Below are 72089 nucleotides of genomic sequence, written 5' to 3' on the forward strand. Positions count from 1 at the left end.
CAGCAGCCAAAGCATTCACCGAAATAAAAGAAAAGATGGGGCAAGCACCAGTGCTCAAGTTGCTAGATTTTTCTAAAATTTTTGAAGTAGCCTGTGATGCTTTGCATGTGGGAATTGGAGGTGTGTTAAGTCAGGAAGGCCATCCCATTGCTTTCTACAGTGAGAAGCTTAACGACACTCGCCGACGCTACTCGGTTTATGATATGGAGTTTTATGCTTTAATACAAACTCTTAAGCATTGGCGACCATATTTAATCCACAAAGAATTCATTCTTTTTACAGACCATGATTCTTTAAAGCACTTAAATTCTCAAAGTAAATTGAATGCACGACATGCCCGTTGGATGGACTACTTGCAGCAATTTGAATTTGTTATTAAGCATTAGTCAGGGACTGAGAATAAGGTGGCTGACGCCTTAAGCAGGAGACCTAACTTGTTACATATATCTTCGAGTAATGCTGTAGGATTTGATATTCTAAAAATAGAGTAGGCCAATGATGAAGATTTCGGCAATATATGGAGTGATCTCTCCAATCAAAACCGCCCATCTGGTAGTGATTATATGTTGCGCGAATGATTTTTATTCTTCAAGTCACGCCTATGCGTTCCGCGTGGGACCTTTCGGGAATTTCTAATTTCGAAACTCCACGGCGGGGGTTTAGTAGGGCATTTCGGGTATGATAAGACTTATGCTATTGTGGCTGATCGGTTCTATTGGCCACAGATGAGGAGGGATGTACACACAGTGGTTGATCAGTGTCGAATTTGCCAACTTAATAAAGGAACCAAGCATTAGGCAGGGCTCTATATGCCACTTCTCATTCCAGATAAACCATGGCAGCATATTAGTATGGACTTTGTTCTTGGGTTGCCAAAAACTCTTCGGCAACACGATTCAATTATGGTGGTGGTAGATCGTTTTTCCAAGATGTCCCATTTTATTCCATGCCACAAAACATATGATGCATCCAAAGTTGCAGCGATATTTCTGCAGGAGGTCATCCGTTTGCATGGTATTCTAGTTTCCATTGTGTCTAATAGAGACTTCAAATTTGTAAGTTATTTTTGGAAGACCTTGTGGATGAAAATGGGGACAAAGCTAATGTTTTCGAGTGCATGTCATCCCCAAACTGAAGACCAAATTGAGGTAACCAACAGGAGTTTGTGAAATTTATTATGCTGCCTTGTCGCGGATCATGTTACCAGTTGGGATATGGTACTTCCTCATGCCGAGTTTGCCTTTTATAATTCTGTTAACAGATCAACAGGTTCTACTCCATTCGAAGTGGTTTATGGGTTTTGACCTAACACCCCACTTGATATCGACTCATTACTGTTGCCACTCAGGCCAAGCGAAGTTGCACTGGATTTTTCTAGCTATATGCGTGATGTCCACAAAGAATGCAAACGGCGCCTTACTTTCCATACAAATTCTTATGCAGCTTCAACAAACTCCAAACATAAGGATCAACAATTTAATGAAGGTGATATAGTTCTTGTTCGTTTAAGACTAGAACGTTTTCCTCTGGGGAGTTTTACCAAGCTTCATGTGCGCCGAGCAGGTCCTCTTAAAGTAACCAAGAAATTGGGAACTAATGCATTTGTCATTGATTTACCATCTAATTTTGGTATTAGCCCCGTGTTTAACATAGAAGACTAAGTTCAAAGGTGAAGTCGATGAATTTTCTGCACTACTAGTTCCGGAGGTAACACTAGTTCTGCAAGTTCCAGAGAATACATCGCCACGAGATGAGATTGCTGCCATTCTTGACCATCAATTTGTTTCCACTCTTCGAGGAGGATATTACAAGTTTTTAGTCCAGTGGAAGAATTGTCCAAATTTGGACTATGTTTGGTTGCAAGCTTCGGAACTCAAGCATTTATATCCACATCTTTTTGCCGCTTACATTCAGCAAAACTTGCCGGAGTCAAGTTCTTTAGGAGAGTCGGCAATTGATGCAAATCAGGAGGGGAATATTAATGCGGAGGCAAATCTGGAAGGGGATAATTTAAATCCGTAATCAACGGAGCTGATATGATTTGTAGAGGAATTTTAGAAAATATGTGTCGTTTTAGAATGTCTATTTATTCAGTTTTTGTTTTTGGATCAATTCTATTTATTTCTTTCGAGTTTACTACTTTCCTAGTTTACTTCTTCCTAGTTTTTTTGCTTTCCAAATTGGAGTTGGAGATTGTAATTTTGATTTGATATTTAAGGAAAGAATGAAAATAATGAAGGCAGTTGTTGTTGCCCATTCGAAGTTTTCGAATTTTTGTTGGAGTGATTCCAAAACTGCAGAGCGATTCTGCATTAGCCTAATTTTTGGGTTTGATGAGAGGTTGAACCAGGAGACTAGGCATCAATAAGCCTGTCCAACCTCAAAGAAGCACGTCCAGGCTAAGTTTGGACTCTCATGATCAAGTATGATTGCCTGGCTCTTGAATTTGGAGTGATGTCTTTAATAAGCTTGCTTCCAACTCATTTAGTTCATTAATGTCCAGTTCATCATCTTCATCTTCTGCAGCATCATCAGGTGATCATTAACCTGATGTTGAACGGAATTAAAACATGGGCATCATGACATTGCAAAGATCATGTACTCTTAGTCCACTTTATTCATATACCAGTCCCGTATTTTACATCACAAACAAAGCAAAACTACCAGGAAAATATCAATCAATGCCCCAACTCACTGGCTAAAACAAGATCAAAACACTTACTCTATTCTTTGGTAGGAACATGAACAAAATCGTTGGGCAACTATATTAATAGCATTTCCAAAACCAAAATATGACATGGAAGTTGATGTAATGAGGACATTCTTCTGATATCAGTACGTATCAGCCACGATATTCTGAACTTATATTTGGGCCCATTTGCATGTATCAGAAGTTCTCTGCAAAGTGACAGTAGCAGAAACTAACATGCATAGCATCAAAGGATAACATTTCATCCATCAGGGTAGCTAGTGAAGGATGAAAGGGGGATCTAAGGAAAAGACAAAGGGCGACAATTCATTGAAAGATTCACATTTTGCTTAGAAACATCAGATTCTGGCCCTCTTTCATATGTCTCAGCATCATCCACAAACAAGCTAGAATCCAACAGGAATAGCTCACGACCACTGAAATGGAGGTAAAAAAAAAGTATATGTTCAGAAAATAACATCAAATATACTGGACACTTGCCTTTTTTCCAAAGTAGTGTCTATGATTCTATTCTCTTTTAAAAAGGGAAGGTACAGGAGAGAGGGAGAGGATATACCTCATATGGTCATTCTTAGCTCCCTTTGCCTCCTCTGCAGCCAAGCTTGCCTCGTTTATTTTCACAACTTTTCTTAAATATTCTCAACTCATTTCATCTCATCATTATAACATTTTCAAATTACCATACAAAATAAAATAAACAATTCAACTTTTTCAAATCTCAAAATAAAAATAATATTAAAAAAATATAGTCTGACAATATTTTATTCAATTTTTAACTTTAATTTCAACTCATCTCATCTCATCCGTGAATACAAAGACATTTTTCTTCTTCCATCGCATAAACAACTCGGGTGTCATAAAAGTAGTGATAGTTAATTTTTCACGCTAGAGTGAAAAAAATATTTAATTAATTTTCCTAGAGGAAGAGCATGCCTGAAATGGCAATCTTGACCCCCATTTGGGCAGACCCAAAACCAACCATATTGTTTCTTCTCCACTGCTTCCAAGCTGATGGGAAACAAGTTTCCAACAACAATCCACCCTTGCAAATTTGGGATGGGATCATTTACAATTGAATTTATAAAGGCCTAGAACAATTCTTTTAAACTTCCACTTAACATTGATAATTTTCCAATTAGATTCCTCTTAGGTTTCCAAATAGATTTTAAATGGCTTATGTTTCAAACATCTATATACAAATTTTAAAGAAAATTACTTTTCTGAACTACTTAAACTAGTTGCAGCTTCTCATTTTATTGGCTAACTACTAGACAAGAATTAGAGAATCAAAAGGAATGCGTTCCACTAACTCAACGCATGCAGCCCACCAAATAACATATTAAAACAGAGAGGTAGATTTTATATATGAAATCATCATTTGTCCCAAATGCTTAAGTTGATGAGAAGAAGTAGATTTTATTACTTATGTGAAATCACCACTTGGGCCTTCCCTTCCGCTTTCTTCTATTAACCATGCAAGTATTCTTAGTAAAGAATAATGTTATCTATAGTCGTAGAGTGATCAAGCGCTACACAATTGTTTTGAAAAAGAGTGGAGTCTACTATTAAAAATTAATTTTTTTTTCATATAAGTCCCGTATTTATTCATTTTTTCAAAACGATTGCGTGGCACTTATTCACTTTACGACTAGAAATTGCAAATACCATTTCTCGCAATGTTTAAAAAAACATATCTCAGTGTGTGTTCCACCACCGAGAAATTCCATTAAACAAGTACTTTAACCAGTTACAAATGAAAGCTTAAACCATGTGAACTATGTTATATTGGGCCTATCCAAGTAAAAACTTTCGATGACTAATGAAAAACATGAAATTCATCGGCCTACTTTGTTTTCTTTAGTGAATCAATTGACAACACCACCTTTAAATTCGCTTCCTGTCCAAAATATAACAATTTGTACTTATAATTATATTTGTAACTAATATATACAAGTTTATAGTTTTATTATATATTACCACTTCATATATAATATAATATATACATATTATATTTGTATCTATATAACATATTCTTATTAATATATGTGTGTATTACAATATATGAGAGCAAAATTACGAGTCGAGTTGAGTTCTATATGAACTTGTTTGTGAGTATTAATTAAGACAAGTTTTATAATAGTTACATTATTTAATAATCAATTATAATTTTATATCTACAAATAAGCTTATTTAATAAATGAATTAATAATATACTTCCAACAAAATATAACATGTTCTGTAGAAACATAATAGAACCTCCTCTTTGTCCCTTTTGTCAAAAAGAAGATGAAACGGTGATGCAAACTATATGGAGTTGCTCAGTTGCAAGAGATGTATGGGCAGAGAATGGAAGCTTAGTCCAAAAGAGTTTGAGCTTTGAATATGTTTTCAGAGACTTGTGGAATTCTTTGAGAAACAGCAATCAGCAAGGCAGGAGATCCAATTCATTACTAACTTTGATGATGAAGTGGATAATAAAAATCAAAATATAGGAATTGGAGTTGTATTGAGAGATTGGGAGAGAGTGATATTGGTTACTGCTTGTCCTCAAAGGAGTTGGGTGACAAAATTGATTATAGTAGAATGTTTGGCAGTCTGGAAAGCACTAGAGTTGTGCTATGAGATGGGTCTTCAGGAAGCTATTCATGAGGGAGATGCATTAATGGTTATTAAGGCCATACAAAGTGAATATAAGTGTTTACGTAATTCTAAGGGCGATGTACCCCTTGAAATAACACCCTCTCCATGGTGATAGTTTCCATGGGAGTGATGGTTAAGAAAGTGTCAAGAGACACTATATTTTGATTTAGTCAAAAGGCTATGTCACTTACCAATGGTTGCGCCTCTTGCCAATCGGTGCACAATGAACACAATTGAATTCCCCTTTGTCTATCACCAACTTGTGAAAAAAATACATTCACAAGATTGTCACCATACAGTCAAAACTCTGCCCAATTTTCATTATATTTGTTCTATAAAATTCTACAGTGGTATCAGAGCCTGGTCATGACAGAGTGGTTATTTTCGCGCATTGAGAAGACCATCAATAGGCAATTACTTGGTTTGGCAACCACACTTGCATATTACAACCATTTGCGTCAAATTTCGAACTCAAAAGAAAAACTCTTCCAAATCATAGTGGGAGGCCTCAAATATGCTGAGAATCTTCAAAATCTAGTAACAAGTTACTTCTTTGAAGAAAATTATTAGAGAATTTTCACTCAAATGAGAGCTAACAGTGTGGCCGAAACAAAGGAATCAAGAAATATTTCGAACACTGTTACGATCGGCCACCGGAGTTACTCTCCACAACCGGGGTTTGAAAGTGTTTGGGATAGGTCAGAACTTGGGTCGCTGTCGTCCATCTCGCAGGAGGGAAGCACCAATCAATCATTTACAGAAACTGGAAGCAATCTGCGTGAGGAAGAAGAAGAGAAAAACATTAGTCTAAACGGTGTTGTTTTCACTCTTGGCTCAATGACATTGTCATTTAGCCGAGTGAGGAAGAAAATGACATTGTCATTTTAGGCACTGTTGAGAAACCAGATCCCATAGCAGACGACGCCGTTTCAAAGAAGGACCCATGCGAAGTCGTTTTGAGAACATTAGATGCCACTTAGAAGAAGCAGCATTGCGTCATTTTGGTCAAACCGAACAACGCCGTTTCATCTGGAATGAACTTTCACCAAACGGTACGTATACAAGCCCTATCGCTAGCCCACTTCATTGAAGCCTGTGGACTCGTAATGGGCTGGACTCAAAAGCAAATTCAAGCTTTAGCCCACAAGCCGGCCCATCATCTGTAGTCGCAAGCAACACCCTGAGCCGAGTTGCGAGTGGAGAGAAGGAACAAGTTCCTCCTTACGTCATTGATTGTGCCATTAACCACCTATTGTCTTCTCTTGGACCCGATTTGAACCGGCTTACTTGGTTTTTTGAATCGGTTCGGGCTAGTTTTGGTATTTTGGGTTGTTCTAGATCATTTTAAGCTTGATTTGGTCATTTCGAAAGTTGTTGTGCTACAAATTTCATGCCAAATCATTATAAGGCCTATTCGTCCAGATTATTGCTAGAAATTCCTTGAAAGGGGAGAAATATCAAGAAAAGTTCGTGAAAATAAGCGTGAGGGGCGTCATTTCTATTATTCTCTTTATTTAAAATATAATAGAAAAATTTCTAGGCTGTCACCTTATATTAAATCCAAGGATGATGGCTATTATTATTATTATTATTATTATTATTATTATTATTATTATTATTATTATTATTATTAAGTTTATAATAATTTTATTTTCTCATAGTTTGAACTATTGTATCTAATTTATTTACAATAGAATAAATTTATTATTTCTATATTTTTGTTGTTAATTTGTAAGGTTTATTATTTATGACACTGAAAAAAAATATTGATCCCTCAGGGATACAAAAATTAAATGAAAGAAATTTTTGAGCCTAGAAAAGGCATATAATTTTTCTTCTAACCCATGAGAATACACAGTAACAACACCAAAGCCATCAGAAAATGTAGATTATGGGCCGAATGGAAGTGAAAGCATCGTATAAACCAGAGATAAGTTGGAAGAACACAATGCATGGGCAAAAACTTTAATTTTTCATTATGTGAATGATCATATCATTCCTCTTCTTGAAGACTATGAAACTGTCAAAGAGGTTATAGATGTAGTTGAGGCAAAGTATAGTTTAAGGTCGGATACTTACATACAGTTATTATTTGATAAGTATAATCGGACTTGCATGAAAGAGAATGATGACATAAGCGATCTTGTGCTCTAAATGGAATTGATTGCAAAAGAATTATACGATGTTGGTCATCCTCTCACTAATAAAATGCAAGTTACAACCATACTGAATAATCTTCCTTCATCTTGGGATCATATTTTTACTTTTTTAACACATAGTGGAAATGAAATAACAATGACATTACTTCCAATACTTTTAGTACATGAAGGAGAAATGATGATGATGATGAATAGAGATAGTGAATCATTTAATTTGTTGATCGCTCAGGACAAACATTCTACATAGAACAAAATGAAGCAAGAATAGTTTAAGAAAAATAAATAGTTGAAAAAGAGCCAAAGTAAACCATTTAATAGAAAGTGCATTAAATGTGGGAAGAAGAGGCATTCTAAATCACAATGTTCTAATAAAGGAAAAGCACAAGAAAATAATGAAATTGTGATGACAGTCTTGAAAGTAATGCTCATGGAACAAGCATAAGATTCACGTGGGTTGATTATATAACAACAAAACATATATGCAGGAACAAAGAGCAATTTGTCAAACTTGAAGAGAAGCAAACAGGTGAGCACAAAGTGTATATGGAGGGCAACAACACATACTCCGATATTTTGGAACAAGGTACATGTAAATTTAAAGTTAATGGTTTCATTATTTTACTTCAGTAATTTAATATATGTATCTAGTATTCATAGGAATTTAATATCAGTGCCTATACTATATCAGAAAGGCTACATAATTGAGTTTAAGCATGAGATCGTTGTTATAAGGGTGATGTATCAGTGAAATGCGTAAGAAATCACGATATGTATGTACTGAATATTGATATTAATAAAGTATCTATTTCTGATTATTTGAATGTGTACGTCTACTAATTATGCATATTTATGACATTTAAGATTAGACCATATAAATAAAAATAAGATGATCGGGATGTATTAAAGTTTATTAATACAACAAATAAACTCAAATAATTTTGATATATGTGAACGTATCATAGAAAAAATGAGTATCTTTTTCCAAAAGTTGAAAATCCACAGATTTACTTGAAATTATACATTATGATGTATGTGGACCTTTTAATACAAAAATTCATAGAGGAGCGGAGTACTTTATTATTTTCACTAAAAATTATTCAAGATATGGATATATCTCCTTACTCAAATATAACTATTCAAGATATGGACACATCTCCTTACTCAAATATAAATCTGAGGTAATTGAGAAATTTAAAGAATATAAACCCAGTCGGGTAGGCCTATTAAAGGTTTGAATAGTGATGGAGGAAGTGAATTTGAAACTTTGGATAATTTCTGCAAATTGAATAGTATAAGACATATTTATACCATGTCATATTAGCCTTAACAAAATGAGATTGCAGAAAGAAGAAAAAGAACTCTATTGGATATGAGGAGATTGATGATGGCATATGCTGATCTACCAACATATTTTTTGGAAAAATCATTATAGACTACAACATATATATTAAAGAGGAGTGGCACCTGGAGCCGATTGGATGATAAAATTTTTTTTACACTAGCCAATTGAAGGCTGCCGCCACATAGGTGTCTCCATAGTTTTCTTTTTGCACCCTCAGACAAGTGATAAATACAATTTCTTTGGATCCCTCCCCCACCCACGTGACCGTCCCACTCTCCCCTCATCTATCCCTCTCTCTCTCTCTCTCTCTCTCTCCAATACGATATTTTTGGTTTTCAAAATTTGTGGGGCTCTGGTGAACCTTTCTTAAAGGTAAATTTTTTTGTTTGTTTATGTCCTCATTTTTGTTTTGTGGGGCTCTGGTGAACCTCTCTCTCTCTCCAATTGTTTGTTTGTTTATTTTCTCAAATTATTCTAGGATTTATGAATTTAATCAACTGAAACAACCAGTAGGCATTTCTCTTTCTCCCTCTTTTTTTTTTTTTTATAATCTTTTTTTATTTTACATATCTCACTATTATATTTTTAAAATCTAAGGATCATATTTATTAATTTATGTAACATTCTTTTATGTGTCCATCTTTTTTTTGTACTCGGTTCGAACTTGCATAAGCCAGAGAGCAATTCTGAAAAACTAATTACAATTTGCTGTGGAATATGAAATGAATATTTAAGTGCAATGAGAATTAAAGAGTGATGGATGTTTGCTAATAGAAAGCTTTTCTGATGTTCCGTTTGATTTGAATGATCATTATTTAATTAACACTCTAGTGACTATTGACGGGTTTTCAACATTCAATTACACATACACACACATAAATGTGTTATGTGCCAACAGTTGTAAAATGAAAAAAAATGATAACATTAAAAATACATTGAAATTTCGTATGATTTTCTTAAGAGTTTTGCATTGAAATATTTAAATTATATTCTAAGTTTTGTATTGAGCTATTTATACTACATTTAATTTGATTGTTTATTGAGCATTCCTTATCCTCTAAATCATATCAGGCTGAGTGAATGATGAGTACATCAAGAGATCATGCTGACATTTTAGATAGTTGTAACTCTAACATTGATGAAGTTAAGATGATTAAAGAGGATGGTGAGGTTGAACAAGACAAGAACATGCCTAAGGAAGGCCATACAATGTCATTTTCATATGTGGAGTCGTATGTAAGGCTAGAGTTTGGCGATTTAGAGGATGCACATAGTTGCTATAAAGCCTTTTCCAGATGAATTGGTTTTAGCATCCAAACAAACTATACTCGGTTGTCAACGTAAACAAATCATTAATTGGTGGAGTATACGTGTTCGAGAGAAAGATTCCGTCATTATAATTGTTAACTTAAAGAGAGAGCAAGACCTGAGGTTGCATAAACAAAGTGTGAGTGTAAGGCAATGATGACAATAAAGAAGGATGTAGACAATTGGGTTGTGTCCAAGTTTGTACTTCAGCATAATCTTGAGCTGTTGACACCTAGGAGTACAAGTTTGCTTCATGGGCATAGACAGGTACACCAGTGCAAAAAACCTAATAAACACGCTAAATGATTTGAGGATATCAACATGGAAAATAATATCTCTGTTAAATAAGGAGTAAGGTGGTAATTATAAGGTTGGTTGCATTGCTAATGACTTTTGGAATTATTTGGGCAATCGAAGGATTTAACTTCTTGGAGAGAGAGACGTACAAAAGTTATATGAGTACTTTTTGGAAAGCAAACACAACAACCCGGACTTCGTATATTCAATCCAAATTGATGAAGATTGGTTGATGGGAAATTGCTTTTGGGCATATGCTAGATCAAGAGCAGCATTTCAATATTTTTGGGACGTTGTTACGTTTGATGCTACATACTTGATAAATCGCTACAAGATGCCCTTTGTTCCATTCACTGGAGTTAACCATCATCATCAATCTATGATGTTTTGTTATGGTTCATTGATAAATGAGATAGCCGAGTGTTACACATGGTTGTTGAAAACATAGCAAGAAACAATGCTTAATCGTGCTCCCTCTACAATAATAACTGATGACGAAAAGTTAATGGCTAAGGCCATCACCGAGGTATTGCTCAATACAACTCACAAATTGTGCTTATCACATCTCTTGCAAAACGTTCCTGAACTCTAGCTCATGTTTATAATAAATATCTAAAATTTTAATATAATTTTAACCATTGTATTCATGAGATACTCACTATTGAGGAGTTTGACTTGAAGTGGACCGGAATGTTACTGAAGTAGAAGTTGGAAGAAAATAGTTGGTTGCTGAATATTTATACGAGGAGAGTAAAGTGGGTGATAGCTTACTTGAGAAGCACATTTTGCACTGGAATGTCCTTAACTCAATGAATTGAGAGTATAAACAAGTTTTTTTAAAGACTATGTTCGTTCAAGTATGATCGTAAGTGAATTCGTCCATCAATATGATAAAGTTTTGAACGCCTGTTATCTTAGTGAGAAAGAGAAATATGTGAAGACAAAAAATCAAAGCCAATTATGAGAACTTCTTACAATATTGAAGAGGAAGCAGCCAAGATCTACATAAGAAAATCCTTTTTGATATTCCAAGATGAGTTATTTAATAGCCAACGATTCAAGGCACACAAAACACGTGAGAAAAATGGTCGAAAAATTTACTGGGTGGGCATTGCAGGGAAAGAAACCCGGCATATGAAATAACACTTGGTAGAGAGAACAACACTGTTTCTTGTACATGATGTAAATTTGAATTTATTGTCTTTTTCGCTTGCACAACCTACATGTTTTGACAAAAAAAAGTGTTTTGGACAATGTACTGCAGTCATATGTTTTGGAGAGGTGGATGATCAATGCAAAAAGTCGCGTGGTGTATGGAATATGGGTTGATGAGGGGCCATTGGAGGCGGTCCCAGCTGCATTAGTGATGAAGCATCGTTTTATGAGACAATTTTACTTGGTTGCAGAGATGAGATCACTATCATTCAAGAAGTATGAGCATGCTTGTTAGAGAATAGAGAATATTCATCAACAGCTTCAATTGATGAATGATGATGATTGTAACACGAATGGACATACGGTTCAGAGCCAAATAGTCTCCAATTTTTCATTGCAAGATCCGTCACACATTATTTCTAAAGAAAGACCAAATCATTCTGACAAAAGAATGCAAAAGAAAATATACTAATAAAAAAGCGACGATGCAGCGTTTGTAAATAAGTAGGGCATGTAAGAAGCAAATGCCCATCACATAGGTATTCTTTTTAACTTTGCAATTTTTTTTTCCTTGGCATTTAAGGGCATTTGCTTTTAACTTGATATTTTTTCTTTTTTGCAGGAATATTGGGAACAAAACTCCACTATATTCTCTCCAAACCTGGCCACTATGTGAACTACATTTGATATGTATGAATACTATGCCGATCTTATTTATTTTATATTTAGACTTTCTATTTAGTCAGTTATTCTAATCTATGTTTTTTTTTTTTTTTTGGTTTGTAGGAATATGCAAGACCCGACAATGTCACAAAATGAAGTGTTCTGAGCATCGTGGAATTTTCATATGTCAAATGATCATTAGACTCGGTTAAACATTTTTTATTTTTTCAATGTGCTGAAATGGCATTGTCAGATGACTATGGTTGTAGTGCCGAGATGAACACTCAATTTTAGTTTTGTATTATTTTTGAGATGGCCAGGAACATTCAGTTTATCACTATGGTCAATTATTATGTTCCTATTATTATGTTATATAGGACATATGCTTTTCATAAGACCAGATAATTCCTTCCTTTATGTTTGGCTTTATTGCCATGATTGTGGGACTTGAGACTTGAATAATCGCCAGATAATATGCCTTCAGCTGACTATGATTATCTCAATCAATTTAATGTTTTGAATAATCGAGCAGTGAATAGTAGAATTTAACTAAAAATAGTAGGTGTGAGTCAGTCACACGTTCCCGCACATAGTGATAGCCACACGGAAAATAGAGAGCTAAATGAGTTCAGTAAATGTGTGGTCATAACAAGACACTTAGTTTAATATTTGACTAAAAAATAGTAGGTCATTTCTTGGCACACCAAGAGATGGGATTGCTGCCAAGAACCATGGACATGAAGAAAAAATTAAGATGTAAAAAAGAACGTCTTTTATATATATATATATATATATATATATATGAAGCAGTCCACTGATAACATTTCTTGACCGACGTCCACAGTTTGGAGGGACTGCCACAATAAAATAGTGATTTTCGTCTTGACATCATTTCATCTTCTGCTCTCATAGAATGTAAACTAGATATGGTGTCTCTATCGCTACTTTCCATATTTATGCAAAAGAATATCAAAAGAATATAAAAATAAGCAATAAACACACGAGTTGTGTACCTCACTCTCTAACAACCATTTTGATGGCAATCTAGATTTACGATGGTATTTGATAGTCTCAAAAACAAGGAATATGTGGAGGTGGACCACTTCATTCAATTGCTTAATTTTAGTACATTTAAAATCTCAATTGTGGTGGCTAGCTCACTAGACATTATTGCAAAGCCCCACACAACTCAATCTCCCTAAAATGATCTTAAACTACAGCCCCACTAAAATCTTTCGCTTTACTGTCATATTATCTTCACAAAGATATAAACTGCATTAAGTTCTTCCTAATTTGAATGAACATTCCTCAGTCATACATTGAGCTACCTCACAACTCATTGGAGACAAAAAAAAAAAAAAAAAAAAACACACACACACACACACACATAACCCAGTGCAAAAAGAAACACAAATTTGTATAGTTTACATAAATATTTCTTCATCAGTTTGTCATTAGTCAAAAAGTATTTCTTTAGTTTATATAAATAATTATGTGAGAATCACACACAGAAAGCATATATCAAACCCATAAATCAACCCCATAGTTATCGGGAAAGGCCTTGTAGAAAATGACATAACTCAAATCCTAAAATCCAACAGAAAAATGGTATTTGAAAAAAATAAAAAACTTACGCATGATTGTGCGAGGATATCGGTGCTGCGCTGTGCGAGGGTGAGAAAATCGACGTTACAATTAGTGCTGCACTGTGGGAGGGGTGGAGAAATCAGCTGCGTGAGGGATGAGACTTCAGGAGGTTTTGAAGGGAGGGGGAAGAAGAGGAATGCGTTATGCATGGGAGAGAGGGAGGGAGAAGAGAAACTCTGTGTGGGGGTGCAGATGTTTGGTTCCTGCACCTCTTACGTGGCCAATTTGTATTGGTTGGTGTAAAAAATACATCCTCACCCGACCGACCTTGAGTTTTTTCCATTAAAGAGAGTTGAACCAAAACGAAACCTCTAATACCTTACAAGTTATGGATGTAACATAAATCAGATTTAAGTAAACTCAAAGTGTGGAGTTGTAAGGCACAAATGCTCATCCCAAGGCCACTAAGGAACAAGTTGAAAAGTAAAAATTAGGTATGTAGAAAATGGAAGTGGATATAGATTTTGTCATTCTAGATTGATAGAAAGTAGAGATGCATTTTCTTGGAAAATACTGACCTTTCTACTCCAGTTGATCAAATAGATTTATTAAGTTATCTTAAAAATAATAAAATCTATATAGAATCTAACAATGAAAATCTTGACATTACTCATATATACAGTAATGAAAATAAAAGAAAGTCAAATAAAAATCAATTTAAAGATATTGATATTGAAAACAGTGGGAGTAAAGGAACTAGGCGATCATCGATATTATTTCAAAATTATTATACTCAAAATACAAGTATGAAAAATTAAGATAATGATTTTGAAAATTTTTCTAAAGCAATCAAAAGTGTTGATTAAGATAAATGGCTTGAAACGATCAAAGATGAAGCATAATCGATAAACACAAATAATGTTTGGGAATTAAGAGATCTTCCAAAAGATAGAAAAGTTATTGGTTTGAAATGGGTTCTCATAAGAAAATTTAAAGTTGATAGTAACTTGGAAATGTATAAAGCAAGGTTAGTGGTTACGGGATATATCCAACAACTAGGTGTAGACTTTGTGGACATGTATGCGCCTATGGTGAAGTTTACATCCGTAAGGATTGCCATGTCTATTGTTGTCGGGATAACTTTGGGATTACATCAATTAGATGTAAAGACAATTTTTCTTACAGCGAACTAAAATATGATATCTTTATGATTAATCCAAAATGATTCCAAATTAAAGAATATGAAGAAAAAGTCTACAGACTAAAGAAATCACTATATAGACTTAAGAAATCTTCAAGATATTGGTACATGAAGTTTTACCAAACCATTTTAGAAATGAGATATGAAATGAGTCTAATAAATCACTATGTATACATATGGAAAAATTATAATAAAGTAACTTTATTATCATTATATATTAATGATATATTATTGACTAGTAATTGTATAGATATGATAAATAAAACAAAAGAACTCTTGAAATCTAAATTTAAAATGAAAGACATGGGTGAAGCTGCCTATGTTATTGGTATAAGAATTTCGAAAGATATGAATTCAAAGATATTATATTTAGATTAAAAAAAACATCTAGAAAAAGTACTTAAAAGATTTAGTACGAAAAATTGTAAATCTTTAAATACATTTGTTTGCAAAGTTCATGTTTTAAATAAAAGTATATGCCCAAAAGATGAGGAGGAAATAATCGTAATGCTTAAAGTTCTCTATGCTCAAGTTATGGGAAGCTTCATGTATGCAATGACAAGTATGAGACCAGATATTTGTCATGTAGTAGGATTGGTAAGCAAATATTAATCCAATTTGGGTAAGGAACATTGACAAGTAGTGAAACGTATATGGTATTTACAACGTATCAAAAATATGAAATTGTACTTTTTGGGATCAGTGATATAGAATTAATCGACTATAGCGATGTTGATTTTGGAAGTGATGTATCTGCAAGTGGATATATATTTCTATTTGATGGAACAACAGATTCTTGATTGAGTAAGAAACATGGTTGTGTTGCTAAGTCTACTATGGAAGTAGAATATATTGTTTGTCGTACTGTAATGAGTAATGCAGTGTAGATGAAATGTTTTATTGAAATTTTAAATTTGGGTACATCCACAGAACTAATCAATGCGTTTTGTGATAATCAGTTTGCCGACTCATTAATAAAAAGTGGAACACAAAGTTTCAAGGAAAAGGACATTGATGTGCATTATTACTATATTTTAAATATAGTGGAAAGAGGTGAGGTCAACGTTAATTTTATTTCTTCGACTGAGATGGTAGCAGATCCAATGACCAAAGGATCGTCTCTGGAGAAATTTAGAGAACATGTGACTAGAGTGGAGTTGAGAGATACCTAGGTGAAGTAACCTAATAGTCGACATGCATAACTTAGAAAATCCTATGGATGCCTAGAAAAATGGAGTATGGTGATTTATCCAAATAAAAACTTTGTCATTTATAAAGTTGCTGATAAAGTGATTAAAAAAAGTCTCAGAATGACCTTAAGATGAGTACTTGATAAAATTTCAACACATATTGATTAACCAAATAATTGGCTGATCATTTGTAAAATCACTGATAAGGTGATTAGGGAAAGTCTCAGGAATAACTTATAGTGGAAGTACTTAATGAAAATTCACCACAGCTCGATACATGTGTTATGTATTCGGCTAAAGTCGTCAATTATGACAGGGATATTAATTATTGATCTAGTCACATAGAACTGATGCCGTTCACTAAGATTTTTTTAGTGAAATGAAGTCAACCTTTATATGTGGTTAGTGGGAGCACATGTGGTGAGGGGTGCGGTTAGATAAGGTAATGACAAAAGTGTATGCATGTAGAGGTTTGTCATGCTCTGGCGCCGATCTGCAGGAGTATTTAGATGAGAATTGAGTAGTGGAAAGCTTATATTGGTACCAAGATAAAATACTCAAATGTATCATTATTCTTTTGTGTGATCAGGTGGGGATGTAAATTCTAAGGGGTGTGATCACCAAACGATGTATCCCTTAGAATGACACCCTCTCTATGGATGGTTTTCATGAGGTGATAGTTGAGGAAGTGTCAAGAGACACAACCTTTTGATTTAGTCAAAATGTCACTTACCAATAATTGTGGCCCTTACCAACCCCCTCATGGTCTATAAATAGAGACTATTTGTGCGAACACACTAAAATTCTTCTTTGTCCATCACCAATTTATAGAACAATACTCTCACTGGAGTGTCACCATACTGCCGAAACTCTGTCCAATTTTCGTTCTATTTATTCTATAAAATTCTACATGGACAGCAGGTGAAAGACTTAAAACAAGGCATCAAGAAGCAATATCCAGAGTAGTTATTAAGTTTCACTCCTAAGAAAGGGAATAATGTAACACATCATCTAGCTAAGTTAACTTTGTCTTTGAAAGAGGAGGATATACGGATGGAAGAATGTCCTTCTATTTCCAGTTTTGTTGAATGCTTCTCATTAATGAAAGGTTTCAGTATTTTATTAAAAAAATAAAAGTAAAAATAAAATAAATCAATTAATAGTGAATTTGAACTACTGTTGAGTAGCACGTTCAAATTACACCACTACCAACATATATATATACATATTACTTGGAGCTCGAGACTTGTTGACGTCGACGAAGACGTACTATGGTGGCGGTAACATAAAGTTCTAGAGAGATGATATGGAACTACTGCTGTCCCCAACCATCTATCAAAATATAATTGTTGTTTAAATGAGTAATTCTATTATGTCTCTAATTTATATTACTCTTTGATCGTGGTCCCACATGATTTAATAAAAAAAATTAAAAATATATATTTAAATTAAAATAAAATAACGTCCAGAAGACAAAAATTTTAGATTTTATTTATTTATTATATTTATATTTTTAATTTTTTTTAATAAATCACGTGACATTATATACAGTGTCACGTCAATAGAATAAAATAAATAGTATAAATTAAAGGCTAAGTAGCTCATATCCATGACAACTTAAATAAAACTCAAATAACTTTAATATAAATTAAATTTATTCCTAGAAGCCTATGCATGTGGGTATATCCAGATGATTGGCCCTCCTTGGAGAGGACGAATATCAAGATCCAATGGCTGCCCTACACCCATCATCTAATGAGTATGACCTGGTATTATTTTTAAAGATTTAAAAAATAAAATATATACTAAGATTTATAGAGATGATACGAAAATAGTAATAAAATAATTTGAATTAGAAAATTTTATGAAATTTTAGAAAATAAGAGAGAAAAATTGAATAAAAATATTATAAAGTTAAAATATTATTATAATAGAATTTTTTAATATTATTTTTGTTTTGAGATTTGAAAAAATTAAATTATTTTTTGTGTTTGAATAATACTAGGTGCACACCAAATGTGCACTCCAATGCGTACTAGTGCAAATGATTTTTTTTTTTTTAAGTATTTTTTAAACATCCTTAACATCAAGAAAAAATAAAAATAAAAATTCAAATTCACTAATAGTCACTTCGTTAAATATTAAGAAAAAAAAATAAAAATTGAAATATACTAACATTTTCTTTTGAAATATACTAAAATTGAAATATACTAAAATTGGAAGTTTGGACAAGTTATGATTAAGTATTGATTAGATAAAAAAAGTTGAAAATTTAAAATAAAAAAGTGTTTGTGCTTATGATATTTGAATATTAAAATGAGATGAGAGACAGAGGCTGCATTTGGTTTCTAAACTCAGCTGAGTTCAGTCTAATTTTAATCTGAGTCTAACATCCAAACATCCAACTCTTAATTATTAAACTCATCTTAACTCAAAACCTTTTTATACGTGGGACTCATAACTTTTTTAATTTAAAACATCTTTATACGTAAGACTCACAACTTTTTTTAATTTTTTATAAAAAGTACTAAACTCATTTTAACATCTAAACACATGTTAAACTTAGTTTAGATGGCTCCACATAACTCTTTCTACTACTCAACTAATTACTATTCATAAAAAACTCAGTTCAGTTCAACTCAACATTCAAACGCAATCTATTATCCAAACTAGGCCATTAAAAAAACAAAAACAAATAATAATAAAAAAAAGATACCCAAGAGGGCCGCTGAAGGAGTGGCCACCATCGGCCACCCCTTTGGACAGCCCTGGGTGGCCACCCACGAGGGCCACCTCTTTTGGGTGGCTTTTTTATTTTATTTTTTCTGTTTTTATATTATTTTTAACTATTTTTTAAATATTAAATTCGGTTTTTATAAAATATAGAAATTCAGATATTTTTTGAAATGTAAATATATACTTTTAGCTCCGATTTTGTTTTCAAGATATTTAGAATTAAATCTATATTAAAAATTAATTTTTTTTTTTTATAAAAGGTCTCACATAATTTGTATATTTTAAACTTGTATCTAATGTAATTATTTCTCAAATCTTACGTCTAACTTTTTCTATTTTGGATTCCTAATATATTATTATTCTTTAATGAGATAAATATAAAAATATATTTTAATATGAAATTATAAAAAGTTTAACTTGCTTCTCTAAAATAAATGGATTTAATAAATTTTGTTTATTCTTGTTTATTTACGTCCTTGTATTGGCTGATCTCTTATCTCTTGGGAGGTAAAAACGCCATGTGTACACTGTAGTGTACAAAGCGCCTAAAGTCCACCACTTTCATCCCCAAAACGGTTGGCCAAGGATGAGAGAGTTCGTCATCCTTGGTTCCTCCTCCTCCATTGCCACTCCTTCCCTCCACCTCCACCTTCACCACTCCCCCAAACCCTACAGGTCCTCCCTTCCCAACCCAACAAAGCTATCTTCTTCTAAACCACCACCACCACCACCACCACCACCATCTTCCTCTCCGCTAGTCCCCATACTCCATTCTCCTTCTCCTCTCCGCTCCGCCCGCCATGTCGTCCTCCTAAAGTATTATGCCGACCTTGCATCGAAGCTCGCAGGGAGCGGGAGGCTCGAAGACTTCTCAATGATTGTGGAAAGCGTTATTGTTTCGGGGGCAAACACCTCCAAGTTTCTCGCAGCGTTGAGTTCTGAGCTCTTGGTCCAGGGGATTTTGACATGTCTTCGAGGGGGAAGGTTCGGACTGTAATTGATGTTTTAAGGAAAGTGGGGAAGCTTCGGGTTAGTCCATTGAAGTTGGTTAACGGGTCTGCTACGGAGTTGCTGGGCATAGAGTGCCGGCGCCTTGTGAAATGCGGGGAAGTGGAGGAAGTTGTTGAGTTGATGGCGGTTCTCGCAGGTAATTATTATGATTACTTTATCGTGTTTTTTTTTTCTCCGTTCTGCAGCTTATTGTGTGATTGAATTCTTCTAGCACAAGAACTTTTTCAATTTGTTATATTGATGGGGAATTTTTTTTATATTTTATATTACTTTAGTGTAGCTACATTGTATCTAGCCATGTTGGCTGCAGGGCTCTTGGTTTTATATTTGGTCTAAGAGAGTATTACCTCTAGAAAGTTTTGTGTTGGTTTCAAGTTCAAGGTTGGCTCTAATTTCCTATTCATGAAAAGAAAGGAAAATAAGTATTAGTAGTTATTTTTAAAGTACTTTAACTTGAGGTGTTGTGATGTGATTGTTCTTGACCAACTGAAGGGCTTGTCTAGAAAGAAGTAGAGAATAAATTAAAAGTTTCTTATATGTTTATTTTGGTGGGAATATATGGTTTGTGTTAGCTTTGTCACAATTGGAAGTTTTGCATTGGATAACAGATGATTACTTGATTCAGGTTTCCGTTTCTCAATCAAAGAATTACTGAAGCCTTCTGAGATTATTAGAGTTTGTGTTGACAAACGCAACCCAAAACTGGCTATAAGGTATCGTTCACTTTTCTATTATTGATGTGTCTTTGTCAGGTTCAAGTTCTCTCTCTCTCTCTCTCTCTCTCTCTCAATAGGCATTAGAGAGACATCTTTGCCAGATAAGTTTTTGTTTAAATCTGTTATATTTTCTATAATGTAAGTTTTGCTTTGTAAATGGCTCAATTTTCATGAGTCTAGCTTTGGGGCGCATATAATGTATTAATGTATGCCATTTGTCTTATGTAAGTCACCACTTATGCATAACTATCATATTTTGCAGGTATGCTTGTATTCTTCCACATGCGCAGATATTATTCTGTACCATTATACATGAATTTGGAAAGAAAGGGGACCTGGTGTCTGCTTTGAGAGCATATGAGGCATCCAAGCAAACCATCAGTGGTCCTAATATGTATGTCTACCGCACAATGATTGATGTTTGTGGTCTTTGTGGAGATTACATGAAATCGAGGTACACGTATGAGGTACTTTCTCTGACTACCTCATATTAATTTAATTGTATAACTTGTTTGTGACTGTTTGTTTGGTAGGGATCTTTTTAAGATGACAGTAATCCACTTTTTTATAGGATTTAGTTCTCATATTACCAATCCTTTTTTTCCCTCTCTTTTTTTCTTTTTTCCCATGAATGATTTCTTTGGCACGGTGTGTAACTCCCTTTATGCATATGGAGCTCAACATGTAGGGCTGATTTGAAGAACTTAATTGAAAACAGTCGCTGTTAGTGACAAAGACTTTAGAACAATTTGACTTTACAAAAAGATCACGTAATTGTGATAGTCCTTAAAATATAGGGAAGATAAAAAGGTAACTTATAAAAAAAAAAAAAAAAAGGGAAGATATAAAGGTTATTTATCTTTATTATTTTATGCAATGAATTGCATAAAAACAGTATTTTGAAGGGGGGGGGGGGGGGGGGGGGAAGGGAGAAGGTGATTATCAAATCTGTAAAAACCTGATGTTTAGATATAACTTTCCTCTATAAAAAGAATAAATAAAATATTCCAAATGTGGTTAAAATGGTGAGCATTATCATGACCAGGTTAAAAGTTTTGGAATTCAATGGCTCAAGGTCCCTCATTCTATGAGCGCTTTAAGCATCGCATTAAACTTCAGTGGATTTTATTGATAATAAAGTATAGGCGTAAACCAGGTACATGGGAAGATTACAAGAGAAGACACCTAGTTAAGAGGTAGAAGTAGATACAAGGAAATCACGGAAGCTTAGTCCATTGAAATTTATAGCTAGTGCCCAAAGGAACAAACTGTTGAGAAAGAGACGTATAAGTTCATCCATTGTTTTTTCTTGATCTTCGAAGTTCTGACCATTCCTGTCCTTTCAAGTGCACCATAGAAGACATATGGGGGCCATATTCCACGCCATTGCAATGTGGATTGCGAATAAACCTTTCAAACTTGCAAAGAGATCTACCAACCTTCTCAGCATTACCCATGCTAATTCCATTATGCCAAAGAAGTCATTACATAGTGCTTTGGCTACCTCACAGTGAAGACGCGAGTGATCTATTAATTGCTATTCTTCTTGCACATGCAACATCACTCTATAGTTATGACTTGGCGCCTCCTTAGGTTGTCTATGGTTAGGATCTTCTCCAAGGAAGCTGACCAGGCAAAGAAAACTACTTTGAGTGGCTCCTTACTCCTCTAGATACTTTTCCAAGGAAGAGAAAACTCTCCTGCCAAAAGAAGTCCTTGTAGAATGAGCTTACTGAATTTTACTTTCTTGGATAGACTCCAAAGCATCTTGTCTGTGCCTCCAGCTCTAGGTCCAATAGTTGAAGAGTTCTGTGAGTGCACCTGTCTCCCGGTCCTAAATCACTCTAAGGAAACTTACATTCCACCATGGGGAGCCACCAAAGACTTCCAATAAGTCACCCATTGACACCTCATGCTCACAAGCAATTCTATTTACTGTTGGCAAACCATCATCAAGGGCCCTATCTCCGCACCATAAGTTGCGCCAAAATTTGATCTTGAAACTATCACCCACCTCGAGTTTTGTGTCTAGAGAAGAGCCCACACCTTTTATGATATATTTCCACTGACCCACCCCATATGGTCCATGGACCTCAATCACGCACCACCCCTCCAAGCACTACCAAACTTGAAATCAATAACAACTTCCCACATAACCTACCTCTCCTGCTAGTAATGCTAGAGCCCAATTGAACATGAATAAGTTGCGAACTCCCAACCATTCCCCGGATATTGGAGAGCATACCTTTTTTGTTTTCTAGTGTGTAGTAGCTATTTTCTTTGTCTACATCCTATGTACTTGGACTTTGCCTATTCTTGGTAATAAAATTTCTTATTAACTATAGAAAAAAAAAAGATATTGGAGAGCATACCTAATCTCAATTAATAAGGTGATATTTAAACTTTTCCCTATCCAACCCATAAGAAATCACGTTGGAGCTTCTTGAACAATTTGCCACATAGGAGGGCAAAGGGAAATGACAAGGAGTGGGCAAACCGGAAAAAAGTGCTCTTAATTAAGGTGATCCTTACTACCACCTTTTGACGTATACATCCTCTTCTAACTTGCCAACTTATGCTCCATCTTTTCAATGGCACCTTCCCAAATGGACTTCTCCTTAAAAGAGGCTCCCAAAGGAAGATCGATGTATTTCATGAGCAAAGATGATATCTTGCAACCCAGTATGCTAGCAAGAACCACCCAACCTTAGGGACATTTCCAATTGGAACCAATTCTAACTTGGCTGAGTTCACTTAACTATAAACAGTTTCAAAGCATACAAGAAGAGCCCTAAAAGAATGGATGCGATTTTGGTTCGCCCCATAACATATCATGTGTTATCTGCAAACAACAAATGAGAAATGTTGAGTACACCACAATTACTGGCCTCCACCAAAAATCCAGAACAAAGCCACCCTCCGCCATTGCTGCTAACATTCTATAAAATGCTTCCATGATGATCATGAAAAGGAATGGAGATAGTGGCTTGCCCTACCTCAACCCGTGGTAGCTCTTGAAGAAGCCACTTGGAGAACCATTCACCAACATGAAGAAACGAAGTGTAAATATACAATGCCTAATTAAAAAGTGCCATTCACCTAAAAACCACACCTTCCAAGCAAATAAAACAGAAATTCCCAATTGGCATGATCACCTGCCTTCTCCATATCTAGCTCACAAACAAATTTTGGTTCTTTTTCTTTTTTGCTGAATACAAATCATCTTTGGTTCACCAGAATTAGTTTGCTATCCAAGCATTCATTGGCAATAAGCATCAAATCTAGAATTTGTCGCCCTATAACAAATGCATTTTAGTGCTCTGCCATAATCTTCTCGATCATTGTGCTTAGCCATTTAGCAAGAACTTTAGAAATTATCTTATACACCCCATTCAAAAGACTGATAAGGCGATAATCTTTAACATCCGTTGCTCTAGCGGTTTTAGGGTTGAGGGCCATAAAAGTAGCTATAAGACTTTTTTCTAACTTGGCATAGGAATAAAACTCTTGGAATACCTTTATGATATCATCTTTTATCACATCCCATCAAGCTTGAAAGAACTCTATAGTGAACCCATTTGGACCTGGTGCCTTGTCACTAGTCATACTTCTGACCACTCAACGAACCTCAACCTCTTCTAAAGGCCTCTTAAGCCACATACTTGCTATTGATCAATGGTCACAAGTACTAATTTTTCCAGGCTTGGCCTCCATGTGATCTGCTCATAATAATGCACAACATGATCCTTAATCTCAAAGTGCTCTGAGGAAATAAGATCATGATCATCTAAATAGTGTTGTTTCTCCTATGCGAATTGGCCACATGGTGAGAAAATTTTTACACTTCTTTTTTTGATCTTCAAGGTTCATAATGATTGTGTTTTTGTAATCCTTGTTTGCTTTGTTTTGGGACAATTAGAGATGTTATGCTGCCATTGAGTGTTGGGCTTTCTTTCACATGAGTTTTTTTGTAGGACTTGCTCAACCAAAAGATCACCCCGAATATTTATGTTTTCAACAGTCTCATGAACGTGAACGCTCATGATTTGAGCTACATATTGGATGTATACAAGAATATGCAGGTATTGCGCTCTCTCTCTCTCTCTCATTCTCTACAAAAACATGAAGATTGCTCCTTTGTTGGGTTTACCTTGTATGCTTTGGATTTTCTATGAATAATTGTCTGACCAATCGGAGTGAATGATTCCAAGTCAATTCCACAGAGCTCTAGGCTTTTAACGTTTTCTGCTGCCGTGTTTTGATTAAATATACACGGTAGTGGAACTCTTAATGGTTAGCATGCTTACTGTGCTGCATCCTTTATACTTTTCCTTCAATCTTCATTTTTATTAATTTAACTGATAATTTTTAGTTTCAAGCTTGTATCATTGCTATTTCTTTTACTTTTTTTTTTTCAGGGTAAAAACATGAAGAAAATATGCATTAATTAGTGAGCCAATATATCTCCTTTGTTACTTAATACTACTTTGTTTTTTATGCAACCAGAATCTTGGTGTCAGGGCAGATATGGCATCTTATAATATCCTTTTGAAGGCATGCTGTCTTGCTGGCAGAGTTGATTTGGCCCAAGACATTTATAAGGAAGTGCAGCATTTGGAATCAACAGGAACACTAAAGTTGGATGTTTTCACTTACAGCACTATTGTAAAGGTAACTCAATGTATATGAACATTAATTTTAATATCTTCACCATCTTCTTGTTTTGGGCGGTTCATAGATCTTCTTTTCCTTTTTTCATGCGGAAGTATAGACTAGTTATTTGAGACTCTTGTGCTGCTTTTTTCATATCTACATGGCCTGTGCATCACTTTCCAGGTTTTTGCGGATGCAAAATTGTGGCATATGGCACTACACATCAAAGATGATATGTTGTCAGCTGGTGTGGCTCCTAACACTGTTGCATGGTCATCATTGATCAGCGCCTGTGCCAATGCAGGTCTTGTAGAGCAGGCAATTCAATTGTTTGAAGAGATGCTGCTGGCTGGCTGCGAACCCAACACACAGTGTTGCAACATTCTTTTGCATGCTTGTGTTGAGGCTTGCCAATATGACAGGGCCTTCCGTCTTTTCCAGTCTTGGAAGGGAAGTAGAGTCTCAGAGACTACTAGTGGAGATTACAAGAGCAATACTACATCTAGCAATTTAAGTGCAGAGCATGCGGAAGAAAATTGTAGTAGTACTGTTGCAAATTGCATATCTTATTCACATCACTTAAACTTTTCTAAGAAGTTTCCTTTTACACCCACTACTGCAACGTACAATATTCTCATGAAGGCTTGTGGTACTGATTACTACCGTGCAAATGCTTTGATGGATGAGATGATAGTAGTAGGTCTCTCCCCTAATCATATAAGCTGGTCAATTTTGATTGATATATGTGGAGGCTTGGGCAATGTAGAAGGTGCTATACAGGTAATGTACAAGTTAATATTGATCTAGTTCATCTTTGCTCTTCCTTTTGCATAATTTTTCTGAATATGTTTAGCTGAAAATCTTACACTAGAATTAGCTGAATACTTACTCTAGAATTATTCTTGATGCTGGTGAGAAGTGAGAACTAGATCCAAGACTTATTTACGGAAACAACATTATCCTTTCCCTTTTGCTATTGTGGTCTTTATTTACATCCTTTCATCAATATCTTAGTTCTCTTATTACTTATAACTACTTTTTCTTCCAGTGCAGATTTTGAGACATATGCTTGGTGCTGGAATTCAGCCAGATGTTGTTGCATATACAACAGCCATCAAGGTTAAATCTTTCTTCTGACACTACTTTGGTTGTAAAATTGTTTTCTTGTCTGGGATTAGTCGGGACTGTCCTGGACACCCGACACCAATAAAAAAGGAAAGATGTCTTGTCATGACCACTAATTAAGATGTTTATGCCTTGTGCCCTTGGTTTATAGGTTTGCGTGGAAAATAAAAATTTGAAGCTAGCGTATTCATTATTTGAGGAAATGAAAAACTATCAGATTCGTCCAAATTTGGTAAGTGCTTAGAGTTAATCTGCTTGGATGCTTTATGCGTCAGTGTGAATTTTATGGTATAATATTGGAAGTTGAGGGAAGATATTGTAAATGAAAATGATTCTGCATGGTATTTGTAGATGGCAGTTTCGCACTGCATTCTGAGTACAATTTTGTGTATACTCGCTGTGAAAGGCATTCTGAAAACTGTGGCAGGGAGGGGGAAAAAGTTCTTAGCTCACTGTATATAACTTGTTCAAGTTATTTATTTTCAGGTGACTTATAATACACTTCTAAGGGCCCGCACCAGATATGGTTCCTTACATGAAGTACAACAATGCCTGTCTATATATCAAGATATGCGGAAGGCAGGGTATGTTAGTGTAAAGGGATTTTACCTATATTTCATAAATTTTCCAAGTACCTATGAATATTTCTTTTATCATTTATCTATCAATTAATTACATTGCATCATTAGTACTGTCAGGTGTTGAACAATATCGATTCTCTGGGTGGGTCCACACTGGCAGTGAAGCTTATCTAACTGATCACTAATATTCATGAACGCCACTTTATGCCATTCATCAGGGATATTATCTTAAGTGTATGTTTGATTTGTAGAAGTTGGGAAGGTTTTGATGAATAATGAAGAAATAGAGTTTAGGTGAAAGCTTTATTGGATTTCCTGTAAGTGTCAACCCCACCTTAAAAATATGTTTAAATAATGAATTTGTGTAATACTTAAAATTTAATTTATTTATATTAAAAAAAAAGTGGGGGTGGCCCGCTGCGTCTTGTGGGTGGCCACCTGATCTGGGCCACCCAGGGGTGGACGATTTTAAAGTAATGTTTATTTGGAATAAAATAATATATTTAAACAAAGAGAAAATAAATTGAGATGGAGAGTTTTGTATGTTTGGAAATAAATAATTTTTTACTGTAGATGGAATACTACACTACTGTAGATGAATTTCTCCTCACCCAAATATTGGTTAGTCTAATCATTTTTCTCTTGTCATGATCATTGTCCCAAATATGGGTTAGTTTTGTTATGTTTTGTAAGAACTGATGTAACAGCCTCCTGGTGTGCCAATCTTGTTTTAACTTTGCCTTGTTGGTTGTGATGTAATTGGATGTACAAATCATTCCCATACTGTTGACGATTGCTCTTGGGGTCCTCTTATGAGCCAGCGTGCTTTTGTTATTACTTGGTTAGTGAAGATAATTCATGAACCCGAAGATTTTGCAGCAAAAAATTGCTCATTTAGTTTTCAATCAGATTATATTCTATATTTTTCCATTGATTGCGTCTTTGCTGAACCTTGTTCAGTTCATAGATACATGCTCTGCCACATACAAGTAATGGGCTTACTTCTTCGTGATAGATAATTAGATATTAGTTGAATACACTCTTTTTGCTCTAAATAATCAGTGCTTATGTAGGTACAAATCCAATGATTATTATCTGGAGGCACTCATAGAGGAGTGGTGTGAAGGAGTTCTACAAGATGCGAAAGGAGAGTTCAGTTCCTGCAACAAGGTCAACATAGGGAGACCTCAAAGTATACTTCTTGAAAAAGTTGCAACGCACTTGCAGAAGAGTGAAGCTGAAAGCCTAGCTATTGATCTTCAGGGGCTAACAAAGGTATCGGTAACGTCAAAGCGGTCATATTTTTTGGTAGAGTTACGATTGTTATTGGTTCCAAGCGCAGATCAAAGTCACAACTGTGTTTTACCGGATTCAAGGAGTGGACACTAGCTCGATAGATTGTAGTTTAGATTGATTGCTATCACGCTTTTTTGTACTCTCTCAGAATTATATCATCTGTTTTCTCATGATTTTTCTCAAACGATTTTTCAATGCGTATCAACAGCTTGAAGCTCGGATTGTCGTTCTTGCAGTCCTGCGAATGTTCAAAGAGAACTACCATACTCATGGTATGAATGAATCTCTTCCATGTGCATCTGCATTGATCCAGAGTCACATATATGTCCCGCACTGAGCAAATGGATCTAAAACCCAAATTCGATATGTACAACTTCATTTTGATGACTTAATGGTTTATCATTGCAGGAAATTCGGTAAAAGATGACATCTTGATCATCTTAGGAGTCAGTAAAGAAGATACAAGTGCAGAAAGGCACAATTTAGAGGTGAAAAATGCGATGATTAAACTTCTGAGGGATGAATTGGGGCTTAAGGTTCTTTCTGCAGGACCTAGAAATGGACTTCGTGAGAAGGCGTATTTGGAATGCACTCTTGAATCAGATTTAAACCTAGAAGAATTGATAGGAAGGAATAGTTTACCCGCAAAGTTGGAATGTTCCACTAGGAGACCTGCGATTGTACAGAGGTTAAAGATCACCCGGAAGTCATTGCATTATTGGTTGCAAAGAAGAGTAGGTGACATTAGAATATGATTATTTTTTGTATGTGAAATCAGTTCAAAGAGTTTGTACATGTATAAGATATGCTATATTCTTTACATTTTGCTTTCAAAGCGGAATAAGCAGCTCAATGTAAAAACCCGTATGACCTCAATTGTAAGTATGCAGAACAATTGAATGCAATTTTGAAAAATTGTTAAATAAAAACAACCCTTCTCATCTGCTCCGTTTGCCTCTTGATTTGTTTCCATGTATCTTGCCGGTCATAATCTTGTTGACTTTTTTCCTCCAAAGTGAATAGAATCCACACAACTGCTAATGGTCAGATTTTATCAATGTTGTCTAACTTATTTCGCAATGATGGAACTTGCAGAGACATAATCACAAAAGGAACATTTTGGCTGCGCAGATATTCACAAAATCTACATTACAGAGAGATAGGAGTTTGGTTGGTAAGTTGTGCTGGAATCAGTCAATAGGAAAATAGATAATAGCTTTGAATATGGCGAAAGAATGGAAGGAGAGTAAACCGGCTGCCTTTTTGGAGTTCGGGCCTAATGTCTTCATCATCACCTTCGCAACTCATGCCGACAAACTGAGGGTTATGGAGGCGAATCCATGGCTGTTTGATAATGGTCTCATAAAAATGTTTGATGGGTTTTACCCAACCAAATAAGATGACTTTTGATTATGTATCCTTCTGGGTTCAAGTTCATAATTTACCCTTGACGTTCATGAACCAGGACTATGGAGAGCAGATTGGAAGCACAATTCGCAAAGTAATTGAGGTGGGCATTCTAGAGGATGGAATTAGTTGGGGACAAAATCTTCAAGTTAAGATTGAAATGTCATAGCAAGGGGTCGAACCATCAAGGTGAATTGGAACATGGTTTGGGTTTCACTGAAATATGAAAAGATTCCTAGAATGTGTTCAAATGTGACCGCATTCAACATGGTGATCGAGAATGTTAGAATGGGATCAGTAGGTGGATATGATGATTGAAGGTTTTAACTAGTTTAGAACATGATTGCATGTTGAATTGAACATGCGTAGACGAAATTCACTGAGATATGTGAACTAGGAGAAAAAAAATGCATGGTAGTTGGGCAAAAGAAATCGTTGGAAGGGGGCGGGCGGGGAAGCAGGTAGCAGATTGGAAACTAATACCAAATCGGTGGTGGTGGCTGGTAGTGAATATGAAATTGGAATTGGAAAGTGCAAATGATTGGGCGAAAATCACAGAGGCAGGGAAGGTATTAGGGATACAACTTGATTTGGGGAGGGGATGGAGGAAGGGTTACCAATTGAAGAATCTAAATATATCACAGAAGAATGCCAGGAGAGAATGGAGGAACAAACGTGGGAATAATGTATAAATGATAATGTGAGAAGGAGTTGTAGGCAAGAAAGCAGTATTTCAATGTGGGTTATGGAGCTGGAGGGCCCATATATAAGATAGTAAAAGGAAGTGGGCCAAAAAATAATAAAATTTACAAAATTGAAACTGAAGGTGTTGCCTAAATAACGGGAGAGAGGAAGGGGGGGAGGATTCTGAGCTACTCAAAAACAACAGAAAGAGAAGACTATATAGAGCAGAGGTAGCTGGAAGCGAAGAGGAAGAGAAAAAAGTATGATCTTTGTGACTTTGCATAACTTCTTTGCAAAGATGAGAAATTTGATCCATGAGGATAATGATGAGTTTTCTATTGGAAATGTCCTCGTTTGTTTTTAGGAAACATCTCATCTCATCTTACTTCATCATTACAATTTTTTCAAATTCCCACACAAAATAAAATAAACAATTCAACTTTTTCAAATCCCAAAACAAAAATAATATTAAAAAATATATTCTAACAATATTTTATTCAACTTTTTAACTTTAATCTCATCTCATCTCATCTCATCTCTGAAAACAAACGAGCTAAGAAGTTTATATATGGGAGTGAGAAGCAGGATGATAGTCGGCCTCGCCAAGGGCAATAAAAATCTTAAGCTAGAATTGTTCGGTGGTTCCCGGGGCTTTAGTGAAGGATAAGAAGCTCAACGTAGGCCCAGTTTAGATACGCAGTTCAGATGAGATGAGATGATATATTTGAAATAGTAGTGAGATTTTTTGAATTAAGATGAGATAAGGTAGTTTGTAAAAAAGTGTATGTTTGGATATTAAGATGAGATGAGATGAGATGAAATAGTTTCAACTTTTTGAGATTTGATAAAGGAAAATACTAAAACCACAACCGGGTATTCCCAACTATTTTTTTTTTTTTTTTACTTAATGATTAAGTAAGTATTTTTATTGATATTGTGAATTTAAAAAAAAATGCATGAAAAAAAAATAGAAAGAAAGAAAAAAAGAAACACATTGGGTGGGATCCCAGTCATCCCCCATGTGTGGTGATTGTAGAAGCACTCTTTGATAAAGATGTGGGTCTCACTAATGATTGAGTAATAATTATAATATATTAATAAAAAATAATGATTTATGAGTAATTAGAAAATCTATCATAAATAAATTTAAATCCCAAAATATATTGAGAAGTTGTTCGCCAAAATTACTCCATAATTCCAAAAAATAATCTCTCTTTTTTAAAAGATATTATTATTCTAAAAAATAATTTAAATCCCAAAATATATTGGGAAGTTGTTGGCCGAAATTTCTAATTTTTCTTTTTTAAAAGATATTTTTATCTATTTATTTTTCTGTATTTAAGAAATTCATCATTTTTTATTCTAATTATAAATTATAATAATTTCGATTATTGTAATAAATAAGTATATGAATTATGTTGTAGATTTGTTTTAAATAATTTATTAATTTTGAATTTTCTAATAAAACCCCAAAATGCACTTCTATTCAATACTCACAAAATTATTAATTTCTTTGTGAAAATATATTATTCTAAAAATGACTTATTGATTATTCTATTTTAATCACAAATGAATTTTTTTTATTGTGGGGGATTCTTTTTACTGTTTATGTTAGAAAGTAATGAGATGAGTTTGAAAACTTAGAGATGAAATAGAGATGTGAAATTAACCGTTTGGATAGACAAAACTATCTCATCCGTACAGACCAGATGAGATAGTTTCATTTCAGCTGGCAAACCAAACTGGGCCTAATTTTCTGCATAAAGACTAAAGATTAAAGCATACAGGTATTAAAGAAAAGATAGAGATTCGATGGGTCTTTAATATTTTGAATATTGAAGACAAGAATATTGATATTTTGAATTATTCAAATAGACGTATCAATGCGTGGATCAATGATAAAACTTGGGCAACCTGATGTCAAGGAGAGAAACTTGGGATTTGCTTTCTTCATTCAAACCTCCAAACCAGCTAGGATGGTGTGTGATTGGGGATTTTAATGAGATTACATCTCAAGGATAACAACAAGGTGGTAGACCTAGAAAAGAAGCTTAGATGAAAGATTTTAGAAGGGCTTTGAAAGCTGGAAACTTATATGATTTACGGGTGGAGGGGCCAAATATACATGGTGTAACATGAGTCTTTTAAAAAAGAAAAGGTTGGATAGAGTGGTTGCAAACCCTTTTTGGTCAGATATGTACAATAAAGTGTGGTGGAAAGTTTGGTTGCTAGGAACTTAGCTCATAGATCACTTCTCCTTTTTTGCAGCATGGACTCAAAAAGATTTTTTTAAATATGAAGCCAGTTGTGGTCTTGAGGAAGAATGCAGTAGGATCATACAATAGAAGTGGAATGGATGAGGAATATTGTTAGTATAGATCCTATAAAAAGTGTGCAAGATTGCTTGAACCTTTGTAATGCAGCTTTAAGAACAGGGGATTGCTCATAAGGGAAAAGTCTGATTTTCTGAAGAAGTTGCAAGATGAGAAGGGGCCTAATAATATGGAAGAAATAAAGAGCTTACAAAGGAAGCTTGGAGTATTGTTAGATCAAAACAATTTAAAATGGAGACAACTAGCAAAGAGGCATTAGCATCAGTTAGGAACGCTCGAATTATCTAATGATGGAGGAGAATCAAAACCAACGTAAATTTTAAGGCTACATTGAAGACTTATCTTAGTGCGTTGGAGAAGTGCAATGAGAACATACATAGCACAACTAAAAGTATGAAAATGAAAGATATTTTATGGTTGACCAAATGTAAGTTGCAATGAGAAATATTATTAGAATATTGCTAGGTACAAGCCTCAAATAGACAAGACTCATACAGTTGTAAAAACATGGGTCCCACTATAATGAGACTGCAGGTGACTTGTCTATTTATGGCTTGTACAGATCGTTATTCTATTTATTATAAGTAGTTGGTCTTATCCGAACCAATAATGTACAGCATGCAAAATTGCATGTCCTCAAGCAGAGGCATGTAGTTTTGTTTTCAAAAGTAATAGTTAAACAATTAATTGCAGACGTTTAATAAATGACTAAGCTAAACCATTCTGAGTATGTGTATGGACAATAAGATATTCAATATTAATCCCAACTGATATGCAATAATTATCAAAACTTTTATATGTAAATTCTTCTACATTATCCAATCGAATAAACTAAATTGGATAATAAATAATTGAGCCTGTAATCTAATAATTTGTACAAAAAGTATAGCGAATGCAACATTTCGAATAGAGAGTAGACAAATATGTGACCATCTAGTTGATGTATCTATTAAACCCATAACATATCTAAATGGTCCATATGGTGGATGTATAGACCAACATATATCTCCATAGATTCTTTGTAAAAGTGATGGAGATTCAATAATTATCTTGGAAGAGGATAGTCTGATAATTGGCTTTCTTTAGAAAGGTGATGCACATGGATAATCAATTGGTAAATGAATATTCTGGTTCTTTATTATATAAATTATGAATTATTCGACACATCATGATTGATCCCAGATCACGAAAATGATTATGCCAAAACATAAGGACTTTTAGATTTGAGCACTTCTAGTGCACTACAACAAGAGATTCAATTGTTTTCGTTGTTGTATAATATAATGTAACACCCATTCCTTTAGGTTAGGAGTGTCACGTGTTTTTCATAAAATAAATCCGGTAAGGGATCTCATATTTAATAAATAAATTTAGAATTTATTTTGTAGAAAAACTGTCTAATAAAATGTCTTCCGAAATCTTAAATGAATAAACTGAATAAAATTTATGTCATAAAATCAATTTTATTCTAGAAGGTCTGAAACTAAATCAACTGCTCATTCTAATCCTAGTCTGCCTGCTCATGTTCATTATCCTCACCTGGGTGGTTAAAAACATGAAATAAAGTAAAATGAGTTGAAGACTCAGCAAGAAATCCATCACAAATAATCAACATAAGATTTTCATAAAAGGTTTTCATGCTGAGAGCTTAAAATCATGACTGTTCATGCTGAACCTCATGCTATGCATGACTTGATTTATCTGAATTAACTGACTGATCTGACTTAACTAACTGATCTGATTGGCAATACACTTAACCCTGTGTATGAAGTTGTGCACTGGCCCCACGTCCCGCAGCCGCGAGGGGAGCCACTGATAGTATTCTAGTATACTATGGAGGACCACGCTTGAGTCCGAGGCTTGCACATCCACTTTGAAACTGAACTGCATTGGTACCATGCATCTGAATGCCCATCTGATTAATTAATCTGATCTTATCTTGCACTTGAACTTAAGATAGTTTACATGTTTTTAAGCACATGAGATGCATGACATTATATATACATAATTATAATTTCTGAATTTGAACATAATGAGGAATGACATGATCGTATGCTTTATTGGATGACATGTTTGCATATGACATGAGTGGTACATAAAAATAACTGTCAAAGAACTGGCGCTAATAATAATCTATACAAGCTGAACTGTGATGATTCTAATTTGTGATCAAATTACTTACCTCACTGCACTTCCTTTTGAATCTCAATTTGTAACTCCTCACCTATACGCAATATTAACTATCACTAAATCTGTCTAGAATCAACATGTACTAATATCCTACTTAATTAAATTCATAATCTAGAAGACAGTCAAATAAACCTTTTGTTTAACACCATAATAAATCTTGATATTTTAAATTACTTAAATACTAATAACATATTATAATTTAGTAGAATACTTGGACTATTTTAAATAAGTAATAAACACCCCAATTATTGAAATAGGTTTTCTTTCTTAACATAACTATTCAAAACTCATAACATATTTTCTTAATTTCTATTTAAAATATAACTTAATAATTTTATTAAAATCTGGCTAAATAGACAAAGGTAATATTAACTAAAATAATAGGCTCAATAGTATACTTTAAAGTACATTTCAAATTCTTTAAGCATTTTCTTATAAAAATGAGCTTATGACTAATATATTTATTTAATAAAAATAAACTCAACTAGAAATATTAAGCTCAATAGAAATCACTAAAACAATGATTGAAACATAATAAAATCAAGCCCAATTTAAAATACAAATCTACACATCTAATTAACCTCAAGCTCAGCCCACAAGGAAATTAGCCCACCAGATTTATAGTCTGAATTCATATTATGCATAACAGAGGGCTCACCGAGAAAGGGGCACGCGACGGGGATGGGCTGGATGGTGGCTGGGAGTGAAGGCAGCGCAACTGGATGCTTCTTTGTAGTGGTGTGATGCCGAGAGAGAGAGAGAGAGAGAGAGAGAGAGAGAGAGAGAGAGAGGATTGATTAACGAAAACGAGAGAGAGGGAGAATGGCGAATGATCGTGGCTTACCGAGATGGGGTGGGTGCGACGGAGTTGTGCTAGTCGGCTCTTTCTGAGGCGGTTGACAATGGAGAGGTGGTCTGTCGTTCCCTGAGGTGGTTGCCAGTGGTCTGAGTAGAACACACGGGGCCTCGATTGGTTGTTGACAGTGGAGAGACGCGGCTGGCCATTGGCCTACGGTGTTTGTCCAAGGCATCGATGTATTCTGGGTAGTGGTGGTTGGCGATGGTGGACAACTGGTTGCTGGGAGGGAGGCTGCTGGAGAAAAAGGCTCACGGTTGGCAGCTTGCAGGGGATTCATTACGACGCTTAAAAGGTTCTGTGTTTAAAACAGAGGGTTCGTGGGATTTTTATAGAGGGAAAAGGAATGTTTGATGATAAGATTTCAGAGTTGGTTTCTCATTAGGGTGATCAACTAGGATGTAAGAACGAAGATTAAATTAGGATTATCGAATCAAAAGATAAGAATGAGGCTTCTGGGTGAAGATAGGGAGAAATAAAGTTCAATTTCAAAACAAAACTCTAATGGCATTTGCAAAAAAATCGGGTCATAAAAAAATACCAATAATAAAATGATAATAATCTTATTAAAATGAATAATGTAAAATATAATAATAATAATAATAATAGATTATTTATAGTTATATGAAAAATACATAAAACTTATCTTATATCCTAATTTTAGGATTGGGTTATTACATATAATCCAGAAGAGAAAACTGTTAATTTTTTTAATATGAGCTTATGACACAAATTTATTGTTGTAATGTAAAGATATTCACTCTCATTGCTTTTATTGGTGATTTTAACATGATAACTATTACAATGAATATCTTTAAAATTGAGTAAATGTTTTTCTAGATTTTTTTAGAGAGAGGGCAGTTGGACTGTATTTTTTTGAGTAAAATATTCATTTGGTCTATGAACAGTGCTAGATCAAATATGACCGGTGGGAGAAGATCACTGTAGTTCAAAATCATAAAATTATGCATTTGGCTAATCTAATGCAGACATTTTTTAGATATATGATGCAAATATTTGCAAACACCGGCATTTGACTAATCAAATGCCAATGTTCTTATCAATTCCCTTTCTTCTTCCACTCCTCATGTTTATAGGTTGTTTATTGGTTTTGTTTTCTTCACTATTGCTTGGGTCTGTTCTAAATTGTTAACTTTAGGTGAGCAAAGTTTGATACGCGCTACCCCATGCTTCCCCCATCCACTGATTTGCTTAGAGATAGAAGAGTCACGACAAAACACCAATGCAAGAGCCTTAAGAGCGCCCTATCTGTGTGTGGATGTCATGCTGACATGCGCTGATGCACAACCACACCTCTGATGGCGAAATGCGTAGTACCAGCAAACTTGATTTCTTCTTATCTAACCCACCCCACCCCAATAGCCATTGTGCATGGGTCCCACACACCGACAAAGCCATGTGTTGGATATAAAATGAGCTAAGTCCAGCCCATTGGGAGTCTATAACTAAAAGGAAAGGGTTTTGTAAGGCAAGTATGACTTAATTACTCTAAAGAAGGAAAGAGGCCTCTATAAAGGGAGGTCATCTCCTTATATTTGAGAGAGACTGGACTATGCATAGAGATCCCTAAAATCTTCACTCTTCAGGAGGATGGCATCTTCTTCAACCTCTAGAAACTCTAATTTCATCTATTATATTGAGAGATAAGTGAGGCCATGAGAGATTCTACAAAACAGAACAAGTGGGCATTGGATATGAATGCAAAACTGAACGAGTTTACATCTTGCGACCCTCTCGGATTTAGTAGCTCAAGAACCCCAATCCCAACCACTATGAGCCATTTAACTAATTTGAGATATTTAGACCCTAGTCAGAATAAAATTAATTGATCCATTTCTCCCGAAGTAGGGATGTTAAAAAATCTGACCGCTTTATACCTTTTTTCGAGCATGCTTGTTGGTACCACTCTGGGCCATTTAACCAATTTGGAATCTTTGTTCCTTAGTCATAATAAAATCAGTGGATCCATTCCCTCCGAAATAGAGATGCAAAAAGTTTGACCTATTTATCTCTTTATTTCAACATGATGGTCAGTCTAATCCATTCCACAGTTGGTCATTTAACTAATTTGAAATCTTTGTTCTTTGGTCAGAATAAAATCAATGGATCAATTCTCTCTGAAATAAGGATACTAAAAAATCTGACATTTTTAGACCTTTATTCCAACATGCTCGTTGGTCCAATCCCTTCCACAATTGGTCATTTAACTAATTTGAAATATTTAGACCTTAGTTACAATAAAATCAATTGATCCATTCCCCCCGAAATAGGGATGCTAAAATAGCTAACGTCTTTATACCTTCATTTGAACATGCTCGTCAATCCAATCCCTTCCACTCTAAGCCATTTAACTAATTTGAAATATTTAGACCTTAGTGTAAACTACTTAACTGGAAGCATTCCCTATCACAAGGATCACTTTTATTGTGTGAAATATATTAGCCTTATTCATAAGTTTATTAGAGGAGAAATACCCGTTGCACTTGGGAGTGTTGCCTATCCCTCGAGTTTGGATCTTAGCTACAATAATTTTACGGGCTATATTTCCCTTTCTCTCATTTACATAAAAGAAATTGAATTGTCACACAATTCTTTGAAGGGTTGAATTCCAGACAATTATGTTATGCATCATACCTCCCACACATTAATTAGCAATAATGATTTATGCAATCAATTCAAGATTTTCCTTTCATGTCCCAAAAGCAAAATGTCAATTGTAACCAAAATAGAAATTTTTGCTCCTATCACCACTTTCCTTGGATTCCTAGTTATTGGGTGTATTCTCTTGTCTTGTTGTGTGTTCAAGGAAAATCAGATTGAGTCTAGGAGATCAAAGAATGGAAACATATTCTTGATATGGAATTATGACTGACATATTGCATATGAAGACATTATTGAAGCAACTGAGGATTTTTGCATCAGATATTGCATTGGAACATGTGGTTATGGTAGCATTTACAGTGCAAAATTACTAAGCGAAAATGTAGTTGCCTTAAAGAAACTTCATCAGAGAGAGGCTGAGAATCAATTTTCTATAGGAGTTTTATAAATGAAGTGAGGGTATTAACAGAGATTCGATATCGAAATATTGTGAAGCTGCATGGGTTCTATGTACATAAAGGATGCAGATTTTTAATTTATGAGTAAATGGAAAGGGGAAGCCTATTTTGTGTTTTAAGAAATGTTGATGAAGCTATGGAACTCGATTGGAGCAAGTGGGTAAACATAATCAAAGGCACAACACATGCTTTATCTTATGTGCATCATGAATGCATCCTAACAATTGTTGAACTCCGAATTCTAAGGTTTTATATCTGACTTTGGAATTGCTAAACTCCTTTATTCTGACTCCTCTAATCAAGCATTGGTTGCTGGCACTTATGGTTACATTGCCCTAGGTAAATTCTTAATTAGTTGTTTCTACCACAACAATGCCATTTAAATTATTTAATTAAGAATATGAAATATAATTATTCCATTAGTCATGTATCTAAATATTTTTCAAAATTATTTTTCTTTACTATTTTTTTTTTGTCATATTTACAATTTATGAATCGTTATCACTAATTCAGCTAAAAGGTATTAAGTTGATAAAACTAAAATAAAGTCACAATAATCTTAAATTATAAATTTAATTAGATGTATTTTTTCTTCATTTAATTATATGTTTCATAATCGCATATATTATTTAATACTAATACATTTGGAGAGTGGATAATGAGAGCATATAGGAATAGTTTGCAACTAGCAATAATATAATAATATATATGGTACCTTCCTACACTCAAAGTTTCATAATTTAAAAATCTTATAATACCAGTCCTAGATCTGATCGAATAATGTGCGAACTAGTTGAATAATCTAAGATATTAACTAAGAATATCATATATAATTTCTAAATATTTTATTTTAAGATATTTCAAATAAATTTATTTTTTTAAAATTTATAAAAATTTTTAGATTCAAATTATATCCTCTAAGCAAAAAAAAAAAAAAAAAAAAAGAGAAGAAGAAGAAGAAGAAGAAATAAAAGATAAATAGTTAAAGCTAGAACCCATTTTTGTGAACTTTGTTTATTTTTTAGACTATTATATAATGAAGTCGTCACGTCTTTATTTAAAATAATTTTATTTTAAAAGCTAAAGATTATTATCGATAACTTGATTAAATATTATTCTTTATTCAATAATTTTGCTATTAAATTATAATTATCAAATTAATTAGATTTGTTACTATTCAATGACCGTATAGGCCTAGTTTGGATACTGAGAATAGTATTCTCAGAATACCTTACTATTATTCATTATTTTATTATTACTTTACACCTACTTTTACTACTATTCACTATTATTCAATATTCTATCATTACTTTTTTACTATTATTCAAAGAATACCTAATAATACCTCACTATCCAAACGCAACATTAGTCGTTCTCATCATTTTTTTCTTTCTTTACACGATGATAATTACTGAAAAATGAAATGTATATAGCTTTGTAGTGGTGGCACTAGAAGTATTAATGGGAAGGTATTGGGAGAACTCTTGTTGTAACACCCCACGTCCCAAAAAGACATTTTAGAATTTTTAAGGAGCCAGTGTGCTACTACGGAAATTGAACTTAAAAACTTTTCATTTTAATAATACGTCAGACGCGAAAGTTTCCATAAATAAAACAAACTTTAATAAATATATAAAATCTAAAATAGAGTCTGTAGAAGCACTTATTTAAAAAAAATATGAAAATCTCATGTGCTTATCAAAATAATTTATTTAAACCTTAAACCATAAAACTAATCATAGCATAATTTGTCTAGGCCTCTGCCTCGCCTCCCAAGGTAAAATCCTATCCTAGAGTCTCATTTTCATAAATGTCATCACCTGAGGTGATTTATAAATATAAAAATGAGTCGAATACTCAATAAGCAACACATCATATAAATGTTATCACCTGAGGTGATTTAAAAATATAAAAATGAGTCGAATACTCAATAAGCAACACATCATACAATAAACATAAGGAAGACATAAATATAAGGTTTCTTGAAAAATGTGCATACTCATGAATACATACATAAATAACGAGAACATGAACATGAACTTATCTTTCACTTATCATAGGCTGTTATCCACTATTGACCCCTGTGAGTTAGGGTTAGTAAATCTCAGTAGATTTCGATTCTGCTCGTGGCCGCAGGTTTTGGAATTCATACATAAGGAAGACATACTGGATGCACTACCAGTATGCATGACCTGACAATGCAATATGTCCATAACATAGGTACCATCTTCATATTATAAAATAGGTTGTTACATATCTTATCATTCATACTTCATTATAATCATACTTACATACTTGTCATATCATAGATTTCAAAAGAAAGCGTATGCATACTTGTCATATCATATCAAAGATTTCAAATAAAATCGCATTCTTTCTTAAATGTCGTGATATATTTCTTTGCATAAAATCATGATTTTTCATAAATATAAACCTTTACATGAAATCATGCACGACTTTCATAAATTATTTTAATGCATAACTCTCACATTAAATCATGATTTTTCATAAATATTTTGATGCATAACTCATTTCATAAAATCATGAGTTTTCATAAATAATTTAATGCATAATTCTTCATGTAAAATCATGGATTTTCATAATTTTATCATGTCTTGGGTACGTAAAAATGGGCATCCAATGGAGGATTTACATGCATAATATTTTTATAAACGACATGCAGTTTACCGTACATACATGTAAGGGTATGATCGGGCTACTTACATTGCAGTGCTAATCCACTATTTTTGACGCGTAAACGGTCACTTATAAAAATAAATATGTAATTTACATAAATTTCTAATTAAACATGTGATTTTATTTAAAACCTAAACTACTAAAATAATCTATATTTCTTAAACCTAAATTCTTCCAAACACTAAAATATTCTCATCTGTTAATCCTAAATAGACATTGGTATTTTTGGGAAAACAACATAATGGGCATGGCATTTTGAGAAAGTTTGATATAAAACACAAACATCTTATGGAAAGAGAAAAATAGCTTACGGGAGAGGAGGGTGGTGCGATGCTCACCGAGAGAGGAAGAAGGCAACTGCGATGGTGAGTCTGGTGGTTGGCCGAGGTTCCCGGTGGCTAGGAGTGGTCGCCGTCGTGCTGTGTTTCTCTAGGCAGTGGTCTGACACAAGAGAGAGAATGCATGAAAGAGAGTTTATGGGATGAATGAGAGGGAGAGGACACGACGGAGGGAGAGGACTTACGTATGGTTTTCCGAGGCGTAGTGTAGCCAAGTTGCGACCATGTGATGAGGACGTTTCCTGTGAGGAGCAATGGCTGACAAGGTGGAAACTTGGCTCTACGGTGGGCTTCGGAATTGCTCTATTTTAATGGAGCAAAATAGAGGTCCTTCAGCGTTGGTGAGGCTGTGTTTCTGTGTTGTTTTCCGATATGGGTTTGCGGTTGACTTTGGTGGTGAGGTCTGGGTGGTTGGCTAGGAGTCACGGTAGGTGATATGAAAAGATGAGGGTGAGACTAGACCCACTTTGGTTCCCATCAGTGGGGCAGCTGGAGGATCCTCTAAAACGGTGGTGCGACATAGCGAGCGAGAGAGAGTTTACTATCAAGCCGAAAGCAGTAGAGAGAAAAAAAAGTGGCTGACAGTCGGGAGCTACCTGGTGGTTGCCGTGTGGGTGGTCTACTGGAAGGACTGAGGGGAGGTGGTGGAGGTTGTTTTTCTTGGACGTGTGTTGTGGGTTTGAGGGAGGAGGTTTGTGAAAGGGTGCTCTGTGTGCGTGAGTGTATTTTGACGTTGGGCGGCAGTGGACTTTGCTTTTCATGCAGGAAGGTCAAACCTATTTATAAATCTAGCTGGTTAAGAGTCAATAGGAAAACCCTAAAGATGAGAAATGTGCATGCAGAGGTAACGGTTACGATAAAGCCATGCATGTAGTGATAGACGGGCAAGGAACGGGGTCTAAACCATATTTACATATATATATATATATATGTGATAGAGAACGTTTAAAAAAGTAAATCCTAGGGAAAGAGATGTGTATGGTTGCGGTTAATAGAAGAAATCTGTTAGGGGTTTTATTATGGAAGGAGAGCACAATGGTAAAAGTGTTTGGAGTCTAATAGCTTGGAGTAAAAAAAATAATGGAGCCTTAACTCTAGGTTCAATTAAAAATAATTTATCTGATAACTCTCTTATGGGCTTTGACTCATTTATTGAGCCTAATAAAATTATCCATAATTTATCTCTAAAAATATAGGATCTGGTCGTTACACTTGTCCTCATTATCATTATCATCATCATAATCTCAAAATATGATGCTAAATGAAATAGTAGACCAATGCTTGCCACCTCCAAATCGTCTGATTGGATAGAATATATTGCTTGTTGCTACAACAACATTTGCATGCCTTCACACTTAGCCAAAGTCTAGGCCTACAATGAAATGTGTGTCACAAGAATTTCTCTCTCATAAGAAGCCAAATGCCATACCCTTGACTACAGTTTCACTCTTGCAACTGAGGAAACAAGCAGCATATGTGGCTGGATCATGGTTTGCTTATTGTTAAGGTGTTTTGTGTGCTGTCAATGTGCCATTTACATTTATCGATCTTTTTTCAAGAAAAATATTATTTGTAAGCATTCCAAATCACCACAAAAACCTGAGCTACGCACTTTACAAGGTTGGAAGTGGCTGAAACAGAATGAGGCCGATGTGTTTGAATGAGATATGTGTGCAAAAAGAAAATAGAAGTGAATTAAGTAAAATCTAATAGAGAATGTCTGCAGACTCATCATTTCTTCTCATGAACAACAGGCTTTCAGAACATCTTTGATATTAGGATCATCCCCAGCTTCTTTGTCCTACTCAAAAAGAAATAAAGAAATTTTACATCTAGTTAGAGTAGTATCTAGCAAAAGAGCTTAGAACTTTAAAGCCTTGAGTGGAGTCTTTCGATACTCCTCTCTGATCTTAATTGTATAAGAACATATATTTAGATAGGGTTACAGAAAGTGTAAAAGTATACACGTTAATTTGTTTGTGCATTAGGAAAAAAGGAAACTATTGATCAATAACAAATATATGACAATGGTCATATTGATGATTAATCATGTTCTGGGTATGAGGACAAAAGAGAAAGGGGACAAGCTATGATGAGAAACTTAATTACCTTGTGAACGAATGAGATATTAGTTTTGCCAGGACCTGCAACTATAATTCCACCTTGCTGCCTGAGAAACAAGAAACTTCCACTTGTTAATTTAAAAACAAGAAAAAGTCATCACTAAGAAAAAAGTATTTTCTACCCTTGCAGTAAACAACTCATATTTGACAAGTTTAGCCAAAATAGATAAAAATTATTAAACCAACTGTTTTATTGAAGGCAGGCCTTATAATCTATACACTTTTATACTTTTTTTTTCAATTTACGCATTAGTGTAGAGTCAACTGTTGCCAGATATATTTGGTGGCTTCCTTAGGATCTTGTTTAAGCCACCAAGGGGATTTAGCTGTGATGGATCTAGGTTATGTTAATAATACAATTCAAGTCAAGATGCTGGTTTTGTTAATAATTACTAGGAGTTCGAAAAAAGTACATAACTGGATACTTTAATCTCATCATAAAAAAAAAAAAAAAAAATGGACACAGTAGTTGCAAAAAGATGTTTTGCATACCAGCCACCTCTAGTCACGGTGTCCTTTTCAAATGAAAGCTTCCAGTCTTGTCGATAACCTTCCATATATAATTGTATTATCTTGAGACCTGCCTGTAGTGTCACAGAAGCAACTAAACTAAGAATTCCTAGACACAATCACAAAGTGCCAATTTTCACAAACACCTTATGTAAGCCACAAGTACTACTAGAGTTACCAAAAAGGGATTTTCACATACTTTAGGAGTGAATGTAGTTGAAACCCCTGAGACAAATTGTAAAGCCTCATACGAAGAGTGGGTCGGGTCAGCATAAACTTCTGGAACAAATAACAAGTTTTATTAGCAAGTTGCAAAATTAAGACATATTACAATTTTTTCAGTTGGGAAGTATATACTCCATAGCAAAAAATTGAACAGATTTCATTTTCATTTTTTTTACACCCCTGCTTTGATGAGTAATAAGGTCTTTCCACAATGCAGGCTACTTTGCAACAACATGAATGACACCGTCATTGTTGCCATCACCAAACGTTCACCATCTCATCCTCATCATTATCACATCATTGTTGTTATCATCATCATCAATTGGCAACGGAAACAAAGCTTCCATATCCACACAGATTTTTACAACATAAAATTGAACATATTTCTCCTTCATTCTTTTACACCCCTGCTTTGATGAGTAGTAAGGTCTTTTCACAATACATGCTACTTTGCAACAACGAGAATGACACCATCATTGCTGCCATCACCAAACGTTCACCATCACATCCTTATCATTATCATATTATTGCGTTATTATCATCATCAATTGGCAACAGAAACAGTGGTTCATTTTCCACACAGATCCCTTTATTATAGATTAATTAAAATTTCAAGATATAAACACTGTAAGAACTTAATTATAAACAAGAAATGTAAAACAGAAAACAAAATGGAACCAAAAGTACACAGGTAATTGACTGAGAGACACCATCTCATCTCCATGTTTCCATTTTACTCCACTGACAGTAAAACCAAAGTAGGACTTGATGTACCACTGCTGATATAATAGAATTCACGTAGTATACAAATTTTTCAGAAACATACCTCCTTTGAATTTTGTTTGCTCAGTAAATGCTCTTGCCTGCATAAAATTATTGTTGCAAGTTACTTTAAAAATTTATATTATTTTCTTGATAAAAAAACTGGGGCAAAGGGTGAGAAATGATTTCAGTGAAGTATAACATTGTTAGTCACATATTTACCCTTAAAATACATGTGAAGAGTGCCATTGATTTTCTCATGAAACTTCCATACATATTTACAATTACCCTTATTCCAAGGATGGCATATTGACACCCAACAAATACACGAGCAGCTTATTATTTTATACTTAATTAATCTATTAAGTCTTGTTGAAGCAAGTATCAACAATTCAATTAATCATCAGTACATACCTGATCAATACTACCAGGTCCAATAACAACCAAAGCCACACCTGATGCATCCATTATATCCTGTCAACATATCATATAATATCTCAATACTATGTCGACATAAGCACTTCCCACTTATCATTTTAAACCAACAAAAATTAAGGGAGAAGATGCCAATAAGTTATTAAGTTTTTTTTTGGCTACTTGTAAGTGTACGGGAGGTGACCAAAAGTGGCTTCCCTACCTGGATGTGAACATAGTAGCACCCCACCTGCTGGAAATTGAACATGAGGGGCCTAGACGAAGAGAAGCCTCAGGCGCTCCTTCAAGTTGAGTTTGAACCACAGCTTAGATCCTAGCCCTACTAGGGAATTGAATGAATCATTTGGTAACTAATACTAATAGTCTAAGGTGAATTCATATTCGGATTTGAGTTCATGATCTTGTACATGTCAAACCACTTAGGCGTAACCCAAGAACTATTGAGCCACCACCTTTGGTGGCCAGTCATTTCTACAGGCTACAAGAACTCATCCTAAAGCTAACTATGTATTGCTCTTCCTTGGAAACATCCATTCAACTGAATTAAAGTTGGCAGTGATATAAAATAAAAGTTTTTCCTCTACACATATCCAACAATTTCTAGTTAGCATCAACGTTTTCATCTAGTTTTTGCTCCTCAACAACAATTCTTTGTTGTTAATATCAAGGGGAGTAAATATTTTGTTTCTTTTCACAAGTAGAATTTATGTTATAACAGAATGAATGAACGCATGGCATCTATAGTCCATCCACACACTTACCTTCTTGGCGGCAAGATAATCAGCTCGTTTGCGGCAAAAGACACACCTGCAAAATCAAAGACAAGACCATACGCAAAATGAATGATTGGTGCACAATACTTGAGTGAAAATATTACTTCCATTAGCCTCTACTACCTATTTTCTATTCATTGTGACAGAAATTCGCTCGGAATAATTAGATATATATATATAATATTTATATAAGAAATTGACCCGAAATGGCGAGCGAATGCCACGACAGCTTTCCTATCTTTCCACAAATCAGAAATCGGGATCGCGTTTCCATTCAAATCGAACACTTTTACCGTGTCCAGCACAGTTGCGGTATCGTCACCCGCCATTGAAGTTTCGGTACCTGTTGACATCTGCACATATCATAATTGATCCGCTCCAAAATACCTTACAAAATATTAAGTTTGTTTGCCGAGAAAATGAGGAAATATAAACGTCATGATGCTAAATATTTTCGGTGTAAAACGACGGAAATGAATAAAAGGACACATATTATTCTTTACTTTTTTTTTTCCCTTTTTTCTGTTTATAGAAACCAAAGATATATGATTAGTGCAATAAATTTAAACAGATCTACCAGGAGAACCTGATATTGCAGAAGTCATGACGAGGGTTTGCCGTGGTGAGAAACTGGTTGTATACTTGAGGTGTTTGGGAATCGTAGAAAGTCTGAGAGTGCTATTGGGTGATAGGCCAGGAAGCAGATGTGTTGAAGTCGGGTTGGTGATGCTGTTGGAGTAGAGATTATTGGTCGAAAGTGTGGTAGACAGAGAAGTCGCCATGGATGGATGCTCGAAGGATAAGCAGAAACTCCGCCCAAGGACTCTGGTTGGAGTAGAGATTACTGGGCGGCTTCGTGACCGTTGGTCGTAATTGTGGGAAATGGAGTTACACGCGGCAACACTCTGGTTGGTCAAAATGCTTCAATATTAGAAATTCGTGTGGTTATGCTTTGGCAATTAAAAATGTCGCTCCTAGAGTTTGACCCAAATTCGAGTGGTCCCCTTTACCACGTTACTTCCTTAGCAGGTCATCGTCATCCCTCTCTTTACTTGTCTGATCGTGTAGGATATGCCTACTTTCTTTTTTATTTTTTTGCATGAAATTCGGATTCTGGCACTGGGATGGTGTTTTTAGATTTGATAAGCTTAACTGCTGGGTAATTATTAAGATCTTCTGATAGTTTTTATAATTTAGTAATCTTGTGTGCTTTATCTAAGTTTCTTCTTGCTTGTTTAATTTGTAACTAGTTCGTTCCTGATGATGCAAATTGGTTGAAGATCAAAAGTTTGCGGGTTCTTCAAATTGATTGCATTGTTTTGAGATTTTGCTCATGGAAATAACGAAATGCTTGTGATTAGTTGTCTGCACTTTTTTTTTTAGCAAATGTTGAATTTGGCGAGTGAAATTGAGGTACATTCAATTTGGTATTCCCTAACCAGATTATTCACAATTTGCAAAATTTACTGGTCATTACAAAGATTATGGGCCAGGAACACTTCGCCAAGGATGTCGTAGCAAAGAGCCACTATGGATTGTCTTTGAAGTTTGGGGCACCATTCATCTCTCGTCTTACTTGGATGTGTCGTCTTATAAGACCATTGATGGCCGGGGCCAAAGGGTTAAATTGACAGGGAAGGGTTTGCGGCTGAAGGAATGTGAACATGTAATTATATGCAATCTGGAGTTTGAAGGCTATTACGGGATATCAGTTGATATTTTCCATATTTCAAAATGTACAGCTTACTTTCCTTGTATACAGCTCGATTATAGGTCTTTTTCTTGTATTTAAACTCTTGACTCTGTTTCCTAACATGGTATCGCTGATGGTATTCAAATAAAGCCTAATTCAAAACACATATGGATAGATCGCTGCAGCCTCTATGACTACGATGATGGACATATAGACATCACGCAAAAGAGCACAGATATTACTGTTTCTAGGTAAGATCAAGTCCTTGTTTTAACAAATAAAGATAACAAAAACAGAAAAAATTGTGCTAAAATGAATAATAATAATAGTAATAATACATGTCTTCAAACATTGGCTTCAGGTGTCACCTTTCACAGCATAACAAGACAATGCTCATTGGGGCAGACCCTTCTCATATTGACAACAGATGCATCTGTGTGGCCATCCACCATTGCTTTTTTGATGGGATCAAACAGCGGCATCCTAGAGTTAGATTTGCAAAAATACAATTATACAACAATTATACCAAAATCTGGGGCATTTATGCTGTTTTTGCCATTGTAGAATCACAGGTGCTAATTTTATAGCAAATTCTAGTATCTGTTAGTTTTAATATTGAAGGTTTTAATATGATTCCTAGGCTAGGAGATTAAAGATCTTGTGATCTATTGTGACATACCAGTTTTAGTTTTAGGGTTTATAAGTAAATTTTTCTAGTAAATTTATATTTTTAGAATTTATATTTTTATGATTATAGTTTTATCAGAATTTATATGTACTTTATCTTTATATTTTCTATTATAGTTGCGATTTATGATTTGTTAGAGTTTTGTTTTAATAAGGAGTTCTAAAGTGTATCAGATTATGTACTACGGTTTTGTTTTGAAATTTAAAGTTTAAATTTTTGTTCTAGTCACCGAACCTCATTACTTTGTTAGCCTCTGTTGAGAACTTCAAACCACCCAACCCGTGTGTTCCTCTCGGTGATTTTGTTGTTTTGCTAGCGTCCTAGTGGAACACCAACTCTAGTGCCGTGTATTCCTCTACTCATGCACGTCTATGCTCTTCTAGGGTTTCTCTAATTCTCTATCACCTACCATTATAAATATCGCTTACCTCATACGAGAGGAGTATCTCGTGAGCCACTCCAAAGCATCTGCTTCTGAAACACCCAGAGTACCAAAATACTGCCGTTTAAGCCCTAGATTCTTCCAACCGCCACCGACCACCATAGGACATCAAAGCACCACCCGTGGAACCAGAAACTGCCGACCAGCTCAGCCCCAGCTCACCCACTCCCTTCCGGTAAGGCCTCGCCGCCACAGCTCTCTCTCTCTCTCTCTTAGTTTCGGTTTAGTAGTTCCTCTCTCTAAACTCTCTCTCTCTTTCTCTCACTCGGCGCCGACCACCATAAGAGCCCTCAGTCGCGCCGCCGGTCACTCCCAGCCACCAGCGCCGCCATCGCCTCAGCTCCTCTCCCTCGGTGAGTTCCTCCATCGCAGACCCTCTCTCTATCTCAAACTCTCTGTGTTTTTGGTTGCCATGCACTCGGGTTCTTGAAGAACCCGTGGGTTTCTTTTGATGGGCCTTGGGCCTTAGGCCCGTATGGGGTTGGGATGGGCTTATTTCCTGTTTGGGCTCATGTTGTGTAGTATTATATTATGGGCCAGAGTTTTTAACCCTTTTTACAGACTATAATAATGTTTAATTGATTATGATCTTATTTTATTTCAATAATTATTTTAGTGAAATTTATTGAGTTTAGTATTACTAGTTGAGTTATTAAATAAATGTAGTTAATTAAAGGTTCATTTTTTTTAATAAAAATGTTTAAAGAATTAGAAATATGTTTTTTAAAGAATAATGTTAAGTCTAATATTTGAATTAAATTTCCTTTGTCAATTTAGTAAAATTTTAATAAAATTTCTATGTTAAGAATTTAGTGGAATTGGTTAAGTTTCTTATAAGATTTAATAATTATGTTGAGAAATGAAACTTAGTTTAAGAATTTAAGTTTTTGTGAATTATTTTAAAATAGCTCGAGTATTTCTACTAAATTATAAATTAGTATTTTAAGTAATTTAAATACTATGAATTATTGATTTTAGTGTTAAACAAATATTGGTTTGACTATATTTTAGAATTTCGAATTTAGTTAAGTAAGATATTAGTATTTATTTATTTCCAAACAATTTGGTGATAGTTATTTATTGAATATAGGTCTCAGGTTACGAAGTATTATTCAAGAAGAAACGCATCGAGGTAAGTAAATATGATCATAAATTAAGATCATCACAGTTAGCTTATATGTATGTATTATCCAAGCCAGTTCATTGATAGCCACTATTTATGAACCGCTCATGTCATATGCAAGCATGTCATCTAGCATAGCATACGACCATGTCATTCCGCATCATGTTTAAATTCAGAATTTATGATTATGTATGTAGTATGTCATGCATCTCATGTGTATAAGACACGTAAGCCATCTTAAATTCAAGTGTAAGATAATATCAGATCAGTTAATAAGATGGCCATTCAGATGCATGGTACCAATGCAGTTCAGTTCAGGGTGGTGTGCAAGCCATGAACTCAGTCGTGGTCCACCATAGTATGTCAGAATACTATCAGCGGCTCCCCTTGCGGCCGCGGGATGTGGGGTCGGTGCACAACCTTGCACACAGGGTTAAGTGTGTTGGCCAGTCAGATAAATCAGTTAAATCAGTCAGATCAGTTTGTTAATTCAGTTAAGACAGTCATACATAGCATAAGCATCAGCATGAACAGTCATGAATTTTTTTTTTAGCTCAGTATGAAAGTTGTTATGAAAATCTTATGTTCATTACGTTTACGTTGTGATAAATTTCTTACTGAGTCATCGACTCATTTTAGTTTATTTTCATGTTTTTAACCACCCAGGTGAAGATGATGATTACGAGCAGGCAGGCCAGGAGTAGAAGGAGCATTTATTTTTTTTTAGTTCAGACTTTCTAAAATAAACATGTTTTTATGACATGAATTTATTTCAGTTTATTTCATTTAATATTTTGGAAGACAGTTTTATTAGACATTTTTCCGCATAATAAAAGTTCAGTTTTTTTAACTTATGAGATTATGGGATCTATTACCGGATTATTTTTATGGAAAATACGTGGCACTCCTAGCCTACGGGAAGGGGGTGTTACATCTATATTTTGATACTAGATATATTCCCAATGCAATATATATGAAGCAGGGCAGAAGAAGATGGCATTTAAATGTCTCACAGAGAAGGTATATGCCCTCGTTCTGTTTTCAACCCAGTACATTTCTGAATTCTGCTTATCATTGAGAACTTTTGGTTTTAATTAATTAGGGGATCAATTGAAGTGTGCGTAGGTGTGTTTGCACATATAGAATTTTTGGTTTTAATTCAGCTCTTTGATCATATTTTTATTTGAAATGGACAAAAGAAAAAAAAAAAAAAAAAAAAGCAACAAAAAGGCCTTAGTTGGGAACTATGTATGATAAATTAAGACACTTCACACCAATTAGATACACTTTTGCACTGAGATTAGAGATGGATATGCACGTCACTGGCATTTCTATTTTGAATTTCATATCCATTTCCAACATGTCTGCATGTTTTCATCTATCCTAACCTTCAGTGTTTTTCTCTCTCTCTCTCTCTCTCTCTCACTCACAGCCTTTCTTATGTGCTGTAGGAACAATGACTCTAATTATGCAAGTTAAGAAAGTTTGGCTTTGTCCCTACATGAATGACTATATAGAAGTATCATACAGGCTTTCTTGCCTTCTTTTTCATTTCCTTTTCCATCCGAAAATGGATGTCATTCGAAAGTCCCTTTAGCCCTTCATATCAATTGGTGAGAATAAGAATATAGGTTTCTAGAAACCATATAGCACCTGATCCTTGGAACAAGGAAATAATACAGAAAAGAGCAATAGATCCAATGAGGAAGCCCTTGATGCCTGTAGGACGGAATAATAGAAAGAAGAAATCTCTGAGAGAAGAGTCCACCTAATAGCAACGAAATAGATGATAGACTTCTGCACTCGATTCAAATTTGAGCATATTGCTTTCTCATTTATAAAAGTGTGCGACTGTAAGTAATCTTTTCTAGCATTATGAAAGAGACTCCCGAGTCCTGACTTAATTAAGCATTATTAAAGAGACTCTTACAGTTCATACCTTTACTGTTGAAGTCGAGTTTCAAGCATGCTAGCAATTTCGGCATCCTCCCATGATAAAAGAAGACAGAGATCCCTGTGTAGTAATTTTGTGACCACATAAATTGTTTATATCAACAATAGGTACACATTGTCAGACTACTTGAGATCATTGAAAATAGGAATCTTGATTGGGACACTGCTGGAAGCGGCTAATTTGCATTAATATTTATAATGGGGGTGGCTGTTTCCTGCTTTCATCAACTGTACAATTGTCATTATGAAACAGCGATGATACTGCAAAACATTTGTGCTGCTTGACTAGTCAATGGAGGAAGCATGACATCATCTGATACTCTTTTAACTGTCATAATCCATAGTTTGACAGTGCTGTCCATATTACAAAGTTTTGCTTGTCAAGCCACTCAGCTAGATGCCATAAAAGAGTGGCTGAAATTATGTCTAATACATTATGCAGGCTTAACAAGTTCTTCAGCCTCAGTCAATCCTTTGAAATCGTTAAATTTACTGGAAGTGTGTGAATTTGTCTATAACCAACATATTTTTGAAGCTCCAACGCTGGAGCTGTTATCTTCATAATGAGATTGAAATTGGTTATTTGTGACAGCTCTCTGGGCATCTAACGGTTTTAGGGATGAGGGCCATAAAAGTGGCTATAAGACTTTTTTCAACTTGGCGTAGGAATAAAACTCTGGGAATACCTTTATGATATCATCTTTTATCACATCCCATCAAGCTTGAAAGAACTCTATAGTAAACCCATTTGGACCTGGTGCCTTGTCACTAGTTATACTTCTGACCACTCGACAAACCTCAACCTCTTCTAAAGGCCTCTTAAGCCACATTACTTGCTATTGATCAATGGTCACAAGTACTAATTTGTCCAGGCTTGGTTTCCATGTGATCTGCTCATAATAATGCACAACATAATCCTTAATCTCAAAGTGCTTCGAGGAAATAAGATCATGGGCATCTAATAGCATTGTTTCTCCTATGTGAATTGGCCACATGGTGAGAAAAATGTTTACACTTCTTTTTTTGTTCTTCAAGGTTCATAACGATTGTGTTTTTATAATCCTTGTTTGCTTTGTTTTGGGACAGTTAGAGATGTTATGCTGCCATTGAGTGTTGGGCTTTCTTTCACATGAGTTTTTTGTAGGACTTGCTCAACCAAAAGATCACCCCGAATATTTATGTTTTCAACAGTCTCATGAATGTCATTGCTCATGATTTGAGCTACATATTGGATGAATACAAGAATATGCAGGTATTGCCTCTCTCTCTCTCTCTCTCTCTCTCTCTCTCTCTCTCTCTATGTTCCTTTGGTGGGTTCTAGTTACCTTGTATACTTTGGATTTTCTATGAATAATTGTCTCACCAATCGGAGTGAATGATCCCAAGTCAATTCCACAAAGCTCTAGGCTTTTAACGTATTCTGCTGCCATGTTTTGATTAAAGTACATGATAGTGGAACTCTTAATGGTTAGCATGCTTACTGTGCTGCATCCTTTATACTTTTCCTTCAATCTTCATTTTTATTAATTTAACTGATAATTTTAAGTTTCAAGCTTGTATCATTGCTATTTCTTTTCCTTTTTTTTTCAGGGTAAAAACATGAAGAAAATATGCATTAATTAGCTAGCCAGTATATCTCCTTTGTTACTTAATACTACCTCCTTTGTTTTTTATGCAACCAGAATCTTGGTGTCAGGGCGGATATGGCATCTTATAATATCCTTTTAAAGGCATGCTGTCTTGCTGGCAGAGTTGATTTGGCCCAAGACATTTATAAGGAAGTGCAGCATGTGGAATCAACAGGAGCACTAAAGTTGGATGTTTTCACTTACAGCACTATTGTAAAGGTAACTCAATGTATATGAACATTAATTTTAATTTCTTCACCATCTTGTTGTTTTGGGCGGTTCATAGATCTTCCTTTCCCTTTTTCTTGTGGAAGTGTAGACCTGTTATTTGAGACCCTTTTGCTACATTTTTCATATCTACATGACCTGTGCATCACTTTCCAGGTCTTTGCAGATGCAAAATTGTGGCATATGGCACTACACATCAAAGATGATATGTTGTCAGCTGGTGTGGCTCCTAACACTGTTGCATGGTCATCATTGATCAGCGCCTGTGCCAATGCAGGTCTTGTAGAGCAGGCAATTCAATTGTTTGAAGGGATGCTGCTGGCTGGCTGCGAACCCAACACACAGTGTTGCAACATTCTTTTACATGCTTGTGTTGAGGCTTGCCAATATGACAGGGCCTTCCGTCTTTTCCAGTCTTGGAAGGGAAGTAGAGTCTCAGAGATTACTAGTGGAGATTACAAGAGCAATACTACATCTAGCAATTTAAGTGCACATCATGCGGAAGAAAATTGTAGTAGTACTGTTGCAAATTGCATATCTAATTCACATCACTTGAACTTTTCTAAGAAGTTTACCTTTACACCCACTACTGCAACGTACAATATTCTCATGCTTGTGGTACTGACTACTACCGTGCAAATGCTTTGATGGATGAGATGATAGTAGTAGGTATCTCCCTTAATCATATAAGCTGGTCAATTTTGATTGATATATGTGGAGGCTTGGGCAATGTAGAAGGTGCTATACAGGTAATGTACAAGTTGATAGTGATCTACTTCATCTTTGCTCTTCCTTATTGCATAATTTTTCTGAATATGTTTAGCTGAAAATCTTACACTAGAATTAACTGAATACTTACACTAGAATTATTCTTGATGTTGGTGAGAACTAGATCCAAGACTTATTTACGGAAACAACATTATCCTTTCTTTTTGCTACTGTGGTCTTTATTTACATCCTTTGATCAAGATCTTAGTTCTCTTATAACTACTTTTTCTTCCAGTGCAGATTTTGAGACATATGCTTGGTGCTGGAATTCAGCCAGATGTTGTTGCATATACAACAGCCATCAAGGTTAAATCTTTCTTCTGACACTGCTTTGTTTGTAAAGTAGTTTTCTTGTCTGGGATTAGTCGGGACTGTCCTGGAAACCCGACACCAATAAAAAAGGAAAGATGTGTTGTCATGACCACTAATTAAGATGTTTATGCCTTGTGCCCTTGGTTTAATAGGTTTGCGTGGAAAATAAAAATTTGAAGCTAGCGTTTTCATTATTTGAGGAAATGAAAAACTATCAGCTACGTCCAAATTTGGCAAGTGCTTAGAGTTAATCTGCTTGGATTCTTTATGCGTCAGTGTGAATTTTATGGTATAATATTGGAAGTTGAGGGAAGATATTGTAAATGAAAATGATTCTGCATGGTATTTGTAGATGGCAGTTTCGCACTGCATTCTGAGTACAATTTTGTGTATACTCGCTGTGAAAGGCATTCTGAAACTGTGACAGGGAGGGGAAAAATGTTCTTAGTTCACTGTATATAACTCGTTCAAGTTATTTATTTTCAGGTGACTTATAATACACTTCCAAGGGCCCGCACCAGATATGGTTCCTTGCTTGAAGTACAACAATGCCTGTCTATATATCAAGATATGCGGAAGGCATTTTACCGATATTTCATAAATTTTCCAAGTAACTATGAATATTTCTTTTATCATTTATCTATCAGTTAATTACATTGCATCATTAGTACTGTCAAGTGCTGAACAATATCGATTCTCTGGGTGGGTCCACACTGGCTGAGAAGCTTTTCTAACCGATCACTAATATTCATGAATGCCACTTTATGCCATTCATCAGGGATATTATCTTTAAGAGTATGTTTGATTTGTAGAAGTTGGGAAGGTTTTGATGAATAATGAAGAAATAGAGTTGAAATGAAAGCTTTATTGGATTTTCTGTAAGTGTCAAACCCCACCTTAAAAATATGTTTAAATAATGAATTTGTGTAATATTTAAAATTTAATTTATTTATAATTAAAAAAAATGGGGTGGCTCGCTGCGGCTTGTGGGTGGCCACCTGATCTGGGCCGATTTTAAAGTAATGTTTATTTGTAATAAAATAATATATTTAAACGAAGAGAAAATAAATTGAGATGGAGAGTTTTGTATGTTTGGAAATAAATAATTTTTTACTGTAGATGGAATACTACACTACTCTAGAGGAATTGCTCTTGGTTGTCATGTAATTGGATGTACAAATCATTCCCATACTGTTGAAGATTCCCATACAAAGCGTGCTTTTGTTATTACTTGGTTAGCGAAGATATTCAGTAGGCCGAAGATTTTGCAGCAAAAAATTGCTCATTTAGTTTTCAATCAGATTATAGTCTATATTTTTCCCATTGATTGTGTCTTTGCTGAGCTTATTCAGTTCATATATACATGTTCTGCCACATACAAGTAATGGGCTTTGTTCTTCGTGATAGATAATTAGATATTAGTTGAATACACTCTTTTTGCTATTAACAATCGGTACAAATCCAATTATTATTATCTGGAGGCGCCCATAGAGGAGTGGCGTGAAGGAGTTCTACAAGATGCGAATCAAAGCCAAGGACAGTTCAGTTCCTGCAACAAGGCCAACTTAGGGAGACCTCAAAGTATACTTCTTGAAAAAGTTGCAACGCACTTGCAGAAGAGTGAAGCTGAAAGCCTGGCTATTGACCTTCAGGGGCTAACAAAGGTATGGGTATCAACAGCTTGAAGCTCCGATTGTCGTTCTTGCAGTCCTGTGAATGTTCAAAGAGAACCACCATACTCATGGTATGAATGAATCTCTTCCATGTACATCTGCATTGATCCAGAGTCACATATATGTCCCGCACTTAGCAAATGGATCTAAAACCCAAATTCGATATGTACAACTTCATTTTGATGACTTAATGGTTTATCATTGCAGGACATTCGGTAATAGATGACATCTTGATCATCTTAGAAGTCAGTAAAGAAGATACAAGTGCAGAAAGGCACAATTTAGAGGTGAAAAATGCGATTGTTAAACTTCTGAGGGATGAATTGGGGCTTCAGGTTCTTTCTGCAGGACCTTGAAATGCACTTCATGAGAAGGCGTATTTGGAATGCACTCTTGAATCAGATTTAAACCTAGAACAATTGATAGGAAGGAATAGTTTACCCGCAAAGTTGGAATGTTCCACTAGGAGACCAGCGATTATACAGAGGTTAAAGATCACCAGGAAGTCATTACATTATTGGTTGCAAAGAAAAGTTGGTGACATTAGAATATGATTATTTTTTGTATGTGAAATCAGTTCATAGAGTTTGTACAAGATATGCTATATTCTTTACATTTTGCTTTCAAAGCGGAATAAGCAGCTCAATGTAAAAACCCGTATGGCCTCAATTGTAAGTAGCAGAACAATTGAATGTAATTTTGAAAAATTGTTAAATAAAAACAACTCTTCTCATCTGCTGCATTTGCCTCTTGATTTGTTTCCATGTATCTTACCAGTCATAATCTTGTTGACTTTTCAATTTAACTAATTCCGTGTGTGGTGCACAGGATTGGGGTTTTCTATGCAAATGTGGGTCCGAAAAGTCCTGCCTTAAAAAGGTTACCCGACATCAAAAAAATAAATAAATAAATAATCTTGTTGGCTTTTTTCCTCGAAAGTGAATAGAATCCACACAACTGCAAATGGTCAGAGACATAATCACAAAATGGACATTATAGAGGATAAAGACCCATTTTTTGTCCTTCAGCACCACCCATCAATGAAAGACAGAAAAATTTGATTTTTCACTGTTGATTTTGGATTTCACAAGGGCCATTAATCCCAATATAGACCTGTTATCTCAACAAACCGACATTACTATTATTGATCAGCTGAAGGCATATACGGGAAGTTTCAGCATAACTAAAGAGAAATTCCCATTTTTCATCCCAAATGTAAATTAAACAAAGAGATACACAAAGGAATTACCATTACACAAATACTCTGCCCACTCAAGCCACGCCTCTCACAGCCAGTCCCTCTGCTGCAGCTTGAGTGGCAAATAGACCTCAGACAAGTACTGAAACCCAAACGTGCTTAAAGCCTGAATTTCCGCTTTCTGCTTCGTCTTCACCATCAAAGTCAGCTCCTCAACCCAACCCGGATTCTTCTTCACAAAATCTTCCTCCAACAGATCCTTTCCGGTCTTAATATCCTGCTCCGTCATAGGCAATCTACACTGGTCTGGTATCTTATACTTATCCAAATCACTCGGCCTAATCCCCAACCACTTTATATCAGGGGTCGTCAAATTCGCACTATCGTACGACATGTTCTTGGAGCCGCATCCGTAAACGGACAAAATTTTCAACCCGTAAGGATCGCTGTCCACCAGTGCAAGCACGGGGAGCTTCAATTCCATCTTCATCTTCCTCAAGAACAACCGCGTGGCAACGTCCGGCTGCCCCTTTGCTGTCACAATTATACATGGAAACCGGTTATAGAACCGATCCTCGGCCAATCGAATATATGCCGCATCCTTCTCAACCAGGAGTATAAACAATGCATCGCTCTGCATATCCCCAACTCGGTCAATGTTGGGGGAATGGCCTTTCCGCCCATTCCCATTTTCGTGCAATCGATCATGTCGCCATTATCGCTGAAAATCAGCCGACCCACAACAACCCCTTTCTCAGCGGCGATGACATTGAGGCTGGAGCGAGTGCAGCCGAGCATACAAGAGACGTCGTCCAGGACGGAATCGGACTGGGTCTGGTCCTGAAAGAGCTTGACGTCGGTGTAGAAGAGGTCACGCTTGGTAACGTGGATGTTCTTGGAGCAGAGCTGGTGTATGAGCTGGAGGATACGGGTAGTGATGGTGGACTTGCGGACAGTGGAGATATTAGCGTAGGGGCGGAGGGAAGTTTTGTCTTTCAGGACGATGCGGTCGAGTTCCGCGACGTAGAGTTGATTGGCGGCGGAGCGGGAGGGCACGTCGAAGGAGAAGCCGTGGCCGGAGAGGATGGAGTGGGCGATCTTCAAGATTTGGGACTCGATAGCGGATTGGACGGAGGGGAGGGAGAGGTCGGTCACCTCGCGACATGTGGAGGCCAGGGAGAGTTCAGTTAGGGTTAGGGTTTTAGTGTTAGAGGAGGAAGCGGAGTGAGTTCTAAGGAGGTCTTGGAGGGATTCGAGGATAATCGAGTCGGGTTTGAGGCGGTCCTTGAAGGGGAGTCTGGTTTCGTCATCGGAGCTCGGTTCCGGTCGGCGGCGTTTCCTCTTCTTGTCGTCCATTGACAGAGAGAGTGAGAGGAGCTACCAAGATGTGGATGGCTTAAAGAACGGAAAAGCGGGAAACAAGTCTTTGAGGGTATCCAACTTTAGGAAAATTATTCACTAAGAGATCCCAGGATCAAATCTCCTATCCCATCTATCAAAAAAAAAAAAAACTTTAAGAAAATTATTGGAAAAAATTAACTTCGCATCATTAACTTAAAATAACGTCTGTATTTTTCATTTCAAAATTCAAACAATTAATTCACGCTTTAAATATTTAAAGAGTTTTACTATTTATAAGTAAGTTTGCATACCAATCTACGTATTAATATTGTTGTATTCATATTCTAAATTCAAATTAGCATTGTTTTCAATAAAATCTACTTTCTGACCAATCATATTGAATGAGTGTGTGTATTAGTGTGCAGAATCGCTTACAATTAAATTTTTTAATATTTAAATGATACATAAAAAAGAAGACTATGTAACGGTTTAGTCTCCTCTCTATTTTTCTCCTGGGAGAATAGAGTTGGAGTTTTGGGAAAACATTTATGCCTCCCCACATAAGAAGAGTGCATAAAATCACTGCCAACAACGGGTGGCTACCGTGGAGGGATGAAGGGATTGGAGGAACTATGGGTACATTGAAGCTAACATAAGAGGAAAACTCAACAATAATTTTGAATGGAGGAATAATGGTAGAAGCATAGAAGAAGGGAGATAAGAGTTTGGTTGGTAAGTTGTGCTCGAATCGGTTAATAGGAAAATAGATAATAGTTTCGAATATGGCAAAAGTTTGGAAGGTGAGAAACCGACTGCCTTCTAGGAGTTTAGGCCTAATGTCTTCATCATCACCTTCGCAACTCATGCCGTCAAACAGAGGGTGATGGAGGGGCATCCATAGCTATTTGATAATAGTCTAGTCATCATAAAAATATTTGATGGGTTTTTACCGAACCAAATAAGATGAATTTTGATAATAAATCCTTTTGGGTTCAAGTTCATAATTTACCCTTCGTGTGCATGAATTGGGACTGTGGGGAGCAAATCAAAGGCACAATTGGCAAAGAAATTGAGGTGGGCGTTCCAAAGGATGGAATCTGTTGGGGACAATATCTTCGAGTTAAGACTGAAATGTCATGGCAAGGGGTCAAACCATCAATGTGAATGGGAACATGGTTTGGGTTTCAATGAAATACGAGAAAATTCCTAGAATGTGTTCAAATGTGGCTACATTCTACATGGTGATCAAGAATGTTAGAACGAGGATCAACAGGTGGATATGATGGTTGAAGGTTCTAACCAGTTCGAAACATGGTTGCATGTTGAATTGAACATGCTTAGATGAAATTCATTTAGATATGTGAACTTGAAAAAAAAAATGCATGGTGGTTGGGCAAAAGAAACTGTTGGGAAAGGGAGAGATTGGGGAATGTAGCAGATTGGAAACTAATACCAAATCGGTGGTGGTGGCTGGCAGTGAACATGAAATTGGAATTGGAAAGTGCAAATGAGTGGGCCAAAATCACGGAGGCAGGGAAGGTATGGGGGATACAACTTGATTTAGGGAGGGGATGGAGGAAGGGTTACCAATTGAAGAATCTAAATATATGACAGAAGAATGCCAGGCGAAAATGGAGGAACAAACATGAGAAGAATGTATGAATGATAATGTGAGAAGGAGCTGTGGGCAAGAAGGCAGTATTTCAAATGTGGGCCAGGGAGCTAGAGGGCCCATATATAAGAAAGTAAAAGGAAGTGGGCCAAAAAGCAAAAAAACTTACAAAACCGAAATTGAAGGTGTGCGTAAACAATGGGAGAGAAAAAGGGGGAGAAATTTTGAGCTACTCAAGAACAACAGAAGGAGAAGACTGTATAGAGCGGAGGTAGCTGGAAGCTAAGAGGAAGAGAAAAAGGTATGATCTCTGTGACTTTGAGTAACTGCTTTGTGAAGAAGAGCAATTTGATTGATGAGGATAATGATGAATTGCTTACTGGAAATGTCTAAGAAGTTTATATATGGGAATGGGAAGCAGGAATGAAACATCACTAAGGTATTGGTGAAGGTTGATAGTCGGCCCTGCCAAGGTTGATATTCTAAATTATTCAAATAGACATATCAATATGTGGATCAATGATGAAACTTGGGCAACATGATGTCAATAAAAGGATAGAAACTTGGGATTTGCTATCTTCATTCAAACCTCCAAACCAGCTAGGATTGTGTGTAATTGAGGATTTTAATGAGATTACATCTCAAGGAGAACAACAAGGTGGTAGACCTAGAAATGAAGCTTACATGGAATATTTTAGAAGGGCTTCGAAAGCTGGAAACTTCTATGATTTGGGTGGAGGGGCAAAATATACATGGTGTAACAAACTCTTGGAATGAGTCTTTTAGAAAAGAAAAAGGTTGTACAAGTGGTTGCAAACCCTTTTTTGGTTGCTAGGAGCTTAGCTCATAGACCACTTCTCCTTTTTTGTAGTATGGACTCAAAAAAATTTGATTATAATAAGAAGATTTTTTAAGTATGAAGCCAGCTGAGATATTGAGGAAGAATGCAGTAGGATCATAGAATAGAAGTGGAATGGATGAGGAACACTATTAGTATAGATCCTATAAAAATTGTGCAAGACTGCCTGAACCTTTGCAATGCTACTTTAAGAATAGGAGATTGGTCATAAGGGAAAAGTCTGATTTTTAGAAGAATTTGCAAGATGAGGAGGGGCCTAATAATATAGAAGAAATAAAGAGGTCACAAAGGAAGCTTGGAGTATTGTTAGATTAATATGATTTAAAATGGAGCCAACGAGCAAGGAGGCATTAGTATCAGTTAGGAAGACTCGAATTATCTAATGATGAAGGGAGAATTAAAACCAACGAAAATTTCTAGCCTACATTGAGGACCTATCTTAGTGCGTTGGGTGGTGCAATAAGAACATACATAGCACAACCAAAAGTATGAAGATGAAAGATATTTGGTGGTTGACTAAATACAAGTTGCAATGAAAAATATTTATTAGAATATTACTAAGTACAATCCTCAAATAGACAAGCCCCGCACAGTTGTGAAAACATGGGTCCCACTATAAAGGGACTGCGGGCGGCTTGTCTAATTGTGGCGTGTACATATCATTATTCTATTTATTATAAGTAGTTGGTTTTATTCGAACCAATAATATTGCAGTATACAAAATTGCATATCCTCAAGTATAGACATATAGTTTTGTTTTTCAAAAGTAATAGTCAAGTAATTAATTGTAGACATTTAATAAATGTCTAAGTTAAATCGTTCTAAGTATATGAATGGACAACAAGATATTCAATATTAATCCAAACGGATATGCAATAATCATCAAAACTTTTAGATATAAATTCTTCTACATTATCCAATCGAATAAACTAAATTGGATAATAAATAAATTGAGCCTGTAATATAATAATTTGTGTAAGAAGTTTAGCAAATGCAACATTTCAAATAGAAAGTAGACAAATATGTGACCATCTAGTTGATCTATCTATTAAAATCATAACATATCTAAATGGTCCACATGGTGGATGTATAGGCCAACATATATCTCCATGGATTCTTTGTAAAAGTAATGGAGATTCAATAATTATCTTGGAAGATGATGGTCTGATAACTAACTTTGTAGGAACATGTTACACATGAATAATCAATTCGTAAATGAATATTCTGGTTCTTTAATATATAAATTCTTAATTATTCGACGCATCATAATTGATCCCAGATGACGAAGATGATCATGCCAAAACAAAAAGACCTTTAGATTTGAGCACTTCTAGTGCACTACAATATGAGATTCAATTGTTTTCGTTGTTGTATAATATAATCCATAATAGAAAACTGTTAGTTTTTTTAATATGAGCTTATGACATAAATTTATTATTGTAATGTAAAGATATTCATGATCATTTCCTTCATTAGTGATTTTAACATGATAACCATTACAATGAATATCTTTAAAATTGAGTAAATGTTTTCTAGATTTTTAATAATACAAAGTATATTCAATACAAAATGTTGTTCCTTTTGGTAGCATGATATTGGCTTTCAATTAGGTTTGATGGATATTATATCGACATTGGCTCTATTTAAAATTAAATGTGAAAAATGTTTCTTACTCTTAAAAATTATGTGTTGTAAAACTATCTAACATACATATATCTTCACCAATTATTTTAGAATTGGTTAATGCATTAATAGAACCGATATTTACTTATAAATAAAAATATGTATAGAACTTTATTAATGCAAAAGAGTGTTTAAAAAGATGTATTAAAAGATTATAACTCAAACATAATCTGATTACATAATAAATAAACAAAGTTAATTATTATGATCATATGCATCACCAATCAAAAGATCATCGTCTCCGTTAGGATCCATAAAGAAATAAATAACACTAAGATGGGTTAGGTATATCCCATTTCGGTTATCAAAATTCATTTCGACCTTTTTTTTACTCCTTCATAGATGCTTGATATAGGTTGAGAACAAATTTAGATGTACGGTAGGTACGTGACCAAGACATTTTCATACCACACATATGACATTTATTGTCACATTTCTTTACTGGCTTATTCTACAAGCTTTTGTTTTCATCTTTCTTTGTCATGGTGTGGTTTCACTTTTGGTAGTATGTAACATTTATTTTTTAAAAACTTTGAGTACAATCTTTTTGATTCCAATAGTTTTTTCTACCATGTCCACGATCATGATTGGATGAGACTGATAATTTTTCATTAACAGCTTGTTATTTTTTTCAACCATTAGTAAACAAGATATTAGTTTCGAATACTTAGTGAACTTTTGCACTCGATATTGTTGCTATAGGAACACATTCGAGGCATGAATACGTTATATATTCCATTTCAAACATATCTTCATTGGTGGCCATTTCTCTATAATAATCTTGAAACTTCAAGTGCTTCAAAACATAACGAGCTTTTAATTCACTATACGTGTTTAAGGTTCTTTTACATCAAATTTGGCTTCGTTGTAGACGTCCAGCCAGTTTCATTAAGTCTGTTATTGTGCCAATTTGTTTCAGCAATTTTCAGCTTATTGTGACGGTTTTTTCTGTCATAATCGGTGTCCACCTATTGCATCGTTTCTATCCCATGGTAATCCTTATGTTTTAACGACATAGATGAACAAATAGGGCGCTAAAGTGCACCAAATTATTTTTGTAAGGGGACATGACTTTGTTTTGTTATCAAAATCCCTAATTCCATGGGATGAACCTCTGCACTTTCTTCATCTTATTCTTCTTCTCAAAATTCCCTTCCAAATAACCGCAACTCTTGCCATTACAAAACTGATTGAGCTTGATACGGTGTTCCCTCCTCCACAAAATCCTAGAATCGAATAGTCCTCCACTGGATTTTCCATCGCCGACTCTAAACAGGACAGTCTCCTCATCTTCCCTTCAATTTCCTATCCATCTTCTCCCATTTTAAAAACTCTAGACACACCATTAATCTTGAATGTTTTCCTCTATTGATAGAGCAAGTAGTTCCCAAAACTGCAGTTTTACGCAGCAAGCCTCCTCCCCCTCCACCACTCTCCATTCCCGATTCTAAAGAAATTGTAGGGTTTTCCTATCCTAATCTGGATGCCAATTTGCAAGTGGACAGTCCACAAGAGATCCTCAATTGACCTTTTATAGACTCTCTTGAATGCATCACAGGTGCCTCTGCATCTTTGTAGCTATCTCTCCCCTTTCACCTTGGCTGTTGATTTCCAAGAATAGTTAGGCTATTGTACATATTTTGTGGAAAGCTGGATTCTTTCGCATATCCTTTATGGTTATTATATCTCATATTTCTTTTGTTTAATTTTCCTGCGAATATGATAGTTTCATGACTATTGTAAAATAATTTGTCTTCAACTTGTAGAATAATTTACCTGTTTTTCTGTTTATATCACTGCCTTTGTGTGGTGATCAAAGATGTGGGGCCTTTATCTCGAGCATGCTGGGCTTTAGGCACAGACCATAGTTTTGATTGGGAACTCTGGATGAAACATGAACTCTAGAGAGCATCCATCCCACTTGTACAAATCTGTTATGTCCATATTGCAAACTATATTTTTCATATATACTTGTGTTCTGCATTGCCCATTTATACTATATTTTTTGTAGTTTATGCTAGTAATCAAACAAATGAGTGTCTATATTTGCGTGTTATAGTCTTTAATATCCATATAAAAGTATACAAGACCATACTTACTTCACATCTACTTTGATAAACTGACATAAGAACCCTTAGAAAACTTGGTTGGGTTGTTACAAACACGATACACTTTGTTTTAAATAATACATTTTGCGATGAAGATTAATTAATTTTGAGATTACCAAAATGTTAAAAGAAATACCCACAACAGCCGATTGGACACTAAATAATACAAAATTTGTCTCACGGCATCAGTACCATAACTACATGCTAGTTGGTGTGCTCAAATACTATCATATATAAAAATTCTGTAGCATTGTTGTCCATTTACTAGTCTATCATATTCAAATATGTTCCTGGATGTTGAATCTAAACTATCTATATATGGACGAACTACCGTGAAGACCAACAGAGGAAGTATTGTTTGTTTATCTTTGTTTTGTAATAAACAAGCTAATTAATCTTGCCACATTGTGATGGTTTAAGAAAGAGAAATGTAATTTATGTTATTTGGAGGATTTTTGGGAGGAAGTCAGATGTATGTTATCTAGGATGAATTTTCGGATTCAACATGTTTTTCTAGAAGGAAACATGGTATTGAATTTTCTCGCTCGGATTGGAAGTAGTAGCTGTAATGTGTACTGGTTTAGAACAGAGGACTTACCTTCCATGCTCAAGGGTATTATGTGCACTGATCGCAGTGGCTTAGCTCAATTATGGAAGGTTCGGTGATGGTTTTTGTTTTGAGATGTGGATGATTCAGTTTGAACTTTGGGTGCTTGGTTTCACAGTTACATGGTTCCTCAAATCTTTTATGCACATAATTTTTTGTTTGTTCACAATTAGGAATTGATTTGGCTTTTAAGGATTTTTTGTTGTTTATTTGAAATTGTAATCATGGTATTCATCTGCCACAAGTGAGGTTTTTTTCAACAAAAATCTAGAGGTACTATCCTCCTTCAAAAAAAAAAAAAAAACATATGCCACATTGCGAAGGAACATGCATGAGTTGCAATACTACAGAAGGGGGAAAATATTTACCTACAAAACCTACTCCATGATTGACCTATGACCTTCATACCCATAACTTCTTGTTGAGAAAACCATTGCCAACAAGGCATTCAAATTTTTTTTTAAATGCCATAGAACGTCACAGCTACAGATAGTCATAATAAGATAAAAAAAATACTTTTATTGTTTACACGCAATACTGTGGAGCCTACGACGTGCGTAATAGCACAAGTGCATGCCATGCATGTATTTCAGGCTTCATTATAAAACTGGGGATTTTGACATAATTTTATTATTCGCCTCAACCACTTTGTTCACCTAAAAATTGTGTATATCATCAACTAGATTTAATAGGTTAAACACCATAGAAACCATCCATCCATTGTGCAGTTGCTAAGGAATATTTGGAGATCTAATATTGTGTTCTATTTCCCTAATTATTCTATGTACTTAGAAAAAGAAAATTTGTCCTATGTTACCAATTGCATTCCCCCTCAAACATTATTGATTCGAAAGTTTGTGTCTAAGCACTTTCTTGCACAACTAATCATCTCTCTTATCTAAGAGATGATCCATACACTCCAGCCTACCTGTTTAAAATTTCAATGACACTACTATGTCTGAAGAGTAATTTAGACACTAATGTCTCATTTGATAAATAAAAAATCTGGTTGCTTATTCTTTTAATTGGTTGGAAAGCAAGAACTAAAAGCACATGCACATTTTGCGTTAAAGCCAAAAACCCTTTACAATCTGCCTGCTTTGAAAATTTTCAAACATTTTTATACTTCACCACTAACAGCCACGGTTATACCTTTCATATGAAAGTGGGCTATGGCATGTGTTTTGGCAAGTGATGACTGGGCTTGTGAATGTCTTACGAACGTACTTCATAATGTACATTCTTCATTCCTGCCTACTATGGATGGTTCAGGTTCTCCCTCATTTTTTTAATTTTCTCTATCTCCTTTCTCTTCTTTGGTCAGTTTCTTGGTTAGATATCAACTATGAATATATATTAAATATCTATCTATATATATTTAATCTTTCTAGATTCATTAGTTGAGGTTGCGGTGAGTGTCAAAACCTAGTGCATCTAAGACGACCTGTTTCAATTTGCGTTATGATCGTGTTGCATAAACATCTTTATAGTTAGACCATTAAAATAAGACTATGTGATCATTGGGCTGGTGAATTTCTTTGAGTTTACATAATGTTATGATGTCAATATGGATTAAGTTTTGGATTTGCTGTGTATACACTCATCAAACTAATTCCACAATGCTGTAAACTTGTACATCATCCCATATGGGTCTCTCTCCTTGCTCACTCTGGTTTCAGTTGTGATCCATTATAAGATGATGTTTCTCAATCTTCCCACTTTCTTACTAATTAGATACCATGACCAATACTGGCCAACAAATCTCCCTATTATAGAATCATATAAAAATACCCGATGATTCCTTTTTACATATTTGGGTATGTGTTTACTGGCCTTTTTTACTCTCTTTGTACTTCAAACTTAGACTTGCATTTTATGCCATTTGTCTTTATAGACTCCTCTCACATACATGTTGGATACAAATGTCAATAGTGGCCTAAATCATGGGTGTGTATTTACCTTGCAAAACACGTTGTAAAAGGCTTTCTCACTTTTCTAGATAGAGGCCGAATTAACACTAGAACAAAAAAGCATCACTTTTTACTATCCAAAGTGTCCCCGTATTGTTGAGTAATGCTAAATTTTATATGAAAAATTTCTCGTCGTGTTTGGAGGGGAAATAATGAAACTTTTCTAAATTATTAATATCAGTGCTAAAACAGTCCCAAACTTTGGGGAGCTTCTTGCTATTATTGAATCAACTAAAACTTATTTGTGTTAAGGGTTGAATTGTTCTTATATATGTGTCAAATACAATTTCTCATTGCTTTCTCGAGCAATGAGAAATGTTAACTTATCAAAGTTATCTCCCTCACCGTCCCTCTCCTTCTCAACCACCCTAGCTGACTCCTAACTCTAGTGTTCTTTTGTCTGTTCAAGGTTATTGTTTATATATACCTTTTAGTTGTTATATGCAATTTTGAAAAGAATTGCGTCTCTTAGACATGCCAGATATAATCCATTTTCCACCCTACTCTTGTTGCCTTACCAACAACTCCCTCAAGATCAAGATCAAGTGAAGGAACGTCCTTCACTTGATCTTGATCTTGGTAGAAAGAATACTATGTTTTGCATCTCCCTGAATATATGAGCAATGTAGTCTTCTTATTATAGCTCTAACGTTGCCAAGTCTAAGATCAAACGCCCTACATATGTATCTTCGACACTGTCACAACTAATATTGTGACTTACTTTCATTTGTAGGAATGTTTTTTTTTTCTTTTGCCCTTATTCTTGTAATAGGCCAAAAGGAACTATAAGCTGAAAGTAGGCTACTCTGAGCTTCAATTTAAGTATTGCAAAACTCGGTTTTGGTACATATATTCAGTTTTGGGTCTACGCATTAGTTGCTAAAGAACCTATTATACTAAACATCCAATAAAGTATCATAAACAGCGTGATTTTAGATAAGTACCCTTATTCTTGTTATGTTAGCATTGAATCCGTCATTTCAACAATTTCTATTGGAGAAATTTATAACCATAAGATAGATGCAACATACAGTTCAATGGCTAGGACATATAGGTAAGTGATAATGGGTCAAGGGAATGTTGGATATTTCCTCCCGCTACGCTATATCCAACTAGGGAACGGTGGGCGGGATTTTGCGAAATCTTTTAGTCTTATTATCGGCGAGTTATCCACTAAGTACTCTATGTTAGCCAGAACATTATTCAAAACGAGCTAATGTGTGGATAAACTTTCTAAACCAACTTTTATTGCTTCCATAACCTCTAACACTTACTCATCTCTTCTGTATGCTTTCATTTTGTGCATCTAGATATGCCTTTTGTACTCTATACAACTTACATCAACAGTACGATCCTATATTTAACCATGTGGAAATATATTTTGCTGCAGCAATTTACTATCCCCTTATTGAGGGTAATAAGGCTCATCTACTTTAGTGAAAACCACTGGAAATCAAATTTGTCCATATTTTCTTATATCATCCGCTAGACTAAACTTCATCAACGATTGACATTAACTAATCCCCATGGAAACCAATAGCATGGCAACACAGGTCCGTAGCATTTTCTCTCATGTTCATTATTTATCCACACTGCAATTAACTTCGACAATTATGTTTACTCTATTCATGGCCTACTTTCACAACTGTGCACTTTCCTCTATCTCTCTAACTTGAAGGTTCTCGATTAACTAATTATGTTGTATAATTCTTTTTAGATGGACAAAAGTTGAATGAACTTTACTAATAGACTTCAAGAACCTGCATATGCCAAATGGGTTAACCGATTCCTCACACGAGCACTAAACCATGCTATGGGAAGTGACCAAATTTGGTGTCCTTGTCGTATATGTTGTAATAATCTATTCTTGTCTTTCATTGATGTGGAGACTCACCTGTTCATAAAATAGATCAATCCTAATTATACCTAATGGATGTTTCATGGGGAGGAGAAAACACAAAATGTGAATGACGTCGATGATGATCTTGAACTTAGTGATGACGAGGAATACATCAATGAGATGGACCAGATGTTAGATGACATATGGGCAGGGACATTCCATAATGTTCCCCAAGATAGCCAAGACAACACTCCGTTGCCTTCATGCCCCTCAATACCTAAAACTTTTGGGATGCCATCTTTTGACCGGCTACTAGAGGATGCCTGACATCTACTTTTTAACGGGTGTACAAAATTTTCAAAACTCTCATTCGTTGTCAAACTGCTACATATTAAAATCCTTGGTGGTTGGTCAATTAAGTCATTTGATATGCTCCTTAAATTGTTGTGGTCTGCCTTTCTTCATGCTGCATTTCCACCGTCATATGAGGACGCACAGTCGTTAGAGCGAGGGTTGGGGTTCAAGTACCACAAAATTCATGCATGCCCAAATGACTGTATATTATTTTGGTAGGAAAATGCTGCGAAAAGTGAGTGTCTTGTTTGTAAGGCTTTGAGGTGGGTGTCAAATATAGCTGGGACACGAGTTATACCTCAAAAGGTGTTACGTCATTTCTCGTTGATGCCAAGACTGCAGTGTTTATATGTGTCTGCAAAGATAGTTGTTGATATCCGATGACATAAAGAGCAATGAGGCACATATGATACTAATATGAGGCACATATGATACTAATATGAGGCATCCTGTGGACTCTAAGTCTTGGAAGACATTTGATAAAGACCATAGTTGGTTTGCTAATGATGCTTGCAATGTTAGGCTCGGTCTGGCTAGTGACGGCTTCATTCCCTTCAACAATATGATTAAACCTTATAGCATATGGCCAGTGATCCTTGTGTCATATAACTTGCCTCCTTGCTCATGCATGAATGACATCCTTAATTATTCCTGGTCCTAAATCACAAAGGAATGACATTGATGTTTGCTTGCAATCGCTACTTGATGAATTGTTGATGCTTTGGGAGCATTGGGTGCCTACATATGATGCCTCCACTAAGGAAACGTTCATTATGCATGCTGTCTGTCTTGATGTAGAAAATCAATGACTTTCCTACCTACGAGAATCTTTCTAGCTGGTCAATTAAAGGAAAATTAGCATGTTCATCTTGTAATGCGGGTATAGAGTCAAATTAGTTGAAGTATGGCTAAAAACAGTATTATATGGGACACCTTTGCTTCTTATCGAAAGACCACATTTGGAGATCGAGAAATTGGTTGTTCAACGGTAAAAAAGATCACCGCATGCCACCAAGGGTTTTATTTGGATCAGACATTTTAAGTCAACTATAGATGCCTGGAATGTGCAATTTGGTAAATCCCTTAAGAAGAGAAAATGCACTAGTAAAGAGTTGAACTAGACAAAGATTTTTCATGTTACCTTATTGGTCAACACTTAAGCTTCAACATAATCTTGATGTTATGCATATTGAAAAGAACATTTCTGATAACATCTTTGGTACTTT

At 35.2% G+C, this 72089-nt stretch overlaps 4 protein-coding genes and 2 pseudogenes across 5 annotated transcripts; 4 read left to right on the plus strand and 2 right to left on the minus strand.

Moving 5' to 3' along the window:
- The first annotated feature begins 19484 nt into the window (after positions 1-19484).
- On the plus strand, positions 19485-29233 carry LOC121264415 (pentatricopeptide repeat-containing protein At5g02830, chloroplastic). Its single transcript, XM_041167574.1, is given in 13 exon segments — positions 19485-19962; positions 19965-20135; positions 20625-20712; positions 20978-21182; positions 24690-24797; positions 25222-25386; positions 25552-26148; positions 26422-26487; positions 26645-26725; positions 26980-27077; positions 28148-28349; positions 28579-28642; positions 28779-29233. Coding segments are annotated over 13 exon segments (2580 nt in total). The 5' UTR covers positions 19485-19574; the 3' UTR covers positions 29126-29233.
- Positions 29234-38368: 9135 nt separating this feature from the next.
- Positions 38369-39410, plus strand: LOC121264417 (annotated as a pseudogene).
- Positions 39411-43367: 3957 nt separating this feature from the next.
- On the minus strand, positions 43368-47631 carry LOC121264418 (thioredoxin-like protein AAED1, chloroplastic). Of its 2 annotated transcripts, none has more exons than XM_041167575.1 (9): positions 47361-47631; positions 46985-47126; positions 46772-46817; positions 45990-46049; positions 45640-45676; positions 44788-44867; positions 44571-44662; positions 44065-44125; positions 43368-43756 (listed from the first exon to the last, which is right to left on the minus strand). In XM_041167575.1, the coding sequence occupies exons 1-9, from the start codon at positions 47563-47565 to the stop codon at positions 43697-43699; spliced, it is 783 nt and encodes a 260-aa protein (XP_041023509.1). In that variant the 5' UTR covers positions 47566-47631; the 3' UTR covers positions 43368-43696. The 2 variants fall into 2 exon arrangements, with proteins under 2 accessions (XP_041023509.1, XP_041023510.1); XM_041167576.1 differs by having other exon boundaries at positions 46985-47159; positions 47361-47507.
- LOC121265874 (probable pectate lyase 4) lies at positions 47564-52256 on the plus strand. The gene is made up of 5 exons (XM_041169544.1): positions 47564-47645; positions 48226-48499; positions 48605-48727; positions 48838-49048; positions 51681-52256. The coding sequence occupies exons 1-5, from the start codon at positions 47564-47566 to the stop codon at positions 51825-51827; spliced, it is 837 nt and encodes a 278-aa protein (XP_041025478.1). The 3' UTR covers positions 51828-52256.
- Positions 52257-53675: 1419 nt separating this feature from the next.
- LOC121265875 lies at positions 53676-57875 on the plus strand (annotated as a pseudogene).
- A 537-nt stretch (positions 57876-58412) lies between these two features.
- Positions 58413-59930, minus strand: LOC121264688 (DNA topoisomerase 6 subunit A). The gene is given in 2 exon segments (XM_041167978.1): positions 58413-59149; positions 59152-59930. Coding segments are annotated over 2 exon segments (1266 nt in total). The 5' UTR covers positions 59846-59930; the 3' UTR covers positions 58413-58577.
- Positions 59931-72089: the final 12159 nt, after the last annotated feature.

This window comes from Juglans microcarpa x Juglans regia, chromosome 5D (assembly GCF_004785595.1).
Source record: "Juglans microcarpa x Juglans regia isolate MS1-56 chromosome 5D, Jm3101_v1.0, whole genome shotgun sequence".
Classification (NCBI taxonomy): Eukaryota; Viridiplantae; Streptophyta; class Magnoliopsida; order Fagales; family Juglandaceae; genus Juglans; species Juglans microcarpa x Juglans regia.

Coding starts and splice junctions, on each gene's coding strand:
- LOC121264418 (XM_041167575.1), bottom strand. CDS start 47,565: ATGGCGACTTCTCTGTCTACCACACTTTCGACCAATAATCTCTACTCC. Junction 46,818..46,984: donor GCATTCGCTCGCCATTTCGG/GTCAATTTCTTA, acceptor TTGATTTTGCAG/GTGTGTCTTTTGCCGCAAAC. Junction 45,677..45,989: donor GACCTGGTAGTATTGATCAG/GTATGTACTGAT, acceptor AATTTTATGCAG/GCAAGAGCATTTACTGAGCA.
- LOC121265874 (XM_041169544.1), top strand. CDS start 47,564: ATGGATGGATGCTCGAAGGATAAGCAGAAACTCCGCCCAAGGACTCTG. Junction 47,646..48,225: donor TACTGGGCGGCTTCGTGACC/GTTGGTCGTAAT, acceptor TTCCCTAACCAG/ATTATTCACAATTTGCAAAA. Junction 49,049..51,680: donor TTGCCATTGTAGAATCACAG/GTGCTAATTTTA, acceptor TTTTGATACTAG/ATATATTCCCAATGCAATAT.